The following is a 60,948-nucleotide window of genomic DNA, read 5'->3' as shown; positions in this document are numbered from 1 at the left end:
AGCTGTTTTTATATGAATTAGAGTGGCATGTTGGTGGAGTGAATGGACATTGATTTCTGAGTGCAAAACGATTAGTGGGATTAACATATGGCAAGATTTCATCCAGTAGATATTGAGGTGTTTCGCCGTTAAGTATTTTATGCATTAGAATTAAGTTACTATTTTTGCGACGTTGATATAAAGGTTCCCAACCAAGTTCATAATATAGTTTGTCTGGAGATGTTCCTTTCCTAAGTCCTGTAAATGATACGGGCAGCTTCAAGTTGCACTGACTCCATTGTATTGGATTCTTCAGCTTCAGCTTTTAGGGGGGGGGGGGGGGAGGGGGGGCAGACTGTTTTTTGCCCGAATTAAATAAAAGTGCCTGAATCTGGATTACGTTTATTTATATTAGCATTACCGCCAAACAGCTATATATAGGGTTGTAAACTACTACTACTACTACTACTACTACTACTACTACTACTACTACTACTACTACTACTACTACCACTACCACTACCACTACCACTACCACTACCACTACCATAGGGGTACGGGCTTCCATTTTTGTATGGCGGGCAGGCTGATATTTGCCCGAATTAAACAAAAGTGCCCGAATCTGGATTACAACATTTATTCATATTAGCATTACTGTCAAACAGCTATATAGGGTTGCAAATGAATCGCAACTCATTTTTACATGGCTTTACATTTTTGGGGTAAAATAATGAAAATACATGGTGAAAAGTGTTCAGGCCAACTCATTTTTCCTCGAATTTCTTTATTGTTTTTGCCCGAATTTTAGGATTTTCTCCGGGAGGTCATGCGTTAGTTATCAGTCATGACTAACTGTCAGTAAACAAAGGCATTTCTTGTTTGCAATTTGAATAGTAGGGAAGTGATTTAAATTTTATTTGATTTAGATACCATTCTAGGAATTTACATTTACACTTGGACATTAATTTGGCAAATAATAATAACTCATCAACAAACACCGAAAACATCTGTATTCTTGTTTGAACGTAACCATCCGCTTTTTCTCATCAATTGTACTAATTTTTGTCTCTGCGGGGCAGCTGCTGAATAAAATAATGAAGTCTGTTTGGATCCTGTAGTGAAACAAATTATATGCACTGTGTTTTTTTCCCTTCCGATTAGTGCTTAGGACTTGAACGAACTAGTTTAACACTTCGCCCACGACCAGTGTAAACACTAACAGGTTCTAATGAAAAACATGGTCTTATGACAGCCTAAATTGATTTGTTGGAAGTCCAACATATTTAATTTCTGTTCAAAGGTTGTTTCACCAAATGATCCATGAAAAGATATAAAAAGGTTACTGATTTTGACTGTGTCTATTAGCATGCATTGGTCTAACATTTAATAACACCCATCAGATAACTTGACTTGTTTTAAATGTTTGATTTCAGTATATACTATTTGTGTATACTTACATTTTCTATATATCATAATTACAAGACAAATGGAATAGTTTGTGAAAGATAAGATGGGAACTGTGCTCTAACTGTTTTTATCAATTATATTACTATTTAAATTTTGCCATAATATGAATATTTTTGTTTTATGTTTTTGGTTTTTCTGTTGATCACAACTTGGCCTTTCGACACAGCCGTGTACAGAGATATGATTTCGATATGGGAATACGGTATTGTCGTTCACATTTAATACACCAGCTGACCAGACTTAATGTTGCCAGATTTGATTATCTACCTTGGAGTAAGTTGATAATGTATTTTATCGCTAAAGCTGCATTATTGAATGTTACTAGCTAGTTAATATGCTGTATTACAGATTGTAGGAATAAATCCAATATACATATTGTATTCAACTGGATTAGAAATCAATGCAAGAAAATAGATGTTCGGGTAATTATGTCATTTTAAAAAAACAGGTATTTGAAAGTAATGAATCAAAAATAAATATGTGAAAGCTGGGTGATAATTCCAGATAACTATTTAAAACCTCCAACTACAGTAGGCTATACATAAAATATAGTAAAGAAAATTGGTAGCTGCCAATGGTTTTGACGGTCCCGCACCTGGTGGCTTGAAGACACCCACACCCTGTGTGCAGGATCCCCCCCCCCCCCTCCCCTTCAACACCGACGTTAAGTCATTATTTAACATACAGGTGTAGTCATGTTCATTTTCCTTCCTCAGACATTGTATTTTTAATAGTGATATTGCTTTGATGTGTCTGTTACGGTCTTCATAATCTAGGGGTCAGTCAAGTACATGTGTTTTAATGGAAAATGTTAAAGGAGTTGAGATACTCTGAATATCCATATTGTCTCTACATATATAGTTGGGAACACCCATCCAAATAACAATACATATCTTCAGGAGTATATTGCATTTGTACAAAACTATATATATATATATATATAGAGAGAGAGAGAGAGAGAGAGAGAGAGAGAGAGAGAGAGAGAGAGAGAGAGAGAGAGAGAGAGAGAGAGAGAGAGAGAGAGAGAGAGAGAGAGGGGGGGGTATTACCAGAGTGTTTTTCGGTATCGTCAATATATATTAGGAATAGAAATTGTATTATGCGAGCCTCTGGCGAGCATAATACATTATTTTTATTCCTAATATATGATATTGACCATACCGAAATACTCGAGGGTAATTTTCTCTTTATCATATAATCTCAAGCTTAATACAAAGTGTTTTTGTAAACTGTACACGCAACTTTTATTCCAGTCCGCCATTACTAGATATTCAAATGACGTAAGAATATGTGGCGCGGTGTATTTTTGAATGGAAATGACGTCAAACAAGAATGACGTCATTTTGGAAGTCCTTACATCAAAATAAAGTTATGCCTAACATTTTTTGTTTTCTGAACGCTGGACAGCTTTCAGTGTCAAATTACCATTGAAATGTTTTTATTTGATGACTATGAATGCATACGTCAATCATGGAGTCTCGCCCAAGTACGTTTGCTTAAATGTCAACAAACCTATATGTTATCAGTATGCTTGTAGGTAGTACTAAATCAAATAACATCCTGCTGTGTCAAAGTGCGAGGTGCACCGAACTTTTGATACAGCAGTTAATGCCACACGTCTTGCCATTGGTGATAAATGTGAGAGTGTTTGTTGTAAAAAGAATCAGTTTCATCTGGGCAAAACATATGTGCAATTTTAGTTCATCTAGTACCACTGTGTCAAATAGGCTTGTTCTGAAAACACGCATAGAGACCTGTAAACAAAAGTACTAAACGTTTGTGCGAAACTAGGAGTGCCCATCATCACTAGATATTCAAATGACGTAAGAATATTGTGGTGCGGTGTCTTTTTGAATGGAAATGACGTCAAATTGGAATGACGTCATTCAAATAAACTAAGGCATAACGTTTTTTTCTTTTCTGAACGCTTGACAGCTTTCAGTGTAAAATTGTTATTGAAATGTGTTTTTTTTATGGCTGTGAATGCATATGTCAATTATGGAGTGTCACCCTAGTACGTTTGCTTAAATGCCAATAAACCAAGTGCCGTGACCTCGATTAATTTACATCCCATTTGCAAAGTTATCACTTTCTATATGTGATCTGCAACATATCACAGACTTTGATTGCAGTGAAAATATAAGATATATATATATATATATATATATATATATATATATATATATATATATATATATGTATATATATATATATATATATATCGGACCCAAAACGTTACCAATTTTGTTATGACCTTTATACATAATATCCCACAGACAGAGTATTACATACCATGACCTTTTTTTTTTACATCATCTGCTGTGGTGCACTTCTCGGAATAAAACATTTTACCAAGATGGGAAACATGCGTTACATTTCCAAGTAAAATTATATTATTTTGTATGGATTTAGATAACACGTCAAGAGTATTAACAACATGAAAACTAGCAACTGGAGTTTTGTCGGTTTTTGTTTGTACAAATTAACAGTCGAGAATGATCATGCATGAGTGAAACATTTTATTCCCATATATTTCTGAATTTACAACTATCAGTATAAACTAGTAATGTTTTTGTAAGCAACTCTCGCATCGGCCATACTTATTTGACACATTCATTTATCTTGAAGAAAGATCCTCCACCTCATTTTGGTGGAGTGTAAGTATTTGAAAGAAACTCGAAAGGGTATATTTGTCAGAGAAATGTGTTGGAATCGTTTGGATTCCATCCAGAACTTATTTTGCAGTTTCTACGTGATACTGACTTTTACTCTAAATTTTAATTTGATCTATTTGATCTATTTGTATTTTTGCACAGTTCTTTACAATGTGTTTTAATTTAACTGTTGAATTTCTATATTAATGTTGATCATCAAAATTGTTTTGCATTTACCATAGTTTAACACCCAATAGCCGATGTATTTTTCGTGCTGGGGTGTCGTTAAACATTCATTCATTAATTAATTTGTAAGCAACTATATATTTCCCCCCTAAAAATAATAAAGATACCACTAAAGTCTTAAAATTTAATATATGTATCTCTCTATCTCTGTCTCTGTCTCTCTCTCTCTCTCTCTCTCTCTATTATGGATATATTGTAGTAGTTCTATGATAAATATCTCTATTACTATTATGGTCAATTGCAGTTGTGCCTCATAATAACAAATTAGCTGGTGTAGTGATGATTAACGTTCTCCAGCTGAACAGAATTTTCTGTATTCTTGTAATATTTCTCAAACAAATGTCACAACCAATTTGTCCTGAATCAGACGTCCATTTGCATTGCTAAATAATGAATGGACATTCACACCCTATGCCTTAGCTGCCATTTGGTTAAGAACTGGGAACACTGTCGACCCTGCGTTACTTGTACGAAAATGCCGCTGTGTGCTCGTGATCAACCGAGAATAACCCGACATCTTCTAAGTTAGGCATTATTTCCTCCTACATTAATCAATAGCATGATTCTATTTCACTTGTCCTCCATTTTGTTTTATTCCCTATAGACCGGATTACAATGGTGTATTGATTTGGTTTCACTCTGGTATCGGTGAACGGCATGCGTCTTGGTGTCAAACTCAAACAACAACTTTGCAAAAATGGAATCGGCGTAAAAAGAAGAGAAAAAACATATGAATACAAGTCGTTAGTAGCTTGTCATACTGAATTGTGCTTTGTTACTATGCTCTTATTAACACTCGAGTCTGATGAAGATACGGTTAATGCGATGAACAGTTGGGCAGAAAGTGTTCTTGTAAAATGTTTTAGATAGTCAAGCTATTGATTCAAACTGACCGTTTGTGGAAATCTTAAATTAAAACATACAGTATGCTAATAGGTTAATATCTTGCGAAAATATGGGAAGTACATAATGGATATTATTCTGTGAGGTGTTTAGGTAATTATAATTTGATTCACTTAAAGCTACAGTTTTACTACTGAACAATATCAACATAAATTCATTTATTGTTAAATATTGGATCAGGAAAGGAGACAGACAGGGGCAGGGACAGGGACAGATACACACACAAAGACATACCGACAGACATTGAGAGTGAGACAAGCACATACACAATGAAAACAAGAAAGCAAATAGCCCTAATAAAAAAATTACAAAAGCTGAGTAAAACCAAAAAACATTTAACATCGCATCTTTGTATACCTCGACAAGGTGTACGTACCAACGATGCGGCTGTATAAATTAGTATGAAGCGATTTCATGTCTGTCCCATGTGACGAATTCAGATTCAGAAGTATGGACTATCAACATCACAGTATTCAAAACGGTAACCTAATTTATACTATGGCCATCTGTATTTGGACAACTTGGACATATCCAATATATTTGCCATCTTTATTGGCTATTCTGTGTAGTTGGCCTCGTGTTGCTACGTCCTGTGCAGATGGTCATTTTGTGGAAAAGCCGGTCACGGACTTTTGCTATATTGATGTATTACTGGGTTTGAATTGAAATTGTTTGGCGTTGCCCTTGTGTGTCTATTCCACATTTCAGTATATTGATTCCAGCCAAATAATACTCACGCGTTGACGTCAAAATACCACCAGCTGAACTGTTTGGAAAATTGGAATGTACAAGTTTTAGCAACCGGTGAACAAAATGTAATACGTTTGGTCAACTGATCTTAACAACAAATAAATGGAATGGCAAAACTAGCCCAGAATTATGGCATGTAGATTACAAGAACACAACGGACTTATACTACAAATATAATACTACCTTTTTGACCTACGTATTTAAGAAACTCGAAAAGATATATTTGGACAACAACATGTCATGGAATCCATCCGGAACGTATATTACAGTTTCTACGTTATACTGACTATATTCTAAATTTTAATTTTATCTATCTGTGATATTTGTATTTTACACAGTTCTTTACACTGTGTTTTCATTTAACTGTTGAATTTTTATATTGATGTTGACCATCACTGCGTTTTGCCTTTACCATAGTCTGACACCCAATAGCCGATGTATTTTTCGTGCTGGGGTGTCGTTAAACATTCATTTATTCATTCATACGTATTTAAGAGCACAAAAATAAATGATTTCACGGTACTCTTCTGTGTTAAAGTCCAGACAATATTCAACAACGAATATGTTCATCGGCAGTAGCAACAACAATAACAAAACAAAACAAAAGTTTATAAAATTAACTATTCCCTCTGATGCACAGCTTATAAAAATAATATACTTAGCGCATGTAATCCGGATGCCTTCTGACTTTGATCCCATTACTGGACGATTTGTTTTTGTATGCATATGTATCAATATTTGTAACAAATCTTACTAAATAAAAACAAAAACGTTTTAATTTCACTCTCCGCTATATTAATGATTCTGTAGCATTCAAAAATAGCAGAATAACAGATTATCTTTCTTTGTTTTACCAATTAGAGTTGGTAATAAGAGAGACTCTTGAAAGTATCAATTCGGTTTCATGCGTCTGTAAATCTATATTAGAAACAACACTGGCCTCAAAACTAAACTATCCAACAAAAAAAAACTAGCTTTACTATAGTCAATTTTTACTTTGTCGAACAATTGTATACGTAAATTTTTAGCTTAAGTATACAATCATTTTTATATGTGCACGTGACAGGAGCCAAGGTTGCCACCTTCTGCGAACATTTAGTATCATCGTTGACATTATTTTGACAATTTGTGAATGCAAGCTTCCAGAACAGCTGTAGAAAATATCTTCTGGTCTTAGGTAGAAATTTATCAAGCAAGTATTTCGTGTGGCGGTCCTCAGCAAACCATAGACGCACATATCAAGTATTTCGTGTGGCGGTCCTCAGCAAACCACAGACGCACATATCAAGTATTTCGTGTGGCGGTCCTCAGCAAACCATAGATGCACATATCCAATATAACCAAAATAAAACTGCACATAATATTAATTCATAAAATTCTTATAACTACTGATATATTAGATCGAGTCGCGTCACGAAGTGCCTTTTTAAAAATAGACATGATGATTAATAAATCAATGTGGTGTCTTTTAAATAACACGAACTTTAACTTTCTTTCAAAGTAGTGTTTAATCAATTGAATTGTGTCTACTTTATGAAGTACTGTTGCCACGTTTTCATTGTAAATGTTCATTAGACGAACTGAATGTATTAATAATGTCCCAAAGGTCCTCCAAAAGACGAATTATGTCTTATTCAGATTGGCTGTTCTATGAATGAAGCATTTACAATAATTGATGGACGCATTGTATCATGAGCTTGTCAAAGATCTTTCGGACTCTGTCTTATGCAGATATATGATCTTCTTGTTCCATTTTCACCTCTTCCTATGATTTTTAATGAAAATATCCAAGAGAATCAACTGGGGGTAATTTCTAATTTTGTATCACGTTTAATTATAAATCTGAATGACAAAACCGTGATCAAGACATATCTCTGCACAATGCAGAGTCGAATGGGCATTTAGCAAAATAGTGGTTGATGCAATAAATCTTTATATTGTGCATCGTCTAAAGGGGATCACTCCCAAATATATCCAATACATGCTTTTGACCGCTACAAAGAGGACTGCCCTTCCCAGACGAGTTTACTAAATCAAAATCAGTACAGGACAGAGCTCATTGGAATAATCACAGCTGTGATGACATGTACTCTTGAATCACTGTCAACATATTGATGATATGATAATTCAGTGAAAGAAATACATTCAAAACAGTGGTCATACCAGTGTGAGGTCGTATCCTGTAAAATAATATAGTCATTTTATAGCAATAGATAGATACATGTAGATATAATAGATGTTTAACGACACCCCAGCACGAAAAATACATCGGCTATTGGGTGTCAAACTTACAAGAATAGAATAGAATGGAATAGATGTTTAACTACACCCCAACACGAAAAATACATCGGCTATTGGGTGTCAAACTATGGTAAATGCAAAATAATGTGATGATCACATCAATATAAAAATTCAAGAGGTAAATAAAAACACGGGGTAAAGAACTGTGTCATTTCATAGGAGACAGCGTTCTCAAAACGTAAAATAGCATTTGTTGCTGCTGCTGTTGCTGTTGCTGCTGCTGTTGCTTTGACCTATGTGAATTGTAGGTAGTATTATTTGTTCATTGAGATGTAGGAACAGGGAGAGCCTTTGGCTTGAAGATCTAAAAGAGTATTCAAAGCTGCACGTCTTTTTTTAGTCACAAACCGTAGTGTTGCAGATACTTACATTTTATGTTTGACTTAAATTATCTTTCGGGCTACTACAAACACCAGGACCCACCAGGAATACATTAGATTTGCCACTGTTTACATTTTAAGCCAAAAGTTAGGAGCAATGTTTCATTTAATTATTTAAAAAAAAAAAAAAAACTGTAATTGCCAAAATATTTAACACTGCTTGTCAGTGCCTTTAAAATAATATTATGAAAAGTCTCTGACATTATGATGTGTGTGCATGCGCGTGTTATTGAGAAAACAGCAGTTAATTCCGCTGTGATACACAAAGTTATTTAACCTTCAGGGAAATATAATTTTCTCTATCCCCGAGATCTCGTGGCTAGGCGATCTTCTATTTTCTTGGATTAGATTGTGTGAGATGGTGAATTTGTTAAAATACCTCATTCGATATCAATATTTTACAGCGTTGCCAGCGAGCCGCTATTATCGTAACGGCACGCTTAGAGGCCTAATTCACTATCTTTCGTGCCTCGCCGAAGAGCCCGTTTTATAATGGAGTATGTTGTCAAATGGTGCAGCCGACTCCGGTACTAAATTGATTACAGATTCACCCGATACAATCCGAACATAATCAAGCAAGCAAAGACAACGGTTGTATCTAATGTACATCTTGTAGTCTCCGCGGCTCCCAACGCCTGGGGTAATTCCAACTTTTACGAAAATGGCGGCGGCAGCAGCAGAAACAATGATATTTCCCGTCTCGTGCAGTCCATCGTACTGTGGATTCCGTTCGAGCTCTCGGGATTAAGGTATCAGCGGAGATGTCTGAAGATTGACACCTTTTGCCAGCAAGTTTTTCTGTGGACGTTTCCGCCATTTTGAGAGCTGGAGGAAAAAATGTAAGATGTATAAGAGAATTGTTTCACCGGAAACCGCGAGCAAGATGATGTTGGTTGTGATCTTGATCGCCGGAACAGCCTTGACAAATGCAGTGGAGATACCAGTTGGTAAGGAAGCATCATTAAAATTAGCAATTAATGTGTACACGTCTTAATAATGCCAACGCCGCTTTATTTTGTTCATTATTAAGCACAGGTTGGTCTGTTGGTGTTCGAATATTTGCCTTCGAAACCTGGCAATATTCTCGACTTAATGTGTTATAACTGATCTGGAATGATGGTTTCTGAATACAGTTTATTGCTTTTTCCGATTTTGGGAAGCAAATCGATATGTTTATAACTATTTCATGCAGCAGTTTATGATCTAAATCATATCACTTCTTTCTTCGTCTTTTGGGTGAATTTTCTCTGAATTTGAAAGCTGGCATTCGCGTGTATTCGGACTTTTTGATGGCCTGATCCGGTTGCGTGTCAACACATCAGCCCTGTGTATTGATTATGTATGAGTTGTTTCTTTTATTCGTGATGTTTGATAACATTGTGTGTTTTGGAAAGCTCCATCAAAACATACACGCAATTCCAGGTTTTGTTTGAATGTATCTGCACGTATTTAAAAGTATTTATTTGTATTAATGTATGTATGTGCGTGTGTGTGTGTGTGTGGGGGGGGGGGGGGGGGGGGTATGCATGTATGCATGCATATATGTATCTATGCTCGGCTTCGGTGTGGTTAAACCATCGGACATAAGACTGGTAGGTACTGGGTTCGCATCCCAGTATCGACTTACACCCAAAGCGAGTTCAACAACTCAACTCACCCTCTGTCCTGAACAGATAGCTCATGTGCGTACCCAGGACAGCGTGATTGAACCTGAGTTAGATATAAGGACGAAAATAAGTTGAAATGAAATGTGTGCGTGTGTGTACGTATGTATTTTGTATGTATGTTTTTTGTCAACTGGTATATTAGCCTTTATGGTGTCATGTTACCGAATCCATGATATATAGGGTATATGCCACCAAATCAAATTCCATAGACAAAAATGTCACCAAACCTGCTACATATAAATATTACAACTCTTCACTCTTAAAATAAACAAAATCATGGGGTATACTGCAACTTTCTGATATAACGGTAAGCTTATTTGACTACTTTAGTTCATCTTTATTTCATAAGGATCCCGTGCACTTTCCAAGAGCATTAGCAGCTGGCCTATTAATACTAGTTGAAATAAATTACAGAAACTTACTGGCCAGATGAAGCAACATTTTAGAACAAGTCCTGTCACATATCTCACCAATAGGAAGCGTGGTTTATTTAATGCAACATACAAAGTTAGGTGAACTTTGACTCACCCGAGAGATGCTATTGTGTATGTTGCTGCCTATGGTGCTATTCCCTGGGTTAAATCAATAAAGTTAGAGGTACGTAAATACATTTAAAATCAATAATTTGTGACAATCAAGTACATTGTTGGTAATTCAGTACACTTTGATCGATTTCTTTTGCCTGTATCTCACCCCTCTTCAATCAAATTATTTGGTTTAGTTGTGTCCATGTTATTGATCGTCTGCTTTTTGTCCAGTTATTGTAATAGAGCCATGTAGCAAAAACACAGCTGGTGTCTGTGCAGCACGTGAAATATAAGTATTATATGTAATAACATCATAAGATATAATAACAAAACAACTCAACACAATAAAAAACGACACAATGAAACATAGCTTAAAATAGCATAACAAAAGATAATAATACTTAAATTTTTAAACAATTTCTTAACAGTTTCTCAGATTATAATAGAATAAAGAGGCATCGTTTCCTATTAAAATGAAATAAAATGAATCACATTAGTATATATATACATATATATATATATATATATATATATATATATATATATATATATATATATATATATATATATATATACACATGTATATATATATATACACATGTATATATATATATATATATATATATATATATATATATATATATATATATATATATATATATATATATATATATATATATTTGTATGTAATATATTTTAAACAAATCCACTTGTCTTGAAGATATATGTCTGTACAACTGAATGGACCTGTCACCAATCGTTTCATATATCAATTCGATAAACTTTATTTCTAAACTATTTTTCATATATAGATAGATAGGTAGGTAGGTAGGCAGGCAGGTAGGTAGGTAGGTAGGTAGGTAGATAGATATATAGATATATAGATCGATCGATAGATCGATAGATAGATAGATAGATAGATAGATAGATAGATAGATAGATAGATCATTGGATGGATGGATGGATGGATGAATGGATGGATGGATGAAAGGATGGATAGATAAATGGATAAATTTAATTTATTCTGCACTACATATATTGTCACTGACCAAACATATAGCTTTTTGGGACTACTTATATATCAGCAAACGAATGGTGTATTGTTACGGTTACTCATTCTTTATTTCATTCGTTTGATTTTTAAACTCCGTTTTGAAGACAATTTTAATTTAAAAAATAATAAATACATTTTTGTTATTTAAGAACTATTTTGTTTTGGTGCATAGATATTGTAGGCGACACGGCATTCAACACGAGTTGACATACTCCTCTGAAGAAACGGAAACTTTATCAAATAAAATGGTTCCTTTCATTTGTTTCGTCACATGTGGATTGCAGAATTAATAAACGTATACGTATGTATGACATATAAAACGACCAACCCGTTTTGGAATATGCTGTAACGAATGGTTAAATAACTGATGTGAATATATAAACAAACAAACAAATCTAATTAATTGATAACAATCAAATGAGTACATTGCATTAATTCGTAACTGCTCTTGAGGTACGCGTGGAAATAGTTATTTGCATTAATGTTTTATCACATGTGGATTGCAGAATAAATCAAATTATATATATATATATATATATATATATATATATATATATATATATATATATATATATATATATATATATATATATAATATATAATTAATAAATGATGTGAATATATAAACAAAACAAACAAAATTAATTAATTAATAACAATGAAATGAGTAAATTGCATGAATTTGTAACTTCTCTTGAGGTACGTATGAAAGGCAACGACTGGAAAGGTATGTAGTTTTGATGTAGATTTGTGTCCTGTTAATAATAAGGACACGTAGTTCTTCTATGGGAATTATTATTTGTTGCATTCTGATTTCCTTAGGCATTTATTAGAGTATTAAATGTCTTATTAATGTCTTTAAAAGTTAATTTAAAAAAAACAATCTTCGTTATTTTTTATTAGAGTATTAACTATTCCATTAATGTCTTTAATAGTTAATTTTTAAAAACAATCTTCGTTATGTTTTTATTTCATTATAGTTACCAAGTAGTTATAACATTTAATTTTTAAAAAGTTTGTAATTTGCAATATCCGCTCTATGTAACTTGAAGCCTCATTTCTCATCGTAATTGTTTAAACCCATTGTTGTAAGAAAATAACAATTAAAAAGTTATAATTGGTTTTGAAGGTGAAGCGAATGCGCAATTCATGTACGCTTGGGAACACTATATCTCATAAAAGAATTTTCTGATGCCTATAATGTAACTCTTGTTTAACCCTTTATATGTCCGCTTAAACAAACAAACAAAATACAAGATTCTAAAAGCCATTAAATAAATGTGTTTACCAATACTCAGTATTGACAACAGAATGTTATCTGTTCTTTCCAGAGTTAGAAAATCAATACGTAATGTTCTCTGTTGGTTTTAGCTGTGAAACGCAATTTTATTTTTAATAATAACAGAAAACCGTTTTAAATTCAATCCACGAAAGTGCATGAATATGAATCACGTCATCCGTGAAACATCTAATAGTATCGACAGAATCACACCGATGAGGTTATTAAATGTTCAGAATGTAATGTACTCTTACAAGTATTTGCATTAAGTTTTGTATATGACTAAACAAAAATCCATTTACTGCTGAACATTTAGTTAATATGATTCTCCTCAAGCCAACACAAAAGCTAAATCAATTTAATAAGAGATCTTAATTGTTCCACTCTTATTTTTGCTCTTGTAGCTTTGCAAGCCTATTATATCTTTTTAGTAAACGTCATGTTTGTTTTATTTATATATACATCAATGTGCAAACGTGTTCCCGTGGGTCATAGTGTTTGCTGCAATATTGTAATTTTCTCTATTGTCAAAATGATTATTTAACATGCTGCTATTAAAAGTACTATGCAACAGATTATAGTTCAGTTAAAAACCTTTGTTTTTAGGGTGAAGTGCCTTTAATATGTTTTCACCACCTTAATATTGGATCTGTAAAATAATACAGTAATATCCTACAATTACCAACGAGAGGAGTAATTATTGTGAGTGCGAGACAGGATGACCGGAAGGTTGGATTTGAATGCAGTGTTAGAGTTAGTAGAAATCTCATTTCCTGTTTCAAATGAAGTCTAAATGACCAATACATAAACAATGTGGCAAGTACTATGTTGTATATCATGTTTGAAATGAAGTCTAAAGGGCCAGTACATATAATATATGGTCAAATATTATTGTACATCATGTTTGAAATGAAGTCTAAATGGCCAGTACACATCAAATATAGTCAAATATTATGTTTTATATCACGTAATAGTGTTTTTAATCGGATACGTCCAATGTATAACATTTTATTTACTGGTGATAAGATCAAAATGACGTCATTCCTTATTAAAACTTCAAACAAAGATTAACGATAAATAATTAGCCTAACTTTGCATTTAACCTAAATGCGTATTTCTCAGTAATAGGCATATAGGTGCGATCACACGAAACGATTTAAAGTAATGATATATAAACAGTTACTTATACACTTATACACAGTCATAAAACAAACAGAACATGTTTTAACGCATGAAAAATTAAATGAAATTAAACTATTAGAATGTATTTGCTTTGAACCAAATCACATCACTCACCAAAACGTTATTAGAAGTCGCCATGTGAATGTGTGCCTTTACCAGTTATTTGCATTTGTTGTCTTGAACAGTGAACACACTATATTACACGGTGAGAGTCAGGCCCTCACATATATTCTAAAATACAAGACAATCCACTTCACAAATGAACACAAGTGTATACAGACTGTGTCGTCACAAAATTTATTTCCCCTCCAGCATAATATAAAAAATGTAGAACACATCAGATTCGACGCTTTTTATGCCATGAAAAACATGGCCGGTAATAGAATATCATAGATGTCGGAAGCTAGTTGGCAACCAGAATGGTTCTATTCCTCCCAGCTTTCAAGATAATGTGTATTATTTAAGTCGTCTTGTGTTCTTTAGATATAAACCAAATAAATCTTATTAGTCGGTATTCGAAAGAAAACCCTAATTTTAATTTCTTGGTTTTAGATGTAAACAAATAAAACCCCTTACTAACCTAATTTCTGTAAAATTCCTCATTTGAATCATTTTTAACATTAAAAAATACCCTTATTGATCGAGTTTTTCTTGAAAGCTCTAGTTTGTATTATCTTTGCACATATGAACAAAAAGAACCTTATTAATGGGGTTTGTGAAGAAAGGTTTGATTTGCGTCATCTTATTTCGAGCCATGAACAGTAAAAACAAAAAAAATGTTTATCAGTCAAGTGTGTGGAGAAAGTCCTAATTTTAGGTGTCACGTTTTGTTGGCGCGAAGATCTTGTTGGCATTAGTAATTGCCTGGCGATGTCGACCATCTTCCTAATTGATTTAGTCTAATGAGACCGATGACTCTGAATTCTGCCAGCGATCCTCTTCTCGGATCACCCGCCGTGTTTGCTTTCTTCGGTCTGGCGATCGGGAAGGTGTTCAGACAATGTTTCCATTCACTGTCCAACGGTTGATTTTACAAAACACAATCTGAACATTTTAATGATAGCTTACTCCCACATCCCACTATCGAATCCATATTATATACCTTCAACCCATATTAAAGACTATAATTATTTATGTTTTGCGTAATATAAACATTAGAACTACATATGATATATAAATTGAAAATAAAGTTCAATTACAGTGTTTCTTGAAATAAAAACTTTAAGTATTAAGCAAAGTGGTCTATTTTGGTAGATTCATTGAAAGCTACAAGTCTTTTATTTTCTCTTGACGATATTGCCTTCACATATTTTTGAACACAAACAAATGTATTTCAAACATAAAGGGTTTGTATTGCCAACATCATGATCATCTGCGTTTACAGTATCACAGTATTGAACTGAAAACACAATTATAATTTGTAACGAACCTAAGGGATATCTCCCTTCCCCAACCAAAGAAATGAAATATGTTTCTTTATATTCAGTTATCTGCGATACTGGGCAATTTGTTTAGATTCAAAACGTCCATATAAACGCCTTCCTAGACAACCAATTTTGATAAATACTGAAAGGTATCATTGATAATGTTGTTAAGTTTTATATATAACTAGTACTACAGGGAACTGGGGATTCTTATCACTCGCTTACTGCTTTGTTTCCCTGTAGAATTTGTAATCATGTTGTTTAAAACAATAATTATAGATATATATATATATATATATATATATATATATATATATATATATATATATATATATATATATATATATATATATATATATATATATATATATATATAGTGTGTGTGTGTGTGTGTTCAATTATATCATTAATACAAATTAATACGATACAGGCATTGTGTCACCAAACTACGAAACATCCAATGCATCGAGCTACAGTTGGGATATTCGAAGCTGGGTCCCTTGCATTACTTTGAAATTAATTATATTGTTTTAAATAATTAAGATGAAACATGAAACTATATTTGGCATACTAGTGTAGGGTAGGGTAGTGCAGTAAGATATCGTTATTATGTTCATAGCCAATTAAAGTCGTATCGGCGGCCTACATCATAGTAGAGTTGATTAGGCTGGCTGGTCTGCCAGTTCCGATTAGAAACATAAACTGTAAAAGCCAAAGCACAAGTGACAATAAAAGCATTTATGATCCAGTAAATCTATATCGCGATAACCATAGCTGGCAAGCGGGCCAAACGACAGCACATCTTGCAGGAGTAGACTCACGGTCCCGATTACAGCGACTCCCAGAAGAGGGTCATTACACATCGCGTTGGTCATTAATTGCTATAACTGTACTGTCAGCTACTTAGAAAAACACACATCAGACGGCTTGGTAATGCTATGTGTCTCCAGCTGCCATTTATATGATCATACGTTTTCAATTATGTCTCATTATTCTGTCCACGGGATACTGCGGTTCACACCGCCATTCTACGAGGAAAGGTATAATTTGAGTCTAACTAAAATACCCAATCAGCAGTTTTAGTTTACATGTGGAATTTATTCAATAACCACAATAATACGTTAACTAAGTTAATTACAGTAGCCACAATGCTGAATTGCGTGGAATCGATAATTCTTCAAGTAGTTGTCTCAATGTTCTGAACAAAAAGAATTGGTTTGTCTTGCAGCAACAGAGAATTGCCACACAAAGGGATGGTAACTCTGTGTGAAGAATAATGATGAATACAGATGTGTGCCCCGGGTCCATTCTGGGTGATTCAGCGCAGACACAAAGCTAAATGAAGAAACCTCTTGCACTATTTTTGCTACAATATTATGTTAGTGTGACTCGTAAGAACCTAATTAAACACTGACACAACACAGACATTGTACATCAAACAGAAAATGCAGGGAGCGATTTCAGCAGTCTGGACAGTTTAATATCTACCGCCATTTTGGAAATAAAAATAATCACATTATTATTGTAGTTTTATTAATTTGATTATTTCCATTGCAGTGGCGTCGTATTATGTTACATTGAAATTGTAATGCATTTGTGCCTTAAACATTCCGTATTGCCTAAATTGAATTTTAATATTAACGTAGGAAAGTATTGTATTATATTTATGAATTAATCATTTGAAATAGAATGTGTATATAAATGTGTAATGAGATCCAAAATGGTCATTAGTACGAACACATACTGAATACAAGAACAATAAGTAAAATATAATCTTAACGACAAAACCGTTATCATCCATCGTGGTCGTATTTCTGCACAGTGCAAAGTCGAATGGGCATTTGACAAAATAGTGGTTGATTCCATGAATCTCTATCTAGTGTCTAGACTATAGAACGACAGCCACTCGCAAGAAGATCCTTTATACTGGACAATACACCCTTCCTGCACCTCTACAAAGAGGACTGAAATTCTAAGAATTCGGTTGTTTACCAAATCAAAACCAGTAGAGGAATAAAAATAGCTGTGATGACATGCACTCATGAATCACTGTCAAAACAGTGATAATATCAGGTATTCGCAAAAAGTGAAGATATCCTGCTCCACCGGTGGCACCCGTCATTAGTACTGCCACCACAGTTGTCAAGTCCGTCACTTCTGAAATGATTTTGTTTGTTAATATGCAAGAGTTTCACCAAAGAGATGAAAAAGTATACACAAGTTCAAAATATGAAATAGCATCAGCCACCATATTGGTCGGTGATGCATCGTATTTAGTAGCTATAGCTAAAATGTTTGTTTTGTTTAATGACACCACTAGAGCGCATTGGTTTATTAATCATCGGCTATTGGATGTCAAACATTTGGTTATTCTGACATATAGACTTAAGGAGGAAACCCGCTGTATTTTTCCATTAGTAGTAAGGGATCTTTTATATGCACTATCTCACAGACAGGACATTACATACACCGACCTTTGATATATCAGTTGTGGTGCACTGGCTGAAACGAGATTAGATATCGTCTCCAAATGTCTACATAAAAATAATGACATTGCATAGATACACGTAATAATGATGATGATGATGATGATGGTGGTGGTGGTGGTGGAGGTGGTGGTGGTGATGACGATGATGATGATAATGATGATAATGATGATGGAGATGATAAAGATGATAATGTTTTTATTATTATTTATTTATTCCATGAATCATTTCATTGCTGTAGGTCTTCTTCTGGACAAGAATTCAGGAGATCTTGAAAGTGCGTTCGACTTTGCCGTACAAATGATGAACCGAAATGGAGCAAATCTCGGGGGTTCGACAAGTCGCCACAGATTTTTTGCATCGACTAGAAACCGAACAGACATGACGGACAATTACAAAGTCAGCTCAGCTTGTAAGTGTCCTTTAGTAAATATTATCACACAAAAAGAACGTTTCATATACTTTCTATCACATTTGACGTTTTATTTAACTTCCCATTATCAGCATATAATACACTTATAATAATTGTTTTCAGTGGTTTAGTATTTTTTTAAACTTCTGTTGATGTTTTAGTTTATTAAAATGAGCTTAATGCTTCTTCGTGGTAAAATGTTTTGAACAGAATTGTGTACTTGAACCATAATTGAACTTTAATTGTATATAAGAACGAAAATAAGTTGAAAAGAAATAAAATGAACAGAATTCCTGTAAATGTGTAGAGAAGGCAATGTTTGCTAACCCATATTATTTAGTTATTATAACTCGTTATTCCCAGCTTAATTGTATTTTGTGCTAAATGTTGTAGAAATAACTCCATTATTATTGATATGTGGCATCCAAATTGTGAATGTTTATCACAGAATAGGCTATGTAAATAATTAATATAATTTAAAGAAATTTGGTTAATATTATAGCTGAAAATACTGTAAACCGTGAACAAAATGCGTGCGTATAAATTTCGCGTCGTTCGCGTCCAACCTTATGTCGCGAAATTAATACGCACGCATTATTTTCCAGTTTGAAGTGTGCTTAAAGTAATTTGTTTTGTTTTGAAATATTTTATTGAGAATAAAAATCACAAAAGGATTCACTCAACAGGCACAGTCTATACACGAGCTCTCCTTGATGGCGACTAATCGTTAATTGTTTTTATGTAACTTCAATCGATGGCGACTAATTGTTTATAGTTTTATCTACCAAAGGGTGTTAACAGTTAACAACTGAAGCTGTGAGTTGTGATTCTAATACAGGTGAGTTGGGTAGGGCCTAATCCCCTCTATAGACTGTACCAGACACAATTGCTTGATGTAGGATGACAGAATATTGATTTACAGACAGTAACTTTATAACAATTACAGTGAGCTGTCTTTATCCACTTTTTTTTTTGGAGCTGTCAACGGTCGTTCGCGAAATTCACACGTCGCGAACATGCGCTAAGGTATACATTCGCGAAAAAAACACGTCGCAGTATTAATACGGTTTACAGTATACTATTTCAAATTTTAAGAATATAAAAGTCAGTTTTCTCTGTGCTATTTTAAGGTATAATACAAAGAAAGAAAAAAAATAATTATTTAGCGACGCACTCAACACATTTTATTTTACGGTTATATGGCGTCAGACATATGGTTAAGGACCACACAGATTTTGAGAGGAAATCCGCTGTCGCCACTTCATGGGCTACTCTTTTCGATTAACAGCAAGGGATCTTTTATTTGCGCTTCCCACAGGCAGGATAGCACAAACCATGGCCTTTGTTGAACCAGTTATGGACCACTGGTCGGTGCAAGTGTTTTACACCTACCCATTGAGCCTTGCGGAGCACTCACTCAAGGTTTGGAGTCGGTATCTGGATTTAAAAGCCCATGCCTCGACTGGGATCCGAACCCAGTACCTACCAGCCTGTTGACCGATGGCCTAACCACGACGCCACCGAGGCCGGTCAAAAAGATATAATACAGACTTGAAATTGCATGTTACCTAATGTTGAATGACTCTTGAAGCCATGTGTATGCACATACATTGATAGCTTTAAAGGGGTATCCTCAGTTTGCTGCAATTGTTACGATGCCAACTAGCACATTTTAAAATATAGTTGCATGTTAAATATATTTATAACAATATTAGTGACTCTATATTAAATGTGTCCGATCGTCCTATTGTTCGTACTAGATCAAACTTCATTTTATTCCATAATATATCTATTTTCGTACGTACTAAATTATTTGGGTACCAAATCCAGTTTGGTCTATTTACAAATAATAGTATTAGGAAACAGAAAAATATTGAATATACAGACACTAATATTCTGAACAAGAACATATATGTAATACTAGTCGTTAGAAACTGTTATTTACCGGAAACATCTTACAATGCAGCAAACTCATGACTGTCCCTTTAAATAATAAACTGATAATCATTTGTTACTTGCAGTGTGTAAAATGGTGGAGAGCGGCGTCATGGCAGTCATCGGCGTCAGCAATGCTCTCATCTACAACACCATTCAGTCGTTTAGTCACGCGCTCAACGTGCCTTACATAACAGCATCGACGTCACGTGCCTATAGCAACGGGCGCTACCACTACGACATTACGATGAGTCCACCGTTTATAGACGCCGTCATTAGGCTTATAGAAATTAATCACTGGCCAGAGCTGTACTACGTGTATGATTCGGATGCAGGTAAATGTTATATTACATGTGTATATGTATGTATGAGAGAGAGAGAGAGAGACACACACACAGACACACATACATACATACATACGAATGAATGAATGAATGTTTAACGACACCCCAGCAAGAAAAAATACATCGGCTATTGGGTACATACATACATACATACATACATACATACATATATAACAGGTTAAACCGTTAAGTTGGATTCAGTGGATGTGTGACCCAAATGACGTCAGTGTGGATCATTTGTGTAATTGTCAACGTTATGTATCATAAATATAGGCGCGGATCCAGGGGTTAGAGGGGGTCTGGACCTTTTGCTCAGTTAATTTAAAGCGCATTTAGCGCTAATATGCTCGAGTATACTTACATTTAAATAGTTGCTTGTAGGAATACACACACACACACACACACACACACACACGCACGCACACACACACACACACACACACACACACACACACACACACACACACACACTGCAAAACAATCCTGGATCCGCTCCTGCCAATCGATAAATCTGAATGACAAAATCGTTATTGGATTCAAAATAGTATTTCTGTCCAAGGGACGTTTGACAAGGTAATAATAATTAATCCGTTATATTTTATTTGTGAAGAATTGGCAATACTGTTTGTAAAATGTTATTATTTGATTAATGGGCATATATATTATTATATTATAAATACATCGGACTTAACTTTATAACAACATATAATAATAATTGTCTCTTAGTTTTATGTTTTTGTGATTACCTGAACCCATTTAAGATAGCTGTTTCTTGATTTGTAGTGTATGTTAGTACTGGATGGGTGTTTTGTGTGTGAGTTTAATATATCAGCAACATCGTATAAGCAGTATTTAAGTACGTCATTGATATGTTTTACAGGACTGTGGCGACTCCAACAAATCTATAAGCATTTCCAAGACAAGGTGTTTCCTCGCACAATCGACGTCTACAAGATCAGAAACATATCTAACTCGTACGGTCTGCTCCGAGGACTTGATTCCAAAGTGTTCGGTATTAAGCGAATCATCCTCGATCTGTCTTCCACTGAATCCTACAAGAGTATTCTAGATCAGGTGAGAGCGGATTGGTCCACTCCCACCACCACACCAGTTTGTCAAGTTCTGTAGTGAATTGGTCCACTCCCACCACCACACCAGTTTGTCAAGTTCTGTAGTGGATTGGTCCACTCCCACCACCACACCAGTTTGTCAAGTTCTGTAGTGGATTGGTCCACTCCCACCACCACACCAGTTTGTCAAGTTCTGTAGTGGATTGGTCCACTCCCACCACCACACCAGTTTGTCAAGTTCTGTAGTGGAAGAACAAATACACAAAGTTCCTTTCCTAAGTAATCTTTTATTTTGAAATTTATTCTTTAAATGCACTCGTTTTTTTTTCTTTTCTTCTTTCTTCCCTTTCTTCCTTCTTTCCCTTTTATCTTGTTCATTTCCAGCTTTTGTTAATCCGGAAAAACTTCGTTTTTTTCCGTCTTTCTTCAGTCTTTCCTTCCTTCTTTCCCTTGATCGTTTTTAGCTCCGCTTTGTCGTTTGTAAACGTAGCTTTTTTATATCGATTTTCCCGGCGTCCGTCCTTTGTCAAGTTTTCCTCTGAAGTCTATCTTCTCCTACATTTTCATTGAATTGTTCTGAAACTTAGGTACAACGATAATCTGGGGACAGGTTTCACAAACTAATACAGAGCTATTTTGAATTTGTGAATTTTTATTAAATTAAAACATTTTAAGAAATTTAAAATTTAAATATCTCTTTTCTCCTAGAGTTGTGATTGGATAGTTCTGAAACGTAGTTTATGTATTCTCCGAGGCAGTCTTCACAAACTATTAGAGATATATTTTGGAAATTTATAATTTTATAATTTTTATCTGGGGCAGTCTTCACATACTAATACTTAAAATTTAAATAAACATTTAACATTAGGTGGTCTTTACAGATTAATTAATTAACTACTACTGACGAAATTGAAAATTAAATAGTGGATGCCTATAGGCCTCTTGTTATTTCCAGCTTATCTGCTAACCCCGGTAAACTATGTTTTTGGTGTTGGATTAATACAGTATATGTTTTAGTATTATTCACTTATGTTCAGTGTTTAACCTAATATAGCGGTATCAGGGATCCAGCTACCCTACCACTACCATATTTTTTTTCTTGGGTCAATAAACTATATTTAAAATAATAATAATAATAACAATAATAATAATAATAATAATAGCTTGAAACACGCATGTAGCTTCATAAGGCCTAAAAAATTAGTTTCTGACAAAGTGCCCCAAAATTAGGTAGGGTAAGTTGAATTTTTTTTCTTTACTACATTCATCCCTATGGGTCCATATTATAAAATGTTAGGTATGTACTCTTTTCACTTATATATTAATAAAAATTCGGGGATCAAATGCATGGTCATCGAACAAAAATGTACGCACAGCCTTTATTTTTAAGTACGGTCCGGTTCATGCAAACACATTTTTTAAGAGCTAACAAACACAAATTATACATGTTTCATTTATTTTTAAGTACGGTCGGGTTCTTGAAAACACACTGGTTTTTAAGGCGTAATAAGCACAAATTATACATATTTTCTTTATTTTTAAGTACAGTCGGATTCCTGGAAACACAGGTTTTTAAGGCCTAACAAACACAAACTATACATGCTTTCTGTGCTGCAATTTAACAATACGAATTGTAATTATGAATATTCATGTTACAGTGGGCGTTCCTATTAGGACTGCATTGTTTTTATTGTTTTCTTTCAGATAATTGATGTAGGAATGAACCGAGAAAACTATCATTACGTCTTAGCTGGACTGGTGAGTTATATGAATAATTATTTATTCCAACGTCATATTATTTCTTGATATTACCAAATGGAGGGGAGATAATCTGAACAGCTAGGATAGGATATGATGCCATATTAATTATATTTAACTAATATTCAGGCACGACTCTTTCGGGCACAATATCTGACTTCGTCAGTGCCTGGATTCAGGACAGACGGTTGGGATGAATGGGAAATTGGCAGAATTTAGAATAGCAATTAGTGAAAAAGTATATACATGTACATGTATATATATATATATATATATATATATATATATATATATATATGGGGGGTTTTTTTTGTAATAAAAAAGCCATAACTAAAAACGAATTGACTGCTCGGCCGAAATGTGAGAAAGAAGAGAGGATCTGACCATTTAATAATAAAGAAAAATGAGTAGTTTTGAAATGTTCACGTGTGTGGACTTGTTAAGGTGTATAGCCTGTGTGGACGAGATGGTTTGCATCCCGTCAAGGAAAGCCCTAGAGTGACATTCATTAGATGTGGAAGGTGTAGTGCTGTGCTGAAATAAAGATCTTGAGAAGCCGGATCCGTCTGAACGAGAGAGTATCAGACTAAGGTATAATCTAGTCGTCATGGTTGGTATAGTGGTGTGGACGGGCCCGTCCCCGGGGGTACGAGATGGAACCAACTAAAAACAAAATTAGTGTAGAAATAGTAGTAGAGGTCCAAAGCTAGCTCCACAAAACTTAATTGTTGGATGTGAGATTATTCAGTAACTTTGATTAACAAATAATTCTTGAAATATCTTTGTAACTAAACCTAAACCTTTATCACTATTTTGATACTGTACTCAAAATTTTACAAATATCTTACTCAAAGCTGGGACATGATTACAAAGATTTATGTTGAAAACAAATTGCAATGTTGACTCATTAACGACCGTCGTTCGTGCCTAATGGGCCACAGGCCGTGTTGAAATTCACAGACACTTTTAAAGTACTACGCTGCAGTGTTTGGCAGTACTGATCTTATAACCAGGATTAATTGAGCATTGCTTTTTATGGATATCCCATTTGGCCGCGAGGTTAAAGTTTCGGACTGTCACCTGACACGGCAAATCGTCGTAGAAAGTTTCGAATCCTCAGTATCCTGTCAGAGTTTCTATTACACGGACCTATTCGGCGCACACAATGTATGAACGAATATGCCTATACTAACCAATTAAAATTGTTACGTTGTTTTGTACAGATTGTAATCACTGTTATGATTATGACGTCTTTATATTTGGTGTGACATACATATGAAGGGTTCACGGGAATAACCTATGACATCCAAATAGATAGTCAGTATTATAAGTCATGTATGTCAAGGTCACAATGACACACTAAATTAAACACGTATAGTTGTTGTAGGCGACTAAAATATGTTGGTAAACTATGCTTTGTTAGGTGTATATATATATATATATATATATATTCCACGATTGCAGAGTGGTAAACTTTAAAATTAAAAGATTTCACCTTACCAAAATGTGACATCATAGGTTATTCCCGTGGACCCTCCATTTGTATGCAGATGGAATAGATGTGAACTACTTTTAATAGTCCTGTGTTTGTTATACAAGGTGTTGCCAGTGTATGGTTACGATTGCATCGTCCTGTGAGGGGGAACTCGGAAGTGCTTTATGAGGGCAGCCAAGCCCTTGTCAAAACGTCTGTAGAGTCTGCCTTGTATAGAAATACGATTTGGTCTTGTCGTTCAGACTATTTTATGTAGCTTCAAAAGCTATGTATGCTGCTTTTCTTTAAATTAAGATTCCAGCCAGTGCACCACGACTGGTATATCAAAGGCCGTGGTATGTGCTATCCTGTCTGGGATGGTGCATAAAAAGATACTTTGCTACTAATGGAAAAATGTAGCGGGTTTCCTCTCTAAAACTATATGTCGAATTACCAAATATTTGACATCCAATAGCCGATGATTAATAAATCAATGTGCTTTAGCGGTGTCGTTAAACAAAACAAACTTTAACTTTAAATTCAGGTTGTCGAAACTAACCATGCATAGTGTTAATTGTTTCTGAAACAGCATTAAACGTGTGTCCACTTGTTTCAGGGCCCCATGGATCTAGGCGATGACTACTACTCGTCGTTTCTGTTTGGTGGGGTGAACATCTCGGCGTTTGGCATCATACAGCGAAAGATGGACACCTACAAGACGTGGCAGATTCTCTACAGCAGACACACGTCGTATTACCCTAACCTGTTTCCTCTCTCGGTAAGACACACGTCGTATTACCCAAACGTGTTTCCTCTCTCAGTAAGACACACGTATTACCCAAACCTGTTTCCTCTCTCAGTAAGACACACGTATTACCCAAACCTGTTTCCTCTCTCGGTAAGACACACGTCGTATTACCCAAACGTGTTTCCTCTCTCAGTAAGACACACATCGTATTACTCAAACCTGTTTCCTCTCTCAGTAAGACACACGTCGTATTACCCAAACCTGTTTCCTCTCTCAGTAAGACACACGTCGTATTACCCAAACCTGTTTCCTCTCTCAGTAAGACACACGTAGTTCTTAACACATAAGTAACTGAATTTAAGTAATTGTACCTAAAAACAAATGAGCTCTATTTTTAGTTAGGTAATAGCCCACCTGGAGGTTTTTTAAAGAAAGATATATAACAAATATATTTTCAGTATACATAACTGCATTAAATTGTTTTACGTTGATGCACCTTGTGTTCAGACCGAGAGCGCGCTGATGATCGACGCCACGATCGCCATGTTCCGCTCCATACCGCCACTGATGGACCAGGGCAAACTCAAGCTGCAGAGAGGGCGGCAGGTCGGGATCAAATGTCGAGGAAACTTCAAGTCGGAAAATGGGGGAGTGGTTCGCCGGAGTTTCGTAAAGGTAATTGATTTTGCCCGTTTGAAGTGCCCTTTTTAATTTTCTTTTTTTTCTTTTTTAATTGCTTTGAACACACGTCTCTGAGCATCTTTATTTAAAACATTTCCATGGTGCATGCTTTAAAACGCCTCTGTAGATATCTCTGCCTTCGACGAACTCAAAATGCTCGTTTTAGAATTTTATTACTCCCCTTACACAATCCTGGATCTGCCCCTGAGTACATTTTTTAAATTACTGGTCTCATTCACGAAGTGTCAGTGTATGCATGTGTGTGTGTGTGTGTGTGTGTGTGTGTGTGTCTGTCTGTGTGTGTGTGTGTGTGTGTGTGTGGGTGAGAGAGAGAAAGAGAGAGAGAGAGAGAGAGAGAGAGAGAGAGAGAGAGAGAGAGAGAGAGAGAGGGGGGAGAGGTGTGTTGGGGGTATGCGTCTGTGTGTATGTATGTTTATTATTAGTCTGTCTGACTGTCCGTCCGTCTGTCGTACATATTGTTTTCCGATGTTTTGTTTTCTCAATGCCTCGATATATTTTGTGTATAGCTTTATCGTATACCATTACACATCAAATTTGAGTCTCATATCAATTTACTCATTTATGACAGAGTTATGGCCCTTGAATTTAGGAGATACGGAATTTGTTGTCCGGATTATTTATTTTTTCCCTGTGCCTCAATATATTTAGCTGAAATTGTGTATATAGCTTTATCATGTACTTTTACAGATCAAGTTTGACTTTCATGACGATTTGCATTTCATAATTATCAAATAATTTTTTCCTGCATAAAATATCAGTGGATATTTATTAAATGTGTTTCTGATCGTCCTAGTGTATGTACTAGGTCAAACTTTATTTTATTCCCTAATATATATTGTATCGTACATAGGAAATTATTAGCAGACCAAATCCGGTTTGGGCTACTTACAAACATTAGGACGACCACATACGCATGGAATATGCAGATCCTTATATTCTAAACAAGAAACTATTAGTATATTTAGTAAGTGACTGTGGTAGTTAAACTCAGGACAGTTCATTTAAAGGCAATTATTAAGATGATGTCGACCAACAGATTTTTTAACGACTGTAAAAATATATTAAATATACTTTTTCTAAATAAAATATTAGTGGTTGTATATTAAACGAGTCCTAGTATAGGTCAAACATTTTATTTCTCAGTATGTATTTGTTCGTACAAACGAAATTGTTGGTTTACCAAATCCAGTTTGGCTAAAATATTACGACCATTAAAAATATATTGAATATATAGACTCTGATATTGTAAACAAGAAAATATATTGAATATATAGACTCTGATATTGTAAACAAGAAAATATATTTAATAGGTAATACTAGTCCTTCCAAAATTGTAGTAGCAGAAACTTTGATCCCTGTCTGCGGTCCCATATGCCTATTTCTCGTTCCAGCCAGTACACCACGACTGGTATATCAACGGCCGTGGTATATGCTATCCTCTCTGTGGGATAGTGCATATAAAAGATCACTTGCTGCTAATGGAAAAAATTAGCAGGTTTCCTCTCTAAGACACCCATTCATTTCTCTTGAAGAAAGATCCTCCTCTTAAGTGTGTGCACTGTCAGTGTACTCTGACGGTGCGCCACATTTTGGTGGAGTGTAAGTATCTGAATGACACTCGAAAATATTTTTTTTTCTCAAAGAAATGTGATGGAATCCTTTCGATTTCGACTTATCTTACAGTTTCTACGTAATACTGACTTTTATTCTAAATTTTAATATTTCCTATCGGTGATATTTGTCTTTTTGCACAGTTCTTTACATTGTGTTTTTATTTAACTTTTTTTTTATTTTTATATTGATGTTTCTCCTCACATTATTGTTATCATAGTTTGACACCCAATAGCTGAAGTATGTTTCGTGCTGGAGTGTCGTTAAACATTCTTTCATCCATTCATTCATTCCTCTCTAAGACAATATGTCAAAATAACCAAATTTTGACATCCAATAGCCGATGATTAATAAATCAATGTGCTCTAGTGGTGTCGGTAAATATAATAAACTTTGACTTTTAAGTCTCTTGAATATATGGCGAACCGGGTGATTTCACATGGGGCTGCTCTTTATTACTGTAGTATTATTTTAACAGCCTCTGTTAGGTCCTGGGATCAGTTTAGCTGTCAGGACAAGGTTACCGGGGGTATCCATCTTCTCGGCATTAGAAAACAATTTGACAGAGACCTAATGGAGAGAGTGACTGCGGTGACCGGTCTGTCAATAGTGCATCATGGTGTGTTAGACTCGTATCGATTACCAATACATTCGTCAATCACACACGGAAGATTATTCGCGCAAATTCAACTTTGGCAGAATCAACGACACGCCAGGAAGTTATATATTGCTTCTGTTTGTACTGTATGGGTACAGTATAACATTTTACAATGGGCCCATTTGTTTAACACAATGGCTTAATGATGTATTTGTCTTAGATTTGTATGAAACACACAATATAGCTTGGATTTGATGCTTGTTTGTGTTCTGTATTAAGGTTTAACATATTTCTTCAGCTGCTCTTTGGTTTGGTTTGATATTTGAAATTTAGAAATTTCAACACGATCGGCCAAATCAACGGATGTTTTAAACACCTAGTCCATATTTGTGTTATAGGGACTTGAGTTTTAGTGCACGTGAAAATTTGTATATTTTAATGTGTACAAAAAAGAGGTTATTTGTATACGGTAAACAGCTAATAAATGTAAAAAAACAAACAATTTGTATATTTTAATGTGTACAAAAAAGAGGTTATTTGTATACGGTAAACAGCTAATAAATGTAAAAAACAACAATTTGTATATTTTAATGTGTACAAAAAAGAGGTTATTTGTATACGGTAAACAGATAATAAATGTAAAAAAAACTACAATTTGTATATTTTAATGTGTACAAAAAAAGAGGTTATTTAATAAATGTATTTGTACGGTATACAAACAGCTAATAAATGTAAAAAACAACAATTTGTATATTTTAATGTGTACAAAAAAAGAGGTTATTTGTATACGGTAAACAGCTAATAAATGTAAAAAAACAACAATTTGTATATTTTACATGTGTAAAAAAAAATGTAGGTTATTTGTATACGGTAAACAGCTAATAAATGTAAAAAAACAAACAATTTGTATATTTTAATGTGTACAAAAAAAGAGGTTATTTGTATACGGTAAACAGCTAATAAATGTAAAAAAACAACAATTTGTATATTTTAATGTGTACAAAAAAAGAGGTTATTTGTATACGGTAAACAGCTAATAAATGTAAAAAAAAACAATTTGTTTGTTTTCTTTGACGACACCACTAGAGCACATTCATTTATTAATCATCTGCTATTGGATGTCAAACAGTTGGTAATTTTGACATATAGCTAGTGTTAAAAAGGAAACCCACTACATGTTTCTATTAGTAGAAAGGGATCTTTTATATGCACAAAAAGGATAACACATACCACGGCATTTGATATTCCATTCCATTCCAATATTTATTTACATGCTCATATACCACGAAGGTTTCAAGCATGTCTGTCCTGGGCATAATCTCTGGCCTTTGCCAGTGACTAAGTCCAGGACAGAAAAGGGTGGGGGATAAGTTTGAGGTGGGCAGATTTTGGAATACGAATTTAGTTGTGTCCAGCGACTGCGCGGACCGACTAGTAGACACCGAAAATGGGCCGTGTTCTGACTGGCTGAATTTCGATTCCTTCGGGTCTAACTAGAAAAAGCTAAAGTCTACGGAGACTAACTGCACCTAACATCATGTCCGGACTAAGAATTTAAACCCAAAAATAAGTTTGACTGCTCGGCCAAAAAGATTTTAAGGTGATTTGAGCAATTGAACGGGCGCCAAAGTAAATTGCGTTGGACTATTTATAAAAAAATAAACATAAAGATTTTGAAGCTCGATCGAAAACGTTTAAAGTCCAACTAAGCCCAAAAAGGAGGATACCTGTCCTAGTTAAGGTTGGTTTCTCGGGGATCCTGGAGTTGCTCGGAGAGACGGCAGCTGGTCTTTTCGCTGGCGTAGAGCCTGTACAACCGTGGAGTAACTGGGGCCGCAGACTGCACTGAGCATCTTGTGAAGAGACCTGTTGTCAATCTTCCAGAACAAGACGCACTGTCTGTAGATCTGCTCCCTCCGATGGGTCACGATCACTCCCGGCGTACTTCCAAAGGTCTTGTGGTGGCTTCCAGTCAATGTTGGCGTATCCTCCCCGCAGTTTGGTTGGTTGAGTGGTGTCCCCTTGCATGTATGGGTGGAGCTGATGTCGAAGTCCACCCAGGGCCAGGCTCCATTCGTCCTCGTCCTCGTCCTCGTCCTCTTGTAGGGGGACGGCTTCCGGCGGCGGCTTGGTCTTGGCTGGTTGGGTGGCCGGTGATGTAGCCTTCCTTTTCATCGCCGGAACAACAAGTCCATGTGGCGACTCGACGGGAGCGGTCGTTGTTGACCGCTGCACCGGAGTCGTCGTCTTTGGGGTGGAGGTCGAAGTCGGTGGTGGCACACTCGTTCTTTGGAACATCTTGATGTCCTGGGTGGTGTACGGCCGTTCCGGGGTTGCAGGGTCCGCTTGCGGTTGCTTCCTCTCCGGAGGACTCGGTGGGGGCGGGGTCACAGAAGGGAGCGCCACTAGCGGTTGAGCCGCCAGCTTTGTCCCTGGGCCGTCCCTAGCACTGGTTTCTTCCTTCTTCTTCCTCTTCCGGTCCCCCCTTTCCTCTTCTGTGGAGGCGGGTCCCCGTACACCAAAGTCACGGTCGCCCGTGACCCGGTGTACGTGACGCGAAATTCCAACATGGAGCCGAAGCTGGCAATCAGTCCCCCCAGGTGGGGGGGGGGGGGGGGGGTAGCTCGAGAGCGCAGGTAGACACGTCCACCTTCATCGAAAGACAGCTGGAGAAAAAAAGATTTGATATTCCAGTCGTGGTGCCCAAATGGCTAATAAATATAAGACCTCGCGTTTGAGTGAGCTATCACTCTCGCTTGCCACCTTGAGACTTGTGTAAGGAGAGTAATCTTAGCTCTCCTTAGCATTTGAATTCTTTAAAACTACAAAAGGATTAAATAGCAATACTCGGTGTCGTTATATCTTAAATGGTTCCCCATGATCTTAAGTTTCACGGTGAGGTTTGGTGTAACGTGTTTGTATTTAGGTAATCTGCTTGTAAATCACAAGTGTAATCACATTAAACAGGTTTGGCTATATATATAGATGTACTTATCCTTATTGTACTTCCAACAATGTCTGAAAATATCCGATATCAAATTCATCAGCCGCAGTTTATTTTGAAACTCGTAATAAGGAAAACTAAGCTTTGAAAACGAACATCTGTTTGTTATAAAACCACATTAGAATCTAAGAATAATAACTGGTACAATTGCTACTTTGTACTTGCATAGAGATTTGTACAAACAGTTTCTGTCTTTACAATTTTAATCATCATACTCAAGCCACGAAAATATAAAGCAAAGATAAATGTGGAAATTATCTTTCATGGAATACATTCTGTAGAAAAACAAATAGTAATAACTTAGCAAGTAACAAAATATCCGTTGCATGTTCCTATTATATCCTTCATATTGCGGGGTAAAACACTTTATTTTATACATAGCAATGAAATATATAGATCTACAGAAACCATAAAAGTGATATCTGGTGAAAGTCATATTTTCACTGTATTTTAGCTACAGTGAAAATATAGAAATCATATTTCCTGTTTTGTAACAGTTCATCGTTAAATTATCTCCTTTTGAGTCGTTTATTCGTATTTAAGTTTAATGATTACCAATGCATCTGATCGTATTTGAAAAAAAGAAGTAATTTAAACAACTGTACCTATCAAAGAAAAGGATATGAAGTGCAATTACGATAAAATATCTTAAACGAAATGAATACGATGCTAAATAATGACATTAAACGGCGTTAGATTCGTTTTGTTTTTTGGGTTATTGAGGATCGCTTTTTCATGTATGTTTGCACTGCAGTATTATTAAATAAATGTTAATTTAATAATTAAATAAAGATAATTTTTATTCAGATTTCTTTTTAAAAATCTATGGTCAAGTGAATTTTCTGAAAACGTTTCATCCGAAAATATATATCATGGCGTTACGTATTTTCGATGGGATAAGTGAAAGATATTACAAAAAAAAAAAAACGAATACAAATTTGTAAAGATGTATATAATAAATATACCATTTCATAGTGGATTTTTTAATACGATTTTTATGTCAACTCGTGATGTACGAAAAGCATCGCAATTCGTGAAAATATGGTTTTCACACATCATTCTTTAACATAAAAATTGTATTCGAAAAAAAAACATTGAATAGCCTGTATTTATTTTTCAAGTGTGAATGTCATGCGTTCGGAATGGCCCATTCTTACTGACAACTCATAAGTGCTTCCTCATCATAGCCAGACATAATTCAAGACAGTGCATTACGTATGTTAAAATATTTGCTGAACTCAGCTGGAAATGTAAAACACATCATGTTTTCCCTTGTCGAAATAAATCATTTGTTTAGTTTCTATTCCACTAAGCTGTTTCATAAATGTCTAAATGGTTTTAGCTGTTCTATTCTGATTTGAAAAAGAAAAATATACTTTGTTAAATTCAAGCTAAACTTAAAAAGGTTGAAGTTCTCTTTGATCAAATCGGTTTCCATTGCCCTTGTTAACATTTTAATACAACTTGGCGGGATTTTTTCAATTGCGCAATTCCATTTTGGGGGTAACCTGCACTGGTTTTAACCTTTGATGTATACTGTTTTACAACTGTGTACCACATAAAATTATACGTTTTATTGATTAGAATTGATTTTACTACATAAATATCTGAACCTCTAACTTTGACACAACATTCTATGATTTGGTGCAAGGCAACATGAAGTCTCGAATATCGTGCTGATAAGCTTTTAAATTAAAGCAATAAAACAACTGAATTGATTAGGTTAATAATTATGTGATGAATGTCCGAAGCCCATTGTAAATGTAAGTATTTACGCGCGAAAATAGGCCTTGTAAATTCGGCCCTTCAAAATCTCGGTAAGGGTTGCTCTTCAACCTAATAATTAGTGTTTGTGTAGATATAGCAATCACTGCCAAACTGCAGAATTTTGAGGATTTAATAATAAACGCTGTCTGCCTATTTCCCAGGCTCGGTTCAGTGGACTGACTGGAAGGGTTGCTTTCAACGAAACAACTGCTGTCAGATCGGAATACACCATAGACGTACACGAGTTGCGCTACAAGCAACCAATGCAGCAGGTAATACTGTCTGTCTGTCTGTATGTATGTATGTATGTATGTATGTGCCTCTCTCTCTCTCTCTCTCTCTCTCTCTCTCTCTCTCTCTCTCTCTCTCTCTCTCTCTCTCTCTCTCTCTCTCTCTCTCTCTCTCTCTCTCTCTCTCTCTCTCTCTCTCTCTCTCTCTCTCTCTCTCTCTCTCTCTCCATCTTTCTCTTATCTGTATATTTCCTTGAATCTATCTTTATGCATATCTTAACCTTTATTTTTAAAATAATAATAATAATTTCGAAAATAAAGTTAAAATGCTGCATATTACTTTAGACATACTCGTGGACACAGAAAGAATTGAACAAACCCTACACAGACTGGCAAATCTATGGAAACGACACGTGTGCCAACTGTACCCAAAGAGTTACAACTTTCCTGGTATGTCACAAACTTTGTTATATGTCACACTAATAAATTGTTTATGTCTTCATTAATACTGTACCTCTAGCACATGGTATCATTACTGATATAAAATAATTTATTTTTTGGCAGATTTAGCACTTCAACATTTCCATATTGACACCTCTGTGTCATTGATTACACAATACATTATCAGCCAGATGTGAAATATTTTATATTTTGTAACATGATCGTTACAATTATGTAATTATAAAAATACTCTTTGTATTTTGTAAATTGTAGTAATAATATTCTTAACAGTGCCAGAAGTAACCATTGAACACTTTCCAAAGTGATCAGACTAAGTTAAAGTTGATGGGAAATGGCAGGTGTGTGGCACGGATAGCCACAAGAGATAAGCATATGTCGGGGTTGGATAGACAAATACTGGGATGTGGAGGTGGACAGTAAAAGAAGTTACCAGGTCAGGGAAAAATTAAATGGAATTCAAAAGAAAAAAAAAGGAAAGGGGCAGTGGAATAAAACATAATAATTTAAAATATATATTTTTCTGCGCAGGTATCTCCGTTTGTGATGCGGAAGAAGAACACGAACGGAGCGCCCCCTGTCGACCCGACTCACAGCCTGGAGGGATACTGTGTGGATTTAATCGCGATGATCGCCGAGAGAGCGCACTTCGAGTTCAGTATCAAACTGGCCGACGACTACGGCAAGAAACACGACAACGGCACGTGGACCGGCATGATCGGGGAACTCGTCAGAGGGGTTGGTGTCCTCGTGTACTTCTTTATACAGGATTGTAAACCTACCTTGAGCCAGAACAGTTTTTAAATTATTTCTCTGTTTTAAAATGGTTGTTTGTTTCTTTGCTGTTTTATATTTATTTTGTTTAATTTTTCTAGCTCAAGAAGACTCTGAAGCACATTTTTTAAAGAAAACAATGTCATTTACGTAAGACAATAAATGAAAATGAATATATTAATAGAACTTGGTCAAACAAAAAATAACTAAAACACAATAGTTGTCTTTGGTATCACCCTTTTACCCATATCTTGTAAAGTCTTGTTTAACCTTTTGTTCCAAGACGTAACTGCATTTATAGTTTTCCGATGTCCCATCTTAGAAGCCTTATTTAAGTTTTTACAGTTTCAACATTTGATGTGTGCCATATATTGTCCCATATCTGTGCCAAAATGGAGAAAAAACCTTCTTGCTATATGAAAGAGTAGTAACAGAGATGCAGTCCTACTGACGAAGCATTTCACAATGAGCAGTTACGACCTTGCCAAAATTTACTTTTGACATTATATTGTTTAGAGATATGATTTTGAAAACCATGATGGTTTTGTTGTTCGGATTGTGCAGCAGCAGTTAGTTCCCTGAGTCATTGCCACATGTGTCAACTGTATACTAAGTACTGTCTGTCATTTACGAATGACTACCATATCAAAACTGCCCTTTGGACTTCACCTTATGCACAGATACGATTATGATCAGTTTTGTCGTTAAGATTTGATATATTGAGACGTCAAAGTGCACAAAATCTCTCTTTCATTTTCCTGTATTGGCCAGAAAAGCGACATAGCCGTCTCTGCCCTGACGATCACCGAGGAGCGCGAGAGAGTGGTGGACTTTACCAAGCCCTTCATGAACACGGGCATCAGCATCATGATCAAGAAACCAGACAAGGTCAAGCCCGGGGTCTTCTCCTTCATGGAGCCGCTCGACAGATACGTCTGGCTCTGCATCGGCGTCGGCTTCCTCGGCGTCAGCTTCGTCCTGTTCTTCGTGGGCCGCTTCAGCCCGTTCGAGTGGAACATCAACGACGGCGAGAACAAGGAAGAGGCGATGTCGACGTTCACGATCTCTAACACTATGTGGTTCTCTCTAGGAGCTCTAATGCAGCAGGGGTCTGATATATCGCCAAGGTTGGTGCGCTGGTCGTCAAGAGACAGGGATGATGGCCGCATAGTTCAGAAGCAGATTTTTGTTTTTAATTAGCAGGGTTTTTTTTCTCTTTTTAATAAAGAAGAAGATCTAAATTATTGTCTGACAGAACGTTACAATTCCGACTTTTTGTGTTATGTTTTTTATGGCTTTATGACTTTTGTTTCCTCTTGTTGTTGTTGTTGTTGTTTATTTTTATTATTTTGTTTTTGTGTTTTTGCTTTGCCTTGTTTTCCCATAGGTTTTTGGATGTTTTTCGTTTTTGGTTATTTTGGGGGACTTTTTATTTTGATGGTGATAAGTTTGTTTTTCCTCTTCTTAACTAAAGAAATAACAAATAATGAATATTATTAAATAAATAACAATTACAGTTTGTAAATAACACAATAGAATGCAGATCATATTCGTAAATGGTTTGAGAACGTCAAGCAAGTTTAAAGTTGAAAAATAACAGTTATGTCGGTAAGATAAAAATGTTTAAAATATGAAATTAATATTGGCATTCGCAACGAAAAAGAAGTGTGTGTAAAGTAACAAATTTAGTTGAAAAGTACATTAATTGAAACACAAAAGTGTGGTGTGTTCTTTTTTGGTGTTCCAAATTAACGATGCTTTAAAGTAATTAATTATGTTCCAGGAATGACCATACACTTGACAAACAATTTGATTTAATTATATGTGTATAGGTGTGCGAGTGTGTATGTGTATTTGATACATTAACCTAGTCGTTTTCAGCATGTTGTTTCTGTTTATTTGGTTGCTGTTGTTTGAGGGGGTGATGGGGGTTGGGGTGAGAATAGGTTTTTAAATAAAAGACACATACTAATACTGTATGACGTACATTTACTTACACAGATAAACGAATGACAGATATACCAATGGATGGACAAAGGTATTCACATAGATATGACCAGCACGCGTTTTGTTTTTGTTTTCTGCTTCACTTCTATGTTTTGAAACGAGTTTAGTTTTCAAAGCATTACAGAAATATGTGGCCATCATCGGTTACACCTGTCTAGAATAATCTATAAGACCAGTTTGATTAATATCTTGTAATAATGCTTGCTTTTAACAAAAACAATCATGGTGAAATATCAGGGTCTGGATGCGTTTTCCTAGTTAATTATATTTAATTACTCTGTCTTCCTAGTGCTAATATTTTAAATATATAGCATTTATAATGTGAGGTAAGTCTGTTTTAATGATAATATTCTTAATTTTTATTATTCTAGCATGTTACATCAGACATCGCCGTTTAACGGGAGATAACCCTTTGGCTTATTTTAACTCCCTAAGACTATATCAAGGAGAGTAATTTTAGATCCTCTTAGCATGTGGGTTTTTAAAAGTAGTTTTGGACGATTACATATCAATGCTCATTGAGGTATCTTAAATGACTCTCCATAATCTAAGTCAGGGGACCAATTAATTGAGTTACAATAAATAATTATCAATACATTTATAGCATAAGGTTTCTAAAAATTCAATTACAGACTAAGTAATGATGAGGGCTTAAGTAACAATACATTTATAGCATAGGGTTTTTAAAACTTCGATTACAGCCTAAGTAATGATGCGGGCTTAAGTAACAATACATTTATAGCATAGGGTTTTTAAAAATGCGATTACAGACTAAGTAGTGATGAGGGTTTAAGCTGGACATTGTATATCAGTTTGGCGAATTTGGTCAGAACAGCTGCAGCCAAGTTCAAGTTTCAGCAAAACAAAACACAACACAACACAATTGATGCTCCGAAAATAATTGTATTAGATTTTTAATTACCTTTTTTCGGTTTAATTATGAAATATATTAGCCAAATTGCATTTTTAATTCGCCTTTTGACGAACAAATCCCGAATAAAATCATTTTTAATAACCATTTTCATGAAAGCTACGTTATTTTGTTAGTCAATGTTAGTATTGTGGAAGATGCATTATTAATTGGTGTCTTTTTACAACGACATGTAGGTCGGTTTCAGGACGGATTATTGGTAGCGCATGGTGGTTCTTCACGTTAATCATTATATCCTCCTACACCGCCAATCTGGCGGCCTTCTTGACCATAGAGAAGATGGTCACGCCAATCGACTCGGCCGACGACTTGGTCAAACAAAGCAACATAAAGTACGGTACTCTGAAAACAGGAACCACTTGGTCATTCTTTGAAGTAAGCAATGCGTTAAAGGGACTTTCCTCAGTTTGCAGCCATTGTAAGATGTTTCCGATTAATAGAGTAGTTTTTGGTGCCTACAATTACATATTAAATACATTTTCTTGTTTAGAATATCAGAAGGTTTCACGGGAATAATCTATGATGTCCAAACGGTTAGACAGTATTATAAAGGTCGTGTATGTCAAGGTCACAATGACACGCTAAATTAAAAACCTATAATTATGGTATGCCATTAAAAATAATTGGCAAATTATGTTTTTTAGGAATAAATATTCCACGATTGCAGAGTTGTAAACGTTAAAATTAAAAAATATCACCTTATTAAATATATGACTTCACAGGTTATTCCCGTGGACTCTTCATCTGTGTTTGAGTTTGTGGTCGGTGCTAATATTTGTAGCTGTCATTTTCCATTTTACTTCGTAATATATATATATATATATATATATAGAGAGAGAGAGAGAGAGAGAGAGAGAGAGAGAGAGAGAGAGAGAGAGAGAGAGAGAGAGAGAGAGAGAGAGAGAGAGAGAGAGAGAGAGAGAGAGAGAGAGAGAGAGACAGACAGACAGACAGACAGATAGATAAATATAGAGATAGATAGATATTTGTGTGTGCGCGTGCGTGCGTGTGTGTGTGTGTTTCGTACGTACGTACGTACTTAATTATTGAGAGGTAAAATCCGGTTTGTGCTTCTACAAATATTAGGACGACAACAAACACCTTGTTTATACAGACACTGATATTCGGAACAAGTAAATATATTCGATATGTAATTTTAGTCACCAGAATAGGTCTGTTATTTTGAAACAAGTCACAACGGCAGCAAACTCACGATGGTCCCTTTAAATGTACTAAAGTTTGTTATGTAATGTTAGTACGGGATGATTCCTTACGTTTCTCATGTATATTACCTTTTACCTTTTATATAATAATATAAATGTCGTTACGTTCAGAGATACTTATTTTCCTGTTTATATATAATAATCATTCAAGCACGCTGTCTTGCATACACACCTCGGCCACCTGGGCTATGTATCTGGCCACAACGTTCGGTTAATGGTTACTTGTAAGTTAGACAACAGTCGGTGTAGTAGCATTGCACTCCCCATTGATCTGTTAAATCTCATTTTGGGTCTGGGGTGTGAACACAGCACCTACCAACCCTACGACCACTGGCTTAACCACTCACTAAAGCTTCGAGGGTGGTCGAGAAGTCATATTGTTGTAGTTTTATGTAACAAGTAGGGGTTAACGTGTTACTGTGTTCACATTGTCTTGGTTTGTATCAATAACGGGCATCTTTCAACATATTTGAGGCGGGAAATAGTCCAGAGGTAAAACGCTCGCCTGATACGCGGTCGGACTAAGATCAGTGGTCCCACTGGGCTATTTCTCGTTCCAGCCAGTGCAAAACGGATGGTGTATCAAAGGCTGTGGTTTGCGCTATCATGTCTTTGGAGTGGTGCATATAAAATATTCCTTGTTACAAATGTTTGTCATCCACTAGCCGATGATAAATAAATCAATGAGCTCTAGAGGTGTCGTTCAACAAAACAAACTTTAACTTTTTAATCTTCATCACTATTTGGATATAGACACGCAAAAAAAATAATCCAATTATACACAGAGTAGAGAAGAATATGTTTTGATTGTCATATAATATGCATCATTGTTGAACGAAGGGAGATAATTGAGTTTCAACCAACTAGTGAAAGCATCCCCGTTTGGGAAATAACGTCCGTTTTCTGATAAATGGGGTAAGGGAGACAATCCACATCGAATGCATTTGGTTTATCACAAAATTAAATCTGACTGAACAGTTTGTAACACGCATCTATCGCAACATGTTATTATGATTAGTGATGGATAAACCAGAAATAAATAACTTAACCACATTGAAGTGTCTGGTAAACTAGAAATGTGCATTACTAAAATGGCTGGCTTGATTGATGATTGGCTAAAGTTTGTTTTGTTTGACGACACCACTAGAGCATACTGATTTACTAATCATTTGCTATTGAATGTCAAACATTCTGACATATAATAGTCTTAGAAAAGAAACTCGCTGCATTTTTCCATTGGTAGTAAGGGATTTTTTGTATGCACCATCCCACAGACAGAATAGCATATTCCATGGTCTATGACATACCAGTCGTTGGATTGTCTGGAACGAGAAATAGCCCAATGGACCCACCGACAGGGATTGATCCTAGACTGACCGAGCATCAGGTGAACGTTTTACCACTGGGCTACGTCCCGCCCATTCACATCCAATACATTTGGTTTTATCACAAAATTAAATCTAACTGAATTATTTGTAACACGCGTTTACCGCAAAATGCCATTATGGCCAGTGATGGGTAAACGAGAAATAACCACATTGAAGTGTCTGGTTCCTGTGGGATATTATAAACGTGAATATCCTGTTAGACTAAACATGTGTATTAACAAACTGGTTGGCTTGATTTGTGATTACTGTTACAATGATTATGTAAACTTTGTGTGTGTGTGTGTGTGTGTGTGTGTGTGTGTGTGTTTGTGTGTGTGTGTGTGTGTGTGTGTGTGTGGGTGTGTTTGTCGAATATGCATTTATTTTACTTATAATTTAACAAGTATTTTTTATATTTCTTGCTAACGTGTATAATTGGACGATTGGGATAGATTCAGGAAATCATAGATGTACCGTGTTTCCTTAGATAATGTCCATAATGTTGTATTGGGAGTTTCCTTTTTCATTGCACACTTTTCATATTACACTAGACATCTAACATCTGCATTTAAAGGGACACACCCTAGTTACGTTTATTTGTTAACCATTACGGCGTTGTTTTTCGCTATTAAACCCCATTTTTCACAAATAAAATTGCACTTTACTTACATTTTATTATTTAGAATACACATTTCCATTCACCTGAAGTGCTTTTTGGTAATCCTGATGTTTGTAAAACCACGAAATGCATTTTTTGCATTTTTTCACAAAACGTGTTGTCGAGAAAAAACCGTTAAGCAAGCGAGGTCCAATCTATTTTTAATGTCACAGACGTTGGTATATCACGTGACCGTTATCATTTTGGTTCGGTTTGTATTCTCGTGCACGGTTCGCGCAATCAACATCCGATTTGTTATTGTTCATTTGTGAGATTTTTCTTCACAGTTCGTGAACATTTTCAGTAACAATAAAGTTCAGACAAGTAAGTGTCTCAATACAAAACGTTACAAACCCTTAAAACCAATAATTTTGCTAAGTCTTACGATATCTGGAGAGGGGATACAACCAGGACAGAACAGTTGGAACATGTCCAGGAGAAGTGAAACGAACGCACCCCAAGTCTGTGAAATTTGTCGTGACGTAGGCATTGTTGTGCTTCTACCGGTGACATCAGAATACTAACTTTCAAAATTATTTCAAGCAATTGGGACATGGGGATTCCCATGGTATTTATCGATATAAAACCTGCTTTTTCACTCCATTTGATAAAAACGTGATCTAAGTGTGTTACAGGTTTGTAGATTAACTCAATTATAATTTATTTTCGCTGGATGGAACTAGGGTGTGCGGCTTTAACCTTTAGAACATCTCTGCAATAATTGGCGTGTTTGTGCCTCAATAAAACACTAATATGTATAACTATACACTATCATACAGCAGTCTAATGAAATAAAATATAATTCTCTCAAAAATGTTCTTTTAAAATGTATCTTGCAGAAATCCGCGGTGGTTGTATTTCGAACTATGGCGGAGGTGATGAAGGAATCCCCAGACGTGTTGATGGACACGGTCGAGGCTGGCGTGGATAAAGTGCGCAAGTCTAAGAGCAAGTACGCGTTCATGTTGGAGTCTGCGATGAACGACTTCCACAACCAGCAGGAACCGTGCGACACCATGAAGGTGGGGGACAACCTCGACAACAAGGGGTATGGAATAGCGACAAGACTACTCTACCCCATGAGGTCAGTGCTTGTGTCGGCCATTTTGTATTGCTAAACAAGGTATTATGGTTCTTGTTTCGGTATCTCGTTCCAGCCAGTGATCCACAACTGGTGTAACAAAGGCCGTGGTGTGTACTATCCTGTCTGTGGAATGGTAGCTCATGACGTGGCGACAGGGGGTTTCCTCTCTCAATATATGTGTGGTCCTTAACCATATAACCGTAAATAAAATGTGTTGAGTGAGTCGTTAAATAAAATATTTCTCCCTTCTTTCATTGTTTCAGTATTAAGGTATGCAATATTATGAGGTACTGAAGCAGTGGTATCAGTGATGTTCGATTGTTCTCTGTTGCCAATGTCAAGTGTGTGTATTGTATTTATTGTTTATGCCAGAACTGACTAAGGTTTTGTCAGAGTTGGGACGCCCAAGCTATCAAACCAATATTTGTTCCAAATGGCTTAATCAGGGAGGGCCATGATGGATCATACCCAATCAACCCTCATTTTTCAACACCAAATTCTATATGTGTGCGTAACCCCTACACAAATGCGAGTTAGCCGCAATATAAAACTATACCAGTTACACGCCCGCATCGTACCAAAAAAAATGTACCCTTAAATGTCTTGGGTTATTTTAGACGTGTAAGTTGTCATAAAGGTAATATGTCTTTAATTGTAGGAGTCAGATAAATATAGCCGTCTTGGAGCTGAGAGAAATAGGAGAACTTCACAAACTACAGCAGAAATGGTGGATAGACAAAGGAAAATGTGGAGACCAGGACTCAGGAAAGGTAAATAGTTATGCAGGGTATCAACTATTTAAAAATTATTTATTATTTTTTTAATATTCTGATTTTTTTAAATTTAATTTTAAAAAGGGTCTAAATAAATATGCTCTATGGCTTTATTTTATTTTATTTTTAGCCAAGATTGTTTTCTTCTTCTGACATGTAAACTAACCAAAGTGGACAGACAATTCATCCATATGCTTGTGTAGTTCATAGTTCGTTGTCAAGCATTCATTCATTCATTCTTTCACCGGCCTCGGTGGCGTCGTGGCAGGCCATCGGTCTGCAGGCTGGTAGGTACTGGGTTCGGATCCCAGTCGAGGCATGGGATTTTTAATCGAGATACGGACTCCAAACCCTGAGTGAGTGCTCCGCAAGGCTCAATGGGTAGGTGTAAACCACTTGCACTGACCAGTGATCCATAACTGGTTCAACAAAGGCCATGGTTTGTGCTATCCTGCCTGTGGGAAGCGCAAATAAAAGATCCCTTGCTGCCTGTCGTAAAAAAGAGTAGCCTATGTGGCGACAGCGGGTTTCCTCTAAAAACAGTGTCAGAATGACCATATGTTTGATGTCCAATAGCCGATGATAAGATAAAAAATCAATGTGCTCTAGCGGCGTCGTTAGATAAAACAAACTTTACTTTTTTTTCATTCATTCTCAATTCGATCGACCGGCCTCGGTGGCGTCGTGGCAGGCCATCGGTCTACAGGCTCGTAGGTACTGGGTTCGGATCCCATTCGAGGCATGGAATTTTTAATCCAGATACTGACTCCAAACCCTGAGTAAGTGTTCCGCAAGGCTCAGTGGGTAGGTGTAAACCACTTGCACCGACCAGTGATCCATAACTGGTTGAACAAAGGCCATGGTTTGTGCTATCCTGCCTGTGGGAAGCGCAAATAAAAGATCCCTTGCTGCTAATCGGAAGAGTAGCCCATGTAGTGGCGACAGCGGGTTTCCTCTCAAAATTTGTATGGTCCTTAACCATATGTCTGACGCCATATAACCGTAAATAAAATGCGTCGTTAAATAAAACACTTCTTTCTTTCTTTCATTTCGATCGCGATGTATCTATAAACGAGATAAAGGTAGTACGTCACTGTTATATTTTGTAACATATTGGTCCATACGTAACAATATCCAAATTAATATTATGTCCATGTCTTGTAATTGCAGGATGCTACTCAAAGTGCTCTTACACTAAGCAACGTGTCCGGTATCTTCCATATCCTCATTGGTGGCCTCGTTCTGGCCATGATTACGTCATCACTGGAATACCTGGCTCAGAAGAAGATCAAAGAAAAGAAGAATAAAGTAATATTTTAATACATATAGAGTTAATATTTCACTGAGTATCTTGGATCTGGATAAGGGTTTCACGTTCCTATATACAAAATTACTTCAAACGCGATTGCATTGCATGTATTGCAGTTTATATGCAAAAATATAAAGACTGGGAAACAGCAAAATAAAATGCAAAATTTATAGAACAGTTACAGTTATAACAAATGCAGATAATATTTTAATGTGATGAAATGTGTATTGTTGCCCTAAATAATTAATGGTTACCTTCATACCTTCAAAACACAAATAGTTTCTTAAATAGTTTTAATGTATAGTGTTTTCATCAATTCAGTAAACTTGCGTTGTTAAAGAACAATATGTTTAATGTTTAGAGAAGTTTCAAAAGCTCACGATTTTAAAATAAAATAGTTTTGAGTACTAGTGCTAGAACTATCTGAAATGAACTGCTTAATGCCAAACTCTTTTATTCAGAAGAAGAGGAAGAAGCCACTCCCACCTCCACCCCCGCCCAACCCACCACGACGGGAAAACTTCGAAACATTTAACACCAGCGCCGCCTACTCACCCGAGCACGAAAACGGAGGGGTAAGACCTGAACCGAACTTAACGAGCCATGTAATTCCTTTACTATAATACTTTAACATTCTTACTCATACCCATCTCTGAACAGAACTTAACGAGCTATGTAATTCCTTTACTATAATATTTTAATATTCTTACTCATACTCATCTCTGAACCGAACTTAACGAGCTATCTATTTCCTTTACTATAATACTTTAACATTCTTACTCATACTCATCACTGAACAGAACTTAACGAGCCATGTAATTCCTTTACTATAATACTTTAACAGTCTTACTCATACTCATCACTGAACAGAACTTAACGAGCTATGTAATTCCTTTACTATAATACTTTAACAGTCTTGCTCATACTCATCTCTGAACAGAACTTAACGAGCTATGTAATTCCTTTACTATATTACTTTAACAATCTTACTCATACTCATCACTTAACAGAATTTAAAGAGCCATGTAATTCCTTTAATATAATACCTTAACAGTCTTGCTCATACTCATCTCTGAACCGAACTTAACGAGCCATGTAATTCCTTTACTATAATACTTTAACAGTCTTGCTCATACCCATCACTGAACCGAACTTAACGAGCCATGTAATTCCTTTACTATATTACTTTAACAGTCTTGCTCATACTCATCTCTGAACCGAACTTAACGAGCCATGTAATTCCTTTACTATAATACTTTAACAGTCTTACTCATACTCATCACTGAACAGAACTTAACGAGCCATGTAATTCCTTTACTATAATACTTTAACATTCTTACTCATACCCATCTCTGAACAGAACTTAACGAGCCATGTCATTCCTTTACTATAATACTTTAACATTCATACTCATACCCATCTCTGAACAGAACTTAACGAGCCATGTAATTCCTGTACTATAATACTTTAACATTCTTACTCATACTCATCATTGAACAGAACTTAATGAGCTATGTAATTTCTTTACTATAATAATTTAACATTCTTACTCATACTCATCTCTGAACAGAACTTAACGAGCCATATAATCTTTTTACTATAATACTTTAGCATTTTTTTTACTGAAACTCATTTCTGAACAGAACTTAACCAAATATGTAATTCCTTTACTATAATACTTTAACATTCTTACTCATACTCATTTTTGAACCGAACTTAACGAGCCATGTATTTCCTTTACTATAATACTTTGACATTGTTCACAGATGGTAAGTACCAGTAATAAGCATGTTAACAAAATTGATATCTCAAAAGATTCATGCATTAAGCCGTCCCACTTTTTGACTTTGAATAGCAGGAAGCGTATGCAATTAAGAACTTGATAGTTTGTAGTTTGCAGATTGTTCACTGTCAGACAAATTTCCAAATGTTTTAAATTAATGCATGATGCAAACATTAATGTCAATAATTTTTTATGACATTGAAGAGCTAGTGATCATCTACTGTGTTTACTAAAGACTGTTGTTGGGTGGCTTCAAAGACTTTGGTCTTTGGTAATTTTTCCAGAATAATATGCACTTGCTTACTTGTTAGAGAGTTTTCCTCATTGTGACAGTTCATATTTAGGTCCCCAACTGCAACCCTATGAACTATCCAGTATGGGACTAGTTCATGCTAAAGACTTTTAAAAAGGTAAATCTAGAAATGTTAAGAGAAACAATAATTGTTTAAGAAATAAATAAGTGTGTTTCATCCAGAGAAAAAGGCTACGGCGCTAAGGTAAAGAAAACGAGTGTGGGCCAATCGACAATCGCACGGTAGATGTTGAGTAGCTTCTCAAAAGAGCAGCATTGTTGTGACATTACGTTTTGTATCATGTGCCATTTTAAAGGTCACCTATGTATCAAAGTAAAAATAGTAACATCAACAGACAGCACAATAAACTGCATTTTGTACACAATTTTCATCATCAGACAACATGATAAATTTCTTTTTGTACCAAACTTTCATCAGCAGACAACATGATCAAGTACTTTTTTCCAAACGTTCCATCAACAGACAACATAATAAACTGGTTTTTGTTCACAATTTTAATTTTTTTTATTACACACCTTTTCTGCATTCCATCTCCAAAACGTGGGACGTTTGTATTATTCATGAATCACCCTTTATAATGAATATATTACGGTTCGTAAATGATTACAAAATTTCTATCAACAGATAACATAATAAACTACTTTGTGTTCAAAATTTCACTAATTTTTGTTGCACACTTTTTCTGCTTATTCATCTTTAGAAAGTGGGAGACGTTTGTATCTTCATAAATCGCCCTTTATAATGAATATATTATAGTTCTTAAATGGTTAAATTACATTCTTCAAAAATAGTTGTTTACATCCGTTTACAAAGGATAATAATTCAGGCTTTATGTTAGAAAATGACATTGTTAAATATTATCTCATATTATAATTATGTTTTATTTATCATCTGTTAGTCTTCTATTATATAAAGTGATCTTCATATATTTAAGTATATATTCATAAATCATTTTTAATATGGTCTAATATTTTATCCTACTGATTTATGTTTGTATTTCAGTACAACTTTCCACCAGCGGGTCAGCTTGTGACGTTTGAAAGTCAACCAACCAGCAGTCACACAGAAATATAAACATTTTCAATTTACTTATATATTTATATTTATAGCACGTGCAATTATAATCCATCATATATATATATATATATTATCTTGGCTATTTCAAATTATCACATGTGTGTTTATCTATATTTAAAATGTATTCCTAAGAATGTTTTGTTGTTCCAAAGTTTTAATTTTAATTTTTATTTGTCATTGTTTATTTATTTATTTATTTATTTATTATTTTATTATTATGTAAATATTGTAATATCTATGGTTGTCTTTCTTTCTTACAACGATTCTAGACCGTTGGACATATTCAGATGCTGGAAGTCTTGACATGTATTAATTTAATAAAATGATTTAGTTTTTCCAAATAATGAAATGTGTTATTTTATATCAAGGTGGTTTTATTGATATATAATAAACTTGACAATGTCATTACAACTTAAAAGTTCAAAGACGGGATTTCCATGGGTGCCTGTCAATGGGAACATGTTGTCTTGAGCATCTTGTTAAATGGATGTGTTTTTGAAACTGATCCGCGCGCGTGCGCACACAAACACACACATACACACACACACACACACATACACACACACAAATAGTTTACATAATCCATGTAGCTTTAAGTCCCGAGCCATATTAATAAAAAGTTGTTTTGTTTAACAACACCACTAGAACATATTGTTTTATTAATCATTGGCTATTGGATGTCAAGCATTTGGTAATTCTCACATGCCGTCTTGGGGAGCCGCAAGTGACCTTTTATATGCACTTTCCCATAGACAGGACATCACCTACCATGATCTTCATATTAATAAAGTGCAGACATACTGTGCATAAAGATTCCACAGATCTACTTTAGACGTGATTTTTAATTTACAAGATGACGAGGATTCTATAGCACAGTGTTAAAGTGGCCGTTCCTGTCGGGAGTCCCACTGGGCTACCTCTCAGTCGAGCCAGTGCTACACAGATCACTTATTTCTACACGGAAAGAGTACTCAAGGGCTGGCGGCACTATGTGTGTGGACCTTATCAAGAATGTCCAACGTCATATATTGTTAATCGTAACTGAAAAACAAATGTGTTGAGTGCGCTGTTAAATAATAAAAAAAAATTAAATCTTCCTAATGCACGTTAGCTAAAGTGGACAAAGCAAATTGTTTGTTTGAACTTACTGATGGTATACTAAGCTATAAAATGGCAATTGTGAGAAAATGGTAATGTCACCTGACTTCCATGTGAATGCCTATAATAAACGTAAGGTGTATCGAAATTATGAACTTTTGGTGCTATGAGGTAACTGTATGATTAGGTTATGGCTGGCCTTGGGATTCTAGTAGGTGAATAAAAGACCTATCCTAACACAAACCCCACTTCATATCAAATGAGCGATTAATGTACTCTAGTCAAGAGAGGGTATTGTTGGTAAAGTTACTAGAAAAAAACCAAACGGAAAATTATTTATTGCTATGAAACTGTGTTCCCTTTGCACCACCTGGTTTGTACCAATCAACATTATAACCCACCATGTTTTCGTTTATAATAAGTGATTTATGAAACTGAAAACTGTATCAGCATTATGATGATTTATTACTATATACAAATAATTGGCATAAAAAAAATTATAAGGTGTTTTTTATAGGTAAAATATTAACAATTTGAATGTAATGTTCACACACAAACAATTTGAAACATACTAAATACTAAATACGATATTAGTGGCAGTCCGTAGCAATCAATTTCATATAGTCTGTTTCAAACTTGCAAATGTGTTCATGCCTTGTGTACTTTTTCATCTAAAAAGTCATCTTTTTATGTTGAATGTTTATGTGTCTGAGGAAACCGTCATCTCGGGGATTTTAATTAATTTTGTATATTGAAAAAAACATAGTGGGGTATAATTTTGATTCGTTCTTTAGTAACGGCACGACTGCGGGTTTTCTTTTAATAATAGTATGGCCACAGACTCGAGTGATCTCCCCATTTGGTTAACCAAATTTTTTTTAAATGTATGCGAGGAAAATGCACAGGAATGAATATAATTCTGTCTTCTACCGCACGTGGGTTTGGTTACACTGAAATAGCTATATGTAAAAAAGAAAGAGTTCTCGTTTTGAGAGTTCATTGGCTCCAGGCAGTTTCTTGTGAAATGCTAATGGCCTAGAGAGATTAATAAAACTGCCACAGCCATTGTGGCTATATGGGAATGCAGTGTAATTAATTGCGGTTTCAGGTCACATGGGAATGTGGGAAGGGGTATTTAAACTCTAAACATAAAACAGTTGCTAGGGATTTGTCTACAGGGAAGAGATTCATTCAGCTCCAAAGATTTACGGTCATCGTTGCATTTATGTAACAAGACTCGAAAGAGGAAGGCGACATCAGAGTTTTGGCTTTTACACCAATCAAGTCGAAGTTATTTCCCTTTCCTTGTGAAACTGGTTCCTGTTACACAGATTTGTCAAATTAATTTTAAAAACAAAATTTTCTAATGAACAAATAGGTTTTTAATATTCACTTCTAAAATGATTATTTAATATCGTTCTAGCTTTACATTCCTGATATTAGGTGAATATACTCTGACATTTGTTAAACTAATTGTTTTTATTATATTGTTAACTTGGCACACAATTACTAGTTTTATGAAGAACCCCCATCACAGTCTCGCATTATCTAATATTAATAGCCTAGGCATCATTCTTAATTGCAGGGGTTGTTCTACTCACTTTTTTTTCTTTTCTTTTCTTTTTTTTTTTTCTGTTTTTTTTTTTTTGGGGGGGGGGGGATTTAGCTCAGTCGGTCGGGTACTCGCCTAAAATGCTTGCGTCGCAGGATCGAATCACCTCGGTGGATAAATTCAACTGATTGTTTTTTCTCTTTCCAATCGTGCACCACAATTGGTCAAAGGTCGTGGTATGTGCTGTCCTGTCTGTGGGAAAGTGCATATAAAAGATCCCTTGTTTCCTCTGATGACTATGAGTCAGAATTACCAAATGTTTGACATCCAATAACCGATGGTTAATTAATCAATGTGCTCTAGTGGTGTCATTAAACAAAACAGAATTCACTAAATTGAAGCTGGACGAGATATTTATTTATCTCGGAGTTTTAGGGGCGTAATTGAACTGACCGTAGGACAAATGAAAGGTCAAGTTTTCGCCAGATAAAAACCTGTCACAGTCGGTGAAAAATCTGAGATTGGTACAATCCCTAAACAAGCTCCATTCTGTAATATTGCTACAGTTCAAACGTCCTTAGTCAGACTGAATGCATTTATATGTAAATATCTGAGATTGGTGCAATCCCTAAACAAGCTCCATTCTGTAATATTGCTACAGTTCAAACGTCCTTAGTCAGACTGAATGCATTTATATGTAAATATCTGAGATTGGTGCAATCCCTAAACAAGCTCCATTCTGTAATATTGCTACAGTTCAAACGTCCTTAGTCAGACTGAATGCATTTATATATAAAAATCTGAGATTGGTACAATCCCTAAACAAGCTCCATTCTGTAATATTGCTACAGTTCAAACGTCCTTAGTCAGACTGAATGCATTTATATGTAAATATCTGAGATTGGTGCAATCCCTAAACAAGCTCCATTCTGTAATATTGCTACAGTTCAAACGTCCTTAGTCAGACTGAATGCATTTATATATAAAAATCTGAGATTGGTACAATCCCTAAACAAGCTCCATTCTGTAATATTGCTACAGTTCAAACGTCCTTAGTCAGACTGAATGCATTTATATATAAAAATCTGAGATTGGTACAATCCCTAAACAAGCTCCATTCTGTAATATTGCTACAGTTCAAACGTCCTTAGTCAGACTGAATGCATTTAGGCCTATATATAAAAATCGTGAAAACGTAAATCATTGTATTTTTGTGTCACAGTTTTCTAAACGAGCACTCAACAAGCGGTTTCCTTCACGGACACGCATTCCGCTATAACTGAATGAATACTAAATCACATCAAAGCAATTGCAAGCAGCTAACAAAAAAACGGCTAATAAATATTTTTCGGTTTGTAATTTAATTTCTGACTCTGTAATTCTACTGCTTGTCGACAAATTGTAAGTGATGCATTACGGTGAACAAGAACATTTCGTTTCGCATAGCGACGCTCAACGGACGTCATTCAAGAAGTCACTGACGGAAAAAAATCAATGTGCGTCAGTCGATTCCTAAAAATATATAAAATCTGTACAGAAGAAGCATTTGCGTGTGAAAATTGTTAACGTCTTGCTGTGGAAGAATTCGTCCTTCCTTAGACAAGTGTATTCATTATATTCTACCTTTTTTACCTTGGTGTTTTTTTTGCTTACCTCACACTCATGAAGACGTCTATATCTCTGTAGTTACAGATGAAATTAGTTTTACCTTCCTTTTTTCTGTTTTGTTCTAAGTGGCTAGTTTTAATACAAAGATTTGTGTTTTAATTATATGAAAGAGAATATTCTCTGTCAATATCCTTAAGTTTCACGCCTCTGGCTTCAAATCCTTTCTTTAAAAAACAAAATCCTTTTTTCACTACTTTACTTTCATTAATTTCTTTAATTTTGTTATTTCTCTTTGGCTTCTGGTTATTTGAAAAATAAATTAAACATTGTCCCCGACAGAGTATTCTTGCAGTCGTCAAGATTCATTTTATAATCCCAACTACAAAGGCTATTTTTAAAATATGGACAGATGTCCAAACTTCAGAAATGATATCCACGAATTACGAGTTAATGATAGTTATTCCTTAACTCATCTAGTGGTAACCCTTCCATTTTGATAGAACTACGTCATCAAATAATGAGTGCGAGTGCGAATAAGTTGTACATGCTCATATACCATTAGAGTTTCGAGCATGTCCGTACCGGGGCCTGTCTCTGGATAGCCAGGGGCTTGTCCCGGGACAGAAAAAAATTAGCGGACAATTTTGAAATTTACATCCAAAAATTAAATAGTGGGCCTTTAATATTTTGATGCGCATCTCTAATACAATTAATAAAGAAAATTCTACTATTAAATTTGGTCGCTAGATTAGATCGGGTGGTCAAAAAGAAATTAGATAAGATCGGTGGCCTGACTCGGGATGGAGGGGGGGGGGGGGGGAGTAGAGTTGAAAATGGGCAGAATTTTGAAAATAGCAATTAGTAAAAAAGTTAATAGAATTTTAAAAAAAAAAGAAAAAAAAGTTACCAGCCAGAAATAAAAAGAATTGACTTCTCGGTCGAATATTTATATAATTTGAAGCATTTTAGAAGGACAATCCAAAAATAAATAAGAGAAAGAAGAGAGGATCGGATTATTTAATAATATTAAAAAAAGAAAGTAATTTCGACATAAACTTTTGAACGAAGGTCTAAAAGTTTTAAAGTCCGATCTATATGTCCACGTGAGTGGCCTCGTTAAGGCCGTTAGGGTGCACAGCTTGTAGGGACGAGATGGGTTGCATCCCGTCAAGAAAACCCCTAGATTGACAGTCAATAGACATTGAAGGTGTAGTGCTGTGCTAAAATACAGATCTTGAGAAGCCGGATCCGTCTGAACGAGAGAGAGAATCAGACTAGGGTATAGTCCAGTCGTCATAGGTTGGTATAGTGGTGTGGACGTGCCGACTCCGGAGGATACGAGATGGTATCACAATAAAACAAAGTAAAGTCTAGAAAAAGAGTAGTAGGGGTCGACCCCGCTTCCTATTTCTTCTTAGAATGGGGCGGTCAATCTTCCAGTGCTGCTAGGACAGGCTCGGACATGTAGAGACTAAACGCGAACAACTGTGGCGTTCTGCAGAATGGCCGTCATATGAGTCACGAAAAATACAGGTCAACATTGTCTGACGGAGAAATGACGTGGAGGCAAGGAATCTCGCTAAAAAAAGAATCCAACCTGGTGGTGCAGACTGTCGAAACGAGAAGCGTTCCAGCGTTCAATCAGTTCCAATGGCCGCATACATCCCAGTAGAAAACTTCACTTCGTTGACAAAAACAACAAAAGTGAAGGATCCCCAAGTCGAGCCGCGAAAGCACGTGCAGTGTGCACAAACAAGTCTTACCGCGACGAGCTGCAAACTGGGAATGTCAAATAATGAAGGCGCAAAGTGAAACTCAGTGTAGGTTTAACAATATTCTGATGAGTATACTAATCAACGGTAATATTAGGTGTCAAATTATAACATTTGGTCTAACATATGTAACACCGGATTTCTGCCACATAGCTGTTCTTTGCGTTATACGGATATGGTCGTCGTTAAATACTCAGTTTATTGATGATTTGTATTCAGTTATCTCATTTCAGTTCGAGAATGGTCAAATTTGATTTATTTTTAATCAGAATATGAACAGTTGCAGTTGAATTAAAATTTGGTAAATTTATTGACTGTTAACATTTCCTCACCTATGATATCTGTGGAATATAAAAAATCCTATTTGTGTATAAGATAACGTTAGAGGGGATATTTCGACAACCCTTGCCCTCGTAGCTAAAGTCAACACTATTATCCAACATCTGTGATAAATCTAGATTTTTGTGACTTTTGTGGGGTTTTTCATCAAACTTGAACGGTGACAAAAGAGAGCATAGCATCAGACATTATTTTCGTTAAATATTCGTTATATCCATAAATACTTTCCAAATATCCATAATCAGACTTAATATATGCCTCGTTAGGCGACTATGTACAACACGAGGGTTGGCATGGCGGTGTCTGTTGGTTTATTGCCAATATAAAATGAATAATTATTCCGTAGTCATGCAGTTCAGTATACGGTGATCATCTTGCATTTGGACACGCTTGTGCGTCACAGACGAATCCAATCAACGTTTCACTGCGTGTCCATCAGCTGCGAGTGATTATAAACACTGTTTTACTGCAGTTGACAAGTCGGGGTCATCATAGGAGCATGTCAGTGAGGGGCAGAGCCTGCAAGAGACTGTTTGCTGGGTAAACACTCACTCTGTGGGCAGACAAACACGAGGCGGGCAGCCATTTTTATCTTCACCACCTATCACCCCGGCTGAATGGTCTAAGCAATCGGTCTTAGTGACTGGGACTCGCCAACACATTTCATCTTTCTATACATCATAGAGTAGTGTTGTTCATACCGACATTTAGTTATTTTAATTAGCTTTATGGTGTCATGATAAAGACATTTGCCATATCTTACAAAACTATCGCTCTCTCCTGGGGAGGGAGGAAACAATGCAATTCTTTATTGACCATGAGCTTTACAGATCACTAACACAATGGCTGCACAATATATATCAATTTATTACACATTATATATATCTTGGTGATATATGTGACGCGAGTTGTCATAAGACGTTGTTTCATCTCGTCGGTAAAGTCTTGTAATTTAATGTGAACTAGTATCAGTATACCTGCTACTATTGCACTTGAAACATATGCAATGCCTTTTGCAGCTAATCGAAAGAATAATATGGAAATGGTGAATTTCTTCTCAAGATCACACCTACAATATGTTGGACAATTAACCGACACACATTAAACAAGTTTCTTCTTTATGATGCAGCATTAAAGTTAATAAGCAGTTGGTTTTTTAAGATTTAAGAACAACAATAAAAAAAAGTTCTCGCAGAGGAAAAACGGATATTTCATAATCCTATATAGGTGATGACTTGTCTGAATTTGGAATTTGGTCTTATTAAATAATATCTGATTGACAGATTCTACATGAAAATGTTGCAATTGACCTTTGTGTCAGTTATTTCTTTTTGACAAGTAAGAGATATTGTCTTAAAAAAAATACAACAAAAAATCCCTAGTTATTCTTTAAAAAGATTACCGCAGGAAATCATGGATTTTACTGACTAAATCCATCCGTTATTTTTATAAATAGCTGCGCACAGATCGCAGAAAACACGTTTGTGTACAGTGTACATCTTAGAAACATAACATTTTTCATGGCCTTCTTATTGAACTTTCGTTTGGGCATTTTTAATACGAAATAAACAGACTATGTGATTGCAAAGGAAGCTTCAGGGACACACAAACATATACTACTCGCTAACAGCGGATATCGCACAGATGTTGATCTAACATGTAATTTTCGAAACCGATGAATAATTAATGCACAGTCGGTCCCATAGTGGGTTCCATATTAGGTTATTTATCAACCAGCGAATTAGATTAACATCCAGTTGCAAATGTTTATTATATAACCGGTCATCTTTGAAGACCACATTTTGTGTCAGAATTATTCCAACTATGTTACAGCTTCAGTCTAATACTACCGGACATGTTGATACATATCTATACTAAGGTCATGCCACGAAAAACAGGCATTATGTGATATGGAGCAGGAGGGTTTTATCGTAACTACATCAAATACATACAAATATGACTGATATTATATATAATCACACCATGAAACATTGATTAGTGCTGCTGCTGTTGGGGTGATATAAGCAGTTAAAATAATTATGAACAATTAATACTTAACGGGTATTAGTTGTTGTTGCCAAATGCATCTGCTCGTGGATCCAGCTATGGATTTATGTTACCCATGGTGGTTCTTTGGTATGGAGGGGGTTTAACGGGTTTATTTCTTCAGGTCTTCAGCAGCGTTTGTTAAAAAGTTATCTTTCAAATTTATGCTTGTATTTAAAATGACGGGCGAAAATAGATAGAGCTTCCAATATCAATTCCAAAGATCATAATTTTTACTTGGATTAAAGTTTGTTTTTTCAGAAAGACTTCACACCATTGCTTTGTTATTGATGAAATGGCAAGACTTTGCAAAGTGATCAATTGTTTTATAATTTCTGATATGGAATTAACGAAGCATTTACTAATGTTCTTCATTTCCATACCCTTCGTCTACAGAAATCCGTCTCGGTGGGTAATTGCAATCTCTGTCTCTCATAAAACGGTCGTTCTTTGTGAAGAAAACGCAGTAAATTATTCAAAGTGCTGGTTCACAGTGTGAAAAACGAGCGGCGCATGTTGATAGCTGTAATTGGTCCACGAGGAATTGATGGGGAGCCGACACGGAGGTAGCAATTATTTCAATCTTTGCAAACTAATCTAAGACATGCAATTTGTAAGAAGTCCATTCCTAGTGTATTACAACGGAGATTTAAAAATAAACCTTTTTTTCCTTCTGGCCATCATTTCTTTTTCCAGTTGGTGGAATCGTTCAAATAATTTACGACTAAGCCTTGTTGTTCTGTGATTGAAGCCAGAATGTTCACGCTGGAAATGTTTCAGTTTCCGTTTATACGTATGAATAGACGTAAGATTATATTCTATAATCTAAAATATTCTGTCAACATCAAAATGTAATGGGAATATTTGACTATTCTTAGTCACAAGCTGAAGTCCTTTTGTATTGGATTTCAGTCATTGTGGGAGAAGACATATCAAACGGAATTAATCTCTAGTAAATAGGGAATAACTGGTTACTGTCTTAAGATATCGGCTTTATCCTGCGAAGGTTAGAATGGCGAATGCAGAGGCTCTGCCGAGCTGCATTTGCCATTCGACCTGAGCAGGATAAAGCCGATATCTTAAGACAGTAACCAGTTATTTCTTTTATCTTGCAATACTACGGGAATATTCGGAAAATCATTATTTATTCTATTTGTTTGTACGCAAATCAAGTATTGTCAACCTAGCAAGGCTTTTGTCGTATGACGTCATACAAGATACATGACGTCATTATTTGTAAGACGCTAGCTACATTCTGTCACATTAGAAAAGCGTTTCTAAACTCTAATTCATAAATAAATATACAAGTTTTGTATTGTTATCGTAAAACTAAAAGTTATTTGTATTTACTTTACTTCAACAAATGATTTAAAGAGTATGTTTACTGAAAACTACTCTGAAATACTCGAGTCGAGTCGGGCTTATGTCACGTGACCTATATATTTGGTCAGTGACCCAAAATATAGAAATTTATCTAGTCATCATATCTTGACAATGAATACAGTGATTGCAGGATAAATTTAAATATGTTCTTAGAACTCTTCAGACTCTGTCCAGATTGTAGCCCAACTAATGTCACACTGATCTTATCTGGCCCATTATATATTTGAAACCATTTCTCATCACATAAGAAGTAAAATTAAGACGGTTCCAATATAGGATATTTACACAGAATACTAACGACAAATATTTTTGCCTTCAAGCTAAAACTTATTGACACTGAAACATATACCTTTTGTAATGTAAATAAAGAAACAATAGAACATCTTTTGGGGGAATGTAACTTTCTTCAAACGTTTTGGAATTCGTTTGAAACTGGTTATCGAAGTACTGTAATCTGACACTTATGTAACTTAAAACTGTCTCTCGAACTAGTCATATTTGGATTTAAAGACAGCATTAAAGCATATAATATCGTTGATCTCTTCCTACTTCTAGCTAAGTATTTCATATATCAATTTATAAAGTGCAAAAGGTTAAGTTAAATATTATTCATTTAAAAAAAGAAATTAAACAAAGATACTCTGTAGAAAAACATTTTCATTTTAGTAAGAACAGTCATAGCAGTTTTTTTTACCAAGTGGTTACTGTATCATTCATTAGTTGAAAATGTTTAATCTAATATATATATAAATATTTTAAATCCTCTCGTCTCCAGCAACAAATGTAATATACAGTAATTTAATAGAACATCTACTTCCCACAGTATCACAGAGCATTAATAAACTACAATGCAACTCATAGCAAACTAATCACATGTATAAAATTGTTGTCAAGCTATGTTGCGTGCTTGTGTGTGCATGTATATTTTTTAATGTTAGAGCTGGCTTGCTGTCCTGTTTTACCTCCCTTCCTCTCTCTCTCTCACTCTCTCTCTCTCTCTCTCTCTCTCTCTCTCTCTCTCTCTCTCTCTCTCTCTCTCTCTCTCTCTCTCTCTCTCTCTCTCTCTCTCTCTCTCTCTATGCAAAAAAATGTACAATCGATCTGAACATATTTACTCTAACAATACTCTTTATGTATTTTATGTATTTAATATTATTTATGTTCAACATTATCTGTAAGATACTGGTTTAGGGCCCCATCCCTGACATGATCGACATTTCTGGGCCAATAAAAAATATTTAAAAAACTGGCCTCAGTGGCGCAGTGGTTAAGCCATCGGACTACAGGCTGGTAGGTACAGGGTTCGCAGCCCGGTACCGGCTCCAGCCCAGAGCGAGTTCTTAAGGGCTCAATGGGTAGGTGTAAGGTCACTACACCCTCTTTCTCTCACTAACTACTAACCAACTAACAACTAACCCACTGTCCTAGACAGACAGTCTAGATAGCTGACGTATGTGCCCAGGATAGCGTGCTTGAAACTTTATTGGATATAAGCACGAAAATAAGTTGAAACAAAGAAAGAAAAAAATGTCACACTGTTTACACTTTCAGGTTTTTACCGATTTATTTCAAAGTGGCCAATCTATCTCTGGAATGTAATCACTGTTCTGTCATTGTGATAATAATCGGTTTGTACCTTCCTGCTCCAATTCTGAAGGTAGCTGCTGGTTTGTACCAGTCGTAATGATATACTTCTCGGTCACTGTTCTTCAGTGCTCTTTAATTCTTTGAATGCCACAATGATTAACCGCATTGTAATTTTGAGTATTCAGACAGATAGACAGACAGATAAATAGATAGATAGATAGATAGATAGATAGATAGATAGATAGATAGATAGATAGATAGATAGATAGATAGATAGATAGATAGATAGATAAATAGATAGATAAATAGATAGACAGACGGACAGACAAACAGACATATGAATACATCTCTGTAGTATTCTATAATGGTCATATAAAGAACAGGATTTTCCACGCATTAAAATGTGCTATTTTGGCATAAGATATTTTAACACATCCATGAAGCGTTACTGAAGTTGTTAAGGATAGAACATTTGCTGAGCGCGAAGCCTAATTGTAAGGTTTCCCAGGCAAGTGGATAGTACGTGTTTTCTTCATCATCACTAACAGCTGATGCCTCCAGGAGCGAAAGGGACATCAGACTCTTCGAGAAAAAGACAAGACTTTAAAAATAGACTGTGACGATAAGAGCTGCTACAGGAAAGATGTAAGAAGACTTCTGCGGGAATGGATAATTGATGTCATGAACAAACCAAAGTATAGGTTATAGCCTTGCGTAATCGTCGCATAGTCAGATTTCTGTGTGACTCACACAGATGAGATGTGTTAACGACCATTTACAACAAAACTTTGTAGTACAGTCTGTTCTGAAATTTGAAAATACTAATACATCAGGTGCAACTGTCAGCAACAACCAATTAAAATACATAATATATAACTGTTAAACACTTTTTATAATATAGTGTTGAGGTGGTACCAGTTTAGTAACAATTATAATATATATTAAAATGTAGAAGATTTGATTTAGCACAGACAAACTCTTAAACGCTAAATTTTATTCGCTCAAAAACAAGAGCATCCCTTATGAGTTATATAGGATATAAATGTTACAATATTTATTTATTATTATTATTTATTTTATTTATTTTTTAGGGGGGTGGTAATATGACATAAACGAATGTTTTTAGGAAAAGAAAACATAACGGAGTGGTATCTGTTGTTCCTTGTAGTGTGGGCTATGTTTAGACAAACAACTTCTTTGAGATAACCCCCTGAAACGTTTATAACAAGCTGTTATATGACAACTAGTTACATGACCCCTTGATTCTTCTAGATAGATCACGATGTTGTTAAATGGACCGAGAAGAACATGTATTTTAATATGTGACTAAAGCATTGGCATTGTTTTGTTGTCTTTTCATTATTTTTTATTCTTAATTTGTGTTTTGGTTTTAAACAAAACAAAAAAATTCCGTAAAAATAACGTAATTTAAGAGGTACATCGTCTCTGAATTCTACTATTAACATAACATTTTATTTGCCGTGTCAGAATGCTTACGAAAACAAATTTCACACAATGTTATTTTTACAGCATAGCTAATGCCAACCATTGCATAATAAAAAAAATACCTTTTTGAATCTTGTACATTTTTTTAATTTTTTTTTTTTTTGTTCACTGGAAAGGAGAACAAACTATTTGTATATACCTATGTGGGATTGGGCTATTTCACCCTATATTACAAAGGTACCTGTGGATGATTATTTCCCTGATAACTGTCTATACAATAGGTCAGTCGTGGTATGCGACATAACTCTAGTAATCAAACTAACATTGTTACCAGAGATATATGATAATACCAACAGCCCCTTCATGCTGTACACCACAGAGTAACCACCATGGTCGTCACCTGGTA

General features: G+C 35.4%; 1 protein-coding gene across 2 annotated transcripts; it reads left to right on the top strand.

The window, feature by feature from the left end:
- Positions 1-9,366: 9,366 nt before the first annotated feature.
- On the top strand, positions 9,367-48,055 carry LOC121376503 (glutamate receptor 3-like). 2 transcript variants are annotated; one of them, XM_041504388.1, is made up of 17 exons: positions 9,367-9,627; positions 18,541-18,711; positions 20,733-20,981; positions 21,871-22,064; positions 23,765-23,818; positions 25,909-26,070; positions 26,548-26,715; positions 33,884-33,994; positions 34,298-34,402; positions 34,943-35,149; positions 35,957-36,312; positions 38,300-38,498; positions 42,211-42,455; positions 43,114-43,225; positions 44,399-44,536; positions 44,999-45,112; positions 47,637-48,055. In XM_041504388.1, the coding sequence occupies exons 1-17, from the start codon at positions 9,525-9,527 to the stop codon at positions 47,706-47,708; spliced, it is 2,760 nt and encodes a 919-aa protein (XP_041360322.1). In that variant the 5' UTR covers positions 9,367-9,524; the 3' UTR covers positions 47,709-48,055. The 2 variants fall into 2 exon arrangements, with proteins under 2 accessions (XP_041360322.1, XP_041360321.1); XM_041504387.1 differs by having other exon boundaries at positions 44,999-45,142.
- Positions 48,056-60,948: the final 12,893 nt, after the last annotated feature.

The sequence above is a fragment of the Gigantopelta aegis genome, chromosome 6, assembly GCF_016097555.1.
Source record: "Gigantopelta aegis isolate Gae_Host chromosome 6, Gae_host_genome, whole genome shotgun sequence".
In the NCBI taxonomy this organism is placed as follows: Eukaryota; Metazoa; Mollusca; class Gastropoda; order Neomphalida; family Peltospiridae; genus Gigantopelta; species Gigantopelta aegis.
The sequence above is the reverse complement of the archived record's forward strand: the minus strand, read 5'-3'. Positions and strand labels throughout refer to the sequence as shown.

Bases quoted from the DNA above. Each gene is read 5' to 3' on its own strand.
- LOC121376503 (XM_041504387.1), top strand. From the start codon at position 9,525: ATGTATAAGAGAATTGTTTCACCGGAAACCGCGAGCAAGATGATGTTG. The intron at 18,712-20,732 runs GTAAGTGTCCTT...TGTTACTTGCAG, and splicing joins TTACAAAGTCAGCTCAGCTT to TGTGTAAAATGGTGGAGAGC. The intron at 34,403-34,942 runs GTATGTCACAAA...TTTTCTGCGCAG, and splicing joins AAAGAGTTACAACTTTCCTG to GTATCTCCGTTTGTGATGCG.